This window comes from Taurulus bubalis (genome assembly GCF_910589615.1).
Source record: "Taurulus bubalis genome assembly, chromosome: 15".
In the NCBI taxonomy this organism is placed as follows: domain Eukaryota; kingdom Metazoa; phylum Chordata; class Actinopteri; order Perciformes; family Cottidae; genus Taurulus; species Taurulus bubalis.
In genome coordinates, this window is record NC_136603.1 from 9,870,347 (window position 1) to 9,942,435 (window position 72,089).

General features: G+C 41.2%; 3 protein-coding genes across 3 annotated transcripts in view; 2 read left to right on the top strand and 1 right to left on the bottom strand.

Annotated features, from left to right (window-relative positions):
• Positions 1 to 12,446: 12,446 nt before the first annotated feature.
• Positions 12,447 to 46,815, top strand: map2 (microtubule-associated protein 2; the record flags this gene model as incomplete). The annotated part of the gene is made up of 16 exons (XM_079230772.1): positions 12,447 to 12,657; positions 18,828 to 18,917; positions 20,059 to 20,133; positions 22,564 to 22,779; positions 24,719 to 25,003; positions 26,345 to 29,332; positions 29,462 to 29,704; positions 31,636 to 31,752; positions 32,788 to 32,849; positions 34,534 to 34,675; positions 35,128 to 35,184; positions 35,599 to 35,900; positions 40,140 to 40,223; positions 44,527 to 44,608; positions 45,901 to 46,007; positions 46,603 to 46,815. 16 exons carry the CDS (start codon positions 12,447 to 12,449, stop codon positions 46,813 to 46,815), a joined length of 5,274 nt encoding a protein of 1,757 aa, XP_079086898.1.
• Positions 46,816 to 48,613: 1,798 nt separating this feature from the next.
• On the bottom strand, positions 48,614 to 54,427 carry myl1 (myosin, light chain 1, alkali; skeletal, fast). Its single transcript, XM_079231427.1, has 6 exons — positions 54,223 to 54,427; positions 53,377 to 53,404; positions 51,206 to 51,349; positions 49,775 to 49,948; positions 49,572 to 49,649; positions 48,614 to 49,161 (listed from the first exon to the last, which is right to left on the bottom strand). The coding sequence occupies exons 1-6, from the start codon at positions 54,340 to 54,342 to the stop codon at positions 49,133 to 49,135; spliced, it is 573 nt and encodes a 190-aa protein (XP_079087553.1). The 5' UTR covers positions 54,343 to 54,427; the 3' UTR covers positions 48,614 to 49,132.
• Positions 54,428 to 63,048: 8,621 nt separating this feature from the next.
• Positions 63,049 to 72,089, top strand: part of cps1 (carbamoyl-phosphate synthase 1, mitochondrial) — a gene marked incomplete at its 5' end in the record, with an annotated part of 52,282 nt that continues 43,241 nt past the window's right edge. The window contains 13 exons of the mRNA XM_079231299.1: positions 63,049 to 63,174; positions 64,228 to 64,337; positions 64,562 to 64,706; positions 65,244 to 65,333; positions 65,417 to 65,473; positions 65,566 to 65,658; positions 65,763 to 65,852; positions 67,581 to 67,709; positions 67,862 to 67,968; positions 68,122 to 68,263; positions 68,549 to 68,626; positions 69,648 to 69,746; positions 69,974 to 70,069. Of these exons, the coding sequence (XP_079087425.1) occupies positions 63,049 to 63,174; positions 64,228 to 64,337; positions 64,562 to 64,706; positions 65,244 to 65,333; positions 65,417 to 65,473; positions 65,566 to 65,658; positions 65,763 to 65,852; positions 67,581 to 67,709; positions 67,862 to 67,968; positions 68,122 to 68,263; positions 68,549 to 68,626; positions 69,648 to 69,746; positions 69,974 to 70,069 (1,362 nt within the window). The remainder of the gene's footprint in view (positions 63,175 to 64,227; positions 64,338 to 64,561; positions 64,707 to 65,243; positions 65,334 to 65,416; positions 65,474 to 65,565; positions 65,659 to 65,762; positions 65,853 to 67,580; positions 67,710 to 67,861; positions 67,969 to 68,121; positions 68,264 to 68,548; positions 68,627 to 69,647; positions 69,747 to 69,973; positions 70,070 to 72,089) is intronic.

Genomic DNA, 72,089 nt, shown 5'->3' on the forward strand with positions numbered 1-72,089 from the left:
GAGAAATCGCCGCGTATATTTAAATTCCTCACATTGGTCCACTTACATTGCTTATACAGAAGCTCCTTCCATTTTCCAAGCAGAACAGAGCTCGGTCACCTGAAACACACACACACACACACACACACACACACACACACACACACACACACACACACACACACACACACACACACACACACACACACACCCTGCAGACTGTATTAAATATGGGCTGACAGGTGGCTGCTGGATGTGCAGTCCCAGGAGACAGAACAAAGCACTTTCATCGCATGTGTGTGTGTGTGTGTGTGTGTGTGTGTGTGTGTGTGTGTGTGTGCGTGCGCTTAATCAGTGTGGGTGTTTGTGTGATCTGTGCATGTGTGTAAGAGGTACAGGGCTGCATAAGAAATGAGCAGAAAGGACCTTCACACTGGGGAAGGAGAGCAGAGCTTGGAAAGATGTGTCCATGTTTCTTTCATCCACTTTCTTTCCCTTCTCTTTAGTGTGTGTGTGTGTGTGTGTGTGTGTGTGTGTGTGTGTGTGTGTGTGTGTGTGTGTGTGTGTGTGTGTGTGTGTCACAGCAGAGTTGCTGCAGCTACTTGCTATCCAGGAGGTCCTTGCTGGTACTTGAGGAGCATAATGGTGGCATGACCCCCCCCCCGACCAGTCTTCCCACTGCACTGACCGTCAGCCAGTCGTCAGTTAAGATGTTTGATGCATTTAGCGAAGATATTTCTGTCCTGCTGCTCTGTAGAGGGAAAGTGATTAATCCTCTGGTGGAAGAGAGAAATAACTGGGACTCTCCATTTCCATCTCCACCTGTCACATTAATAAATAAAACAGTATAATAACAGGCTGCAATTAATTACATTACATTTAATTCAGTCAATATTTATTATAGACTATGGTTATTATTTCTCCATGGTTACAGACTGTGTTTTTTTTAACGAAATTCAATTAAACGAGTTCAAAACCCCTTTAATGTAAATTATTATGCAGATATTGATATGCATTTATTTTTTTAAATATAAATGCTTCTCTGTTAGAAAGAAGCAGAGCTGTTGGTAAAAGGAATGATTATTTATCTTAGAGAACATGGCTCAGTGTAAATGAGACATTTGTCAATTCTTAGAAAGACAAATATTTATTTTCATTTATTTTTAGGGAAACTGTTATTTGACATCTGCCAGTGGATCTGCACACACCTTGAGAGCACAGGACGCCATCAGGTCCAGGTGCCCCATGCGGATTTATCTTTTTGAAGGATCTGCACCCATCTGTGCTGAGTATTATTATAGTTGGCAGGGGTCCTAGGCCTTTTGTTAGAATTGTTTTCATTTTTTTCATTTCATCTGGGAGAGTTGCAGACAATATGAAAACCAGCAGTGCTTTGATAATGTCTCTACGTGTGTGGAGATCAACTAGCAGATGCTTTCACAGACCTGTTCAACCTCTCACTGCTCCAGCATGGAGTCCACACATGCTTCAAGAAGCCCACCATTGTCACTGTCCCCACAACTGGGGTAGTCTGCCTGTACGACGGCCGCCCCAGTAGCATTCAGCATCCAGGAGCCCAGTCTGCTGTGTAGTTCAAATTTGTATCGACTAGAGTTACCCTCCAAAGCTTTTTCTAACCCTTTTTTTTTTTTTTTTTTACTCCTTCTATTAATTATCAGCCATTTCCCGTCAAGGCACTTCATTTGCATTTTTATTGGAAGCTCCTGACCATACATAATTGAAGTTCCATGGGTTGATCATGTAGGGCGGTGTGGTACATCTCACAGGGAGCTTCAACACAGACTCTTTAGGCAGACTTTTCTGCAATGTTTTGGCTATACAATCAGTGGGGTGATTGATTTGTATGACTTGTTCATGCCACTTATGTTGGTAGTACAATAGCAATTATGTTTTCCATAAAACGTTTCCTTCCCAAAAAAATCTCAAAGTGATTTAATTTAAGAAGACAAAGAGTTGTGAATGCACCATAACGTATCAAAATAACGGCCTTCTGCCCAAGGTGTGTTGTCTCCTGGTGTAAAGGGCTGTGTGGGAACCAAACTGCATATTTACACAGAGAACATGCAGGCCGGTCCAAGGTCCCTGTCTGATGTATTACTCACTTGTGACCCTCAGCTGTTGTCGAACTGAGGCGAAGAACACAAATGTGTCTTCTGCTTCTGTACACATTGTTAGTTGCTAAACTCTGAGGCTTTGGCTCTCTTCACTCTGCTCACTCTTCTCTCTGTAAAATACGACATGGTTCTTGATACGTGAGAAAAGTTTATTGTCTTATTGCCAGATGTGTTACATTGCTAGTATAGCTGTTTTTTCAGCATGTCAAAAATGGAAATAAGACAAAAAGACTGAGTGGCTTTTGCTGCCTTCAAAGTAATATATTTTTTTGCATTCATGCCCCTTGTTATTAATCAATTGAGATGAGGGTGAAAGGCTATGTGCAGACATGTACAGGTATGTGCACCGTGCATAACCATTTTTAAGGAGAACATATCCAAACAAATGATTAATTTGCAGTATATTTGAAGTTATGTACTGTGCGTGCTGTAGTTAGAAATCTGCTGCTCTAACCTGGTTCCAGACTTTAGAATCGCCTCCAACTTCTCAGATATCAGAGATGGAATGAATGAAATAAAACAAAATCAGGCCACTGCTGCACTCTTTTAATCAAGTATTTAATCAACCAATATGTGCAAGCAACTTTATATTACTTCTCTGCCCCAGAACTGCCACTTCCCCTTGTATTCGCTGAGATATAAGAATATAAGCCACTTTTTGTTATATCGTAAAGAAAAGGATCGTGGTACTGCTGACTCACTCAGCTTTGATCCTGCAAAAGTGTCAACCCTCAGCAACACTTAAACTCTCTAATAATGAAGATGACTTGTATATATGTGAGGTGCTGGCCGCGCATATACATCTTACACTTACTAAATAAAGTTTAGTGTGTCTTGTTGTGAAAATGCATGTTAAGAGGTGGGTCATCGTATATATGTGAGGTGCTGGCCGCGCGGTGGAAGGACACTGGTCTGTAGTGGTTCATAGAAAGTAGAAATTAGAGTTAATTCAGACTTTAAAAATGTCTTCATTTGGGAAGAAGATAGCAGCAAATTGAATGATTCATGATATGTGTATTTTTGTTTAAGCAAAATAAAAATAAATAAAAAAGTGACGTTTTTGAATTTGCAGCTTTGATAAATGGACTGTTTGTCACCATTGATTTAACAAAACATTGATTAATGTCCCGTTTCTCTCAGACAAGTTGTCTCTCTGTCAATACGATATAGGCTCAGTGACTGTCTGAACCATAGGGCCATACATTAGCTGATTGCTTTGGACAAGATACAGCAGTACACTGTTTGTCAGAGTGTGTGTATATACAGGCTCCTAACAATTACTCAAATCAAACATATTCTTGGTATTTTGAAAATTGCTGTTGGAAAATGAGATGGCATCTTCAGGCAAATGTAGAGCTTAAAAGAAGTAGATAATTGTCTGTCTGAGAGTTTCAATACCAATTCTATACACAAATTGAAACGTTAAGTGCCCAAAATTAATCTGCTCAAAAGCACTCGCTTGATATGTGTCGTACTATTATTTTAAATATTGGCAAGCAAGCCACACGTTCATCTCTTATGCACTCAAATTATTTCAAGTTAAGTATAATGTTCTAGTGCTGCTTGAGGGAAAACATGTGTTTGAATGCTGTGCAGCTCTGTTCTCAGCCTACCTACCTATACCATACCTATTCCTTCATTTTTTGGCCAGCAGGTGCTCCCAAATAGTCTTATAAATTATGGGTCCTGTGACCTAAAATACATGATTAGAAACATAATGAGCTGCAGTGTGTATCTAAGTAGAGAGAATATCGTGTAAGTATGAAATGAATTCTGTTATTATTTCAACATTACCTTTGTAAAGTGGATATTATTCTTCAGTGTGTCGCTGAGGTTAGGTGATTTTTTTTTTAAGCTGCAGTTTGTGGTGTTGTAGAGTTTGTCGTAGTATAAGTTACAACTGCCCATTTCCACCACATCACCATGCCTCCATCTGGGCTTAGTACACACACAACACATGTTTGAGTCAAACTGAAGGAGTTTATATGCAAATTAGCTCGACAACAGATGATTGGTTAGTATGTCGGTTTATGCTCAGTGTTCAGTTTATTAGGTACACCCACTTGAAAACAACACAACAGTCCTGCACTAAATCCTACCTTCATGAAGGTCATAGTTTCTATTATTTTAGAGAGGTGTTTATTTCTCTTAAAGGTCATTCTGGAGGCTGTACTTTGTGGTGCTGTTGAAATTGACTTTCTCTGCCTCCTCTGTGTGGAGTGGCTCACAGAAAGTCTCAAAACATTATCAAATTATTCACCTCCTTTTTGTGTGATCGGCTGCATTTTTATCTGAATGATGAATAAAGTAAAGTTTACTCTACCATGGACATGTGGAAATACAGGTTCATTAATACACTATAATCTGCTTCTTCCTAAACAGGTGTGACTCGGAGGCCGTCCCTCTTGGATTCCAGTACTCCTCAGACAATCTTGACATCAAACCTGTGAGATCTGGAGCGAGGACAGATTTTTGCATCGAGCTTGACTCATCATCCAGTCCCAGACCACCTCACCAGGTAACCAAGCGTAGCTGGTAACACCAAACGTGTTGCCGCTACATCACTGATCAAACATTTTTTTCATTACATTAGCATTCCCTTGATCTTCCTTGTCTGTCACTAGAGAGATGTACATTCAGCATTTATTGACACTTTTTGGTGTGTACATAAAAAATATTTATAGCCTACATATGATGATGAGAAATTAATCATTTTTGTGCAACATGCATGAAGGAAAGAAGCCAAAACCCAACCGAAACATCGTACAGCATTATTGTAAGCCTGTTGACATTCATCCATCCTAAACATTTGAGATGCAGTGAATACCTGTCAGAGAGAGAGAAAAGAACCAATGCAACAAGAGAAAGAGAGAGACAGAAAGAATGCCTGTTACCTACGCAGATGAAATGGCTGTGTGGGTGGATGTACATGCGAGTGCAGGCTGCTAGGAGCGGTGAGTGGGAAGTGGGTACTGAGTGGGAAGAGAAGAGCTGCTTTAGTGAGATGATCAGCACCAAGGCCTGCTGAAAGGCAGTCACGCTTTCATGGCTTCTCTTTATTTTCTGCACTTGTACAAAGACAGTTCCAGGTAGTGAACTTGCTGATGGATGGTGGATGAGAGTGTTTTCATTTGTGCCTCCCATCGTCTCTGTATGGGTTTATGTGTGAGGGTCAGTTGCTGGTCATCTTTTCTATTATTTTCATTGCAAAATCATTATGTATCAGGTTACAAAGAGACTGAATAGACCGAAACAGCACATTAGTTTGTAAGAAAGCCTGACAACTGAGGAGGCTGATGCTAGTTGTCCTGAGGAAGCCTTTTCATTTTCTGGCTAATTTACATACATATGTGAGTAAATAACGTGGAAAGAAATCCTCCAAAATGTACTAATTGAGAACAAATGAGATACAACAATTGCACATTGCAACAAAAGACTATATTTAGTGAGAACCCCAAAGCTTGTAGGTAATGGACATGTGGTGTGGATTGAGAACAGCAGCATAATGGGGAGTGAGATTCTGAAACTGAGACTGAAATTGTGACACAAAAATCCACGGTCCCGTTAACTTTGCATCAACCCAACAGCCACAACAATACATGCTGCATTGTCTTTGCTGCAGTTTGCATCTTCAAAACATGAGAAATGTCAGCTTTAACTTTGATGATGAGCTCTTTTACGGTCTTTAAATGAGGTAGTGACAGCTGTGGTGTTCGTTGCTGGTTTCCAAATTGAACAGGTTACTTTTGAAATAAGTAATGAGCACTATCGAGGAATTTATGTGTAAGTCACATGTCAGTAGCAGTATAACAGTTTATATATGGGACAGGTTAAGAGAAGCCACTTGAGACCAGAAGGTCGCTGGTTTGATCCACCAGTGGGCAGGACTCCCAATGAGCTGTCCTGCTCAGCAGGTCAGACTGTGGTTGTACTGAGCAGCTACCAGTTGTGAAATAAATGCGTGAGTCGGGTCAAGCTGTTTTTGCCAAAGAGAGCCGGGCTCCCAGTGAGACTTCCCTGAATCTCAACCACCTTGATCTTCCTATGATCAAGTTTCAATCTCTGTCTTCTAAAGGATAGCACGCTTTATTCACACAACTATAATGACAAAAATGGGAAGAGGTTCATATTTATCCTTTAAACAGGGAGCAACTGGTGACTTCTGTGTTGCACTCTCTCCTTTTCATCTGTACTGTTAAAGGCCCATCCAGTAGTAATTCTGGATTAAAGCTGCCAGGAGGCATTATTTAATGCTGTTCAACATCTTTATACCTTCATTCCAAAAAATCTTGTGTGGGCATATTTCGCCGATGAAAAGCCTTTGAAGCCGCATTTACTGTACACCTTTGCTACACCTCTCCACTGAAAGCTGCTGTAATGAGGGCTTCTTTTTGATGAGGTGGGTTTCATTTCAGGTTTCAGAAAAGGACGCAGGTAAAGATGCTGAGTGAAAACTAGACTCTGACAGGAGGATTTGAAAGCATAAATCTGACACTATTAGGTAATACCATCGCTTATGTTTTACTGTGAAGATCTACTGACAAAGAAATAATGTTGCAGCGACTCAGTACCTACAATATGACAAGGATCTTTTTGGGCCTTATAGGGAAGAACTTTATCCAGCTGTGGTGGATAAAATTACCCGACCCTGAACTACTTTACTACTTTACTACTTTTTGCAAGGTAGTCCAGTTTCTCCTGCTCCAGTAAAACCAGCCTCAGCATTAAAATGTGCTTTTGACCATGACAGAAATGTTGAATATAGGAAACTTCTTAACTTGCTTTCTTGTCGAGAGCTGGATCAGAAGATTGCTTCCACTCTCTCTTTTATGAGAGTGGTATCAAAAAAGCCAATAAACACATTTCCCAGAATGTTGAATTGTTCCCTTAAACCGATACACATCAACAAACATGCAAACGCACACATGTGCAAGCCACACACTCATACATATGTGTACAGTATGTACACCCACACACACACTCGCACACACACTGAGGTGAGCTGTCTTGCATCCCTAAGCTCCCCTTCTGCTCTCTGGCTCCTGCAGTGAGACGGCCCTGAGAGGAGAGCGCTGCAATGCAGCATCTGTGTGACTCATACACACACACACACACACACACACACACACACACACACACACACACACACACACACACACACAATGAGATGGCGGCGCGTAAAAGTGCTCAGATCGTAGGAGGGAGATGAGGAGTGAGAGACCAGAGTGAAGTGAAGGATGAAGCCTGATGAGAGGTGGAGGAGGAGGAAGACGAGGAGGAGGAGTGAGTAGGAGGAGGAACAGGGATGGGAGGAGGTGGAGGAAGGTAAGGAAGAAAGAAGAAATAACAGGTAGGAGGAAGATTTATAGGTGAAAGGATACGAAGAAGTCAGACAAAAGAAAAGAAGAAGAAGAAGCAGATAAAAGCCACGGAAATGATAAATGGACTACTTAATATTAATAAGCCTGGTGATTATCTTTTTATGGCTGATATGTTTTAAAAGACAGTTTATCAGCCCCGCTCCATCTCTTTAAGACGGACACACATTGTGAGACAGGACATGCTTAAATCGACAGAGGATTTTGAACGAAAGGAAAGTAAACCGGAGTATTTTTGCAGCTGGCACGCTGATCATGAGAATCCTTTTGGTTGCTGTATGATGGTTTTGTTCTGTAGGAACAGCCTGTAATTAGCCTTCAATCCATTAATATGTGCCAGCTCTTGCTTGATAATTTGTTCAGCTAAGATGATTCATGTTAGTCTATGAAAACTCCCAACAATACAAAACAGTATTGCTTCAACACAATTAACAGATAACAGCAGTTGGAAAAAGTACCGTAAGTCTTTTCCCTCCTTTGACAATTGTTCAAGGTGCCCATCATTAGTGGTGTCCATGACGTTTTCGGTCCCGAATGTGATACCTGGCCTTTGGGTATATATATAATATAGAGTTCCGATCCGGTATTTTTCTCTCCTAACTTTGTATACATACAGTATATATATATATATATATATATATATATATATATATATATATATATATATATATGAACTGAATTGTTATTTATTATTAAAATTGTAAATCATGCAACAGTAACTTGGTAAAACATTTTAAAATTTAAGTGTTAACCTTTTAAATGCAGTAATACATTGGTCAAAACTTAAACAGTAATTCAAACTTCAGTTTAAAACAATAACTGCATAACATGAGAACAAAATGTATTGTATCCACAATGTATTGCATTACTAGTCAAAAACTAGTGCAAAAAAACTTGATAAATAAAAAAATATTCAAAATAAACTGCCGTTGCAGATATTGCATGTAGTGGTATAACTTATCTTAGCAAGCATAAAATCTAGCGAACATATTTGTTGTTAGTTCCTTCAGCTACATGGTCCTTCGGCATGCAATACATACATATTATATATACATACTACATACGTAGTACCCAGATACCCAGATGTACAGTCAGTCGAAATAATGTAATTTAATACCCTTTAGACCCATTGTCACTGATGCTCAATTCAGCTATTTAAGTCTGGCCCGATATCACTATCTGATTGGTGCTTTCCTGCCCTTTAGCCAGGCAGAACTGTAGAGCAGCTCAGTGGACATCAATAACACACTGGTTATACTGGGCAGCTTCCAGTATTTATTTGTGGTTTTGTCTGAATGTGAAGCTCGAGGTTGTCATGATGTTCTTTCACCTTTCCTTGCTTTTAAAGAAACAAATGATCTGAAGAATACAAGCACAGGACTTTCACCCAGGTGACCGCTTTCCGTGTCCCATGTGAAACCAAAAGTTAAGTTGAGTTAACACTGGGTACATAACACTAAGCGAGTTACGTAAAGTTATGTAAGAAAATCAACAACAGGTAATTGTTATTCATTTACTGTTGTTACGCTATGAGGTTGTCGCGTTAATTTTTAACATAATAACAAACTATAATCTTTATTTTCTAACCTTACTAAGTAGTTTTGTTGAACCAATCATTTCACAATGTGAACCACGTGAATATGTGAAGCCTGATATGAGGCTGATACATTTAGTTCAACGCTATTCCCAGTGACTGTTTTTTACTCTAGTACCTTTTATTGAGTTACGATCCAAAATGTCCAGTAGCAGCAGTGTCAGACAACTGCTCACTATTCAAGTCCATTCTTCCACAGCACAGATTGAGGGAGAGAAAGCGGGAGAGGGAGAGAGGGGGAGAAAGGGGGAGAGAGAGAGAGAGAGAGAGAGAGAGCATCAACCATCCCTCTGGCGTGCAACTGCTGTCTACTGACACTCTCAAAGCCTATCGTATCGCCATCTCATTCCTCACTGGACACAATGCCTTGAGGACAGTATATTATCTGGACAATACACTTATAGTATCCTGTGATGTAATATGTGTGTGAACCCTCTGCCCTTCTCTCTTCAATGAGTTGCCTCCTTCTCACTCTCTCTGCTCGTCATACTCACATTTTTACATTGTACCAATAACTACTGTTTGTTTCTAACTGTGGGGCAAATGCATGGCATGTAAATTAGTAGAGGTGAGCCGCTGTACGGCAATGCAGCCCCAGTTTGTGCTTCGGGCTGATGAGAATGGCGTACTTTCTCATGATAATGTTGCTTAATGCCTCTCTAATCTCTAAACCCAGCATGCTGAGTTTGTATAATGCTTGGTAATGGCCCCCTGTTTTCATGCTGTAACGTGTCAGGTGGGGCTGCTTCATTCACACATGCTGCTCATCCTTGCTCCCAAACACACAGACCATAGAATTAAACACTGTTGCACACAGCAGCTCAACGGGCCTCCGGCAAGCCAGGCCACACTTCCTTCCCCCCTCCTCATGAACCACCACTGGCACCCTGAGCCTGGCCACCAGTCAGAATAATCATGTTGGGACTGGAAATGAGCCTCAGAGCTCGAAGTGACCTTCATCACCAGACAGACAGCAAGGAGACAGCAGTCCCATCTCTGTGTTTTATGATGTTAATACTAAGAGTGCTCTTCCATGGAGGCTCGAGGTGGGGCACAGCGGTGGAAAAAGCAACAGAAGGGATAGTGACAGTTAAGGGGCGATGGAAATCGTACCGCTGCTGGCTTTAGGACAGAGACATTGACAGAGTGAGCTTTTTAGGAGGAGACTGTGCAGTGTTGTGTGCTGTCGAGTCTCTGTAGAGGCTTCATTCACTATGATGTTCCCCTCAGAGCTGAGTCATGCAAAGCTCCACTGACTTCTGACTCTGATCCATATAGGCTGCAAGGGGCTTACAGACGTCACATATTCTACTCACTTCTGTTCTCTTCTTTCTCTCTGTTTAATGCTATTCTGCTCCTCTGTGCTCCATCCTTGTGATATGCTATTGCAGCGGTTCTCAACCTTTATTTGTGTGCTGTAACCCCACAGACCTGTCAATTGAGCTCATGCAGCCCATCATTGACATGTTCCAAATATGTTATATATTTATAATTAGATATAATATGTAATTACTCAAACACTAATAATCAAGGCTCCAGTGATGGCAATGTCATGCTGTTGGTCAGTTGGCATAGGTCCACTACTTTGGTCCTGTCAAAACCAAAATGTATTTGGTTTATGACCAGAACTTGCAAACCTGATGACTTTCACATCAGCCTCAGCTGTACTTTGTGTTGGTATCATAAATATACTAAATATCAGCGATACACTATTTTTTTTGTACTATTTTGGTTTCAATGCATATGACAGAAATTAATAATAATAATGAGAGCATTAGGCATGATGAAAAAGTCACGACCACCAATAGTATCAGCAGCAGTGGATGCCATAATACTGATAATAAAAGCAGTGATGGCATCGGTAATAGCAATGCAACTAATAATTAGTATTCTATTCTTTTCTATTTTTACTGTATTTTATTCCTTTCTATTTCGTCCTCTCAGTGTGCAGACAGTGAGCAGTAGATGCAATGCTTTGTGAATGCAGTGACTCGTGCTCACTGTAGCAGTGCCTTGGTTGCAGGCTGCAGTCGTTGACTACGGTTTTCTCCAGCACACTTTCCTTCAGTCTCTGAGTCTCTGTGAACTGCAGAGTTAAATGACAAATTGCTCCTTCACACAGCCCCTTATGCACAACTACACAGGCCGCACAGAAAATGCTTGAAGTACACCAGCCACAATCCTCCTGCAACAATTATTATTAAGCATTTGTGCTCTCACACTTGTCATTGTCTCTCTCCGCCCTTTGCCTCTCTCTGTCTCCATCCTTTCCATCCTATTCTTTCCAAGTTAATTTGGTTGTTTGAAGGCTAATACTGCCCCAAATAAGCACTGTGTGATGAAATCAACATCAATATCTATGGAAAAAAAGTGGAATGACAGAGAATAAATGAAAATAAATAGATTGAAATGGTCAAAAACTGTATCCAGCTAACTCCAATATCCACAGAAGAGGAGTTCAAGTCTTCACGTTCACAACCTTGTGTATTGATCTTTGTCTACATCAAAGACGTTCATCTGTTTTTCCCATCTTCTGCCCAATACTGTCCAAGAGATCATTGAATCCCTCTGCAGGGGATTATGTGGTCGGATCAATATTTCCATCCCTTTGCTTCTGCTTGATCTCCTCTCCATGCTCTTCTGATCAATCATTTGCTCACAACACGGGTTTGCACATGTACATGTACGGTTCTGGTCAACACTGGAAATATCTGTTGTACGGATCACAATTCCCCTCACACAAGTGTATGAAGTGTGACGTTTTTGTTTTGGGATTATTTATTGTTTAGATTATCAGATACAAAGTATTACGCCGTAAGGGTTTGGTGAGTCAAACTATTTGTCTGACGCTGAACTGGATCTTGTCAGTTTGATCAAAGCCCACCTCACGTCCTCGCGACTTTGTCAAAGTCACACAAATTCAAGGTCTGCTCTGTTCATTTTCAACCAGCTGTGATTTCCACCTGGCCCACTGGCTATATGAGTCATTATATATACACAAATCAATAGGGTTTAATCCAGTGGCTGTCACCTGCCTTCCAACACCCAAGGACAGTATTTCACACAACCACCTACACACAAACTCACACAAGCACAGGTGCCCTTTCAGAAATGTTGACAGTGAAGCTCAGTGAAGCAGCAGCAAGGATTATGACTGACAAAAAGAGAGATTTGTCAATGTGACTGATGCAGCATGTCCTCGAGCCTCCTCTGGTCGGCACACTCTTCACTCTCCTCACTCCTTTCTGAACATTGCAGTTAATAACACTCTCCTCCCTCCCCCACCCCATTTATGTTTCTCGGCCAGAAGGAGAGAAGCCGACCCTTGCCCACCTTCCCCTGCTGCTAGCTAGCACCAGCATGGCAGACAGTCGACAGCCAGAAGACGGTGCCCCTCAGTGGGACCCATCAGGGGGGCAGGAAGCCACGGGCACCCATGGAGCCAATGGCTACTCCTCCTCCACCTTCAGGACCTGCCAGGCCAGTGGGGCCCTTATGGCCACGGGCTCCTACTCTGCCAGGGAGAATGGTTTCAATGGGGACTTAACTGGTGCCCCCGCTATAACTGCAGGTAAGACACGTTCATAATATTTATATTTTTCTCTTTTACATTTCACCAGACGCTCACTTGGCATCTACTTGCAAATAAGAGGGAAACCGATGGGGTCAGTGGGCTTATTGCATTATAATCACTGAAGAATAACTTCAATAATACAGTTATGGTAAGTGTTGGTTGTGTTGGGGAAAAGTGTATGTGATTTGAGCTTGTTTGTGTGTGCATTTTTTTATTTATTTTTATCCTTCCATGCATTGTACGGGTTTGTTGCTGTTTATGTGCGTGTGTGTGTGTGTGTGTGTGTGTGTGTGTGTGTGTGTGTGTGTGTGTGTATGTGTGTGTGTGTATCCTGTCTCTTCTTGTGCGTGGGTTTGCAGCACTCTGAGTCCTCACTAGAATCACATGTTGCTGTTAATAATGGTGCTATAATTAACACATAAAATCAGTCTCTTACTCTACCCGCCATCCCCCTCTCACTCACACCCTGGAGAACAGAACAATATAATGTACCAATGATGTAACCATGGCAACGGCTCCCCTACAATTTACTTTGCCAGGGCTTTTGTTCTTTTAGCCTGCAACTCAACGATACCTCAGACAAGCCCATTTAGCATGCGATGACCTCACTGACACCAGTTTTAAATTGCTGATAACAGCATTTTGGAGTAGAGCTGCTCATTGCCATTTAACCCTTGTTATGCCCTTATGCCCATCTTCAGTTATTTAGTATCCTTGTTTAAATTTTCTATTTGAAAGTGTTTGAAGAGAAGTGTAAGAGTGATCTGACCCTATACCTCAAAAACTTTAAATAACCAATTATATGTCAACAAACTAACATAATGTTGAATAACTATTTTCTTTTGCACATTAACCTTCCTACGTGTTTGTGTATTTAGTTTCTGTTGGCCTACTGTTCACCACAACATAATGTGTGGGTAGATACTTATGTCTTACCTGTAAATGTCAACAGTTATGTCTTGCACAGCCTCCGTCACAGAACATTAACAAAACAAATCACACAGCAACTCATCTGATTTGATCCTATTTTATATATTTGTTGTTTTTTATATTTTAAACAACTAGTACTATTTAATTGTGTCACACCCGTAGAACCAACTGGTCATTTTTATTCAACTCAACTCACATTTCAGGGAATTAAGCAAACGTCAAGATCTGTCTGATAAATACAGTCAATTGAAAAATCAAAATAATTTGACTGTTCTTTTTAGTTTTGTGAATGCATTGTTTTTCACTTTGTATATGTGGATGGACGAGTCTTTAAAATGTCCCATCACATCAATTGCAACTCACAAATTTCAGATGAATTTCCTAGTAAACCAACCCTGGATCGTGAGCTGTAATCTCTGCATTGGTTTGCTTGCATCAAAATGGTCCGGACAGTATATGCACATTTCTTGTGAAAAGTTACAATTATTTGTGGCTTATAACATTTCAATCTCTTTGAACACTAAAATGTTTTCCCCACTGAATCCAGTAGGGCAAGACCAATATAATTGCAATACATGTAATTGGGTCAATTTCTGTCAGTGAAATCAAGCAAGTTTTGTCCTAAAAACAAGTACAATTTTAAGTATCTGGAGCACAGCTTGTTAAATGATGACCCACGTTGTATGTCCTGAGGTCTCGTGACATTGTGTAAATACATTGCTCTGTAATACAAATGTGACTAGTTTTTAGCCAGTGGTCTGACATAATAAGAAACTGCAAAGGTGTGTTCCTCTTGGTCATTATTAACACGTATTAAAGATTTGAGAGCTGGAAATAGCCTCCTTCCAATTTCAAAGTAATGGCTTGAAACTGAGATATCAACAATAAAACGGTACTTTTTTCTCTGAGAGGGAAAGCCAATGATCTAGGTTTTAGCCCAGCATTTAGAGGTGTGCCTTCACTTCCTTCTCCTGGTCCTCATCAGCAAATATAATTGACCGTATATGAGATCAAGTAAGAAGATTCTCAACAAATGTTTATACTTTCAATAGAAGTGAGTGAAACACATGTCTAAAACAATGGCTAATAGCCATGCACTGCAGTGTAGTCATCAGCATACAAATGACATATCTCCACACCAGCTGTGTAACTAAAGCTGTCTGCAGAGCCTTTAGTCAGCATACAGTAGTATTGCTACAGAGCAGGGCAGGAGTGAGTGCGGCAGTTTGGGAGACATAAGGGCTGATGTTAGCACTCGATGGGCCTTCTCTCCCCGTGAACAGCTTTTCAGACACAACAAGAACTATTGAGACATGAAATTGCCCTCTTGACTTTTTTTTGGAGACAAAGTTGAAAAAGCTAGTCAGCCATGCTGGAAGTGGTCAAGAGAAAGAGATGGACAGAGGGAGACAGAAAGAAGCAAAGTGAGTTGATAGAAGTAGAAAGAATGCAATGGGCTGTTGAGCGTATTCTGGAGAGTGGTTGGCTTGCATTAATCGAGGAAGCTTTTGTCTTTTGCTCGGGATATTGCGTTGACTGATGTCCATGTCGTGGAGCTGACACAAGTATCTGGGCATACTGTCAAGAAGCCTGGACAATATTTTCTGTTGTTAAAGTCCCTCCATCTCATCAGCCTGAATCAGTTTGATTGGCTGCAGCAGAAATGAGATTGGACCAAATGATCACATGTCAGATGTCACAATGTCAGATTGATGATTGTACCAAGTATATGTATGTGCGACTGCAGGAGAGTTTACTCGGTTGGAAAGAATGACAGATATGTCATCATTGGGATTATGTGCCGTGACTAATTTGATTGCATAATCAAATTCATAAAAAACATAATATGTTAAATTGTAGTACATACTACTTTCCACACAGTTTGTGGTTTTAATGTAATTCTGTCAGTTGTGATTTTTTTAAGAAATTGCCTTTGTTTCAGGAGGCAAACATCTGAGTGAATCATGTTGTGTATCAGGAAAACATTGGTTTGAATGATCAGCCACGTCACAGCCATAATTTCCTCTACTGGAGGCTGCAGATGGATGGGGTCCCAAATCAGTGGCCCACTGGTCTGTTGCTATGGCAACCACTTGCTTACCACATTTTGGGTGCCGGCTGGTATCATACCAACTGGCACTCCTGCTCTCTCCTTGCCCCCTCAGTCCTGCTGTGTGCGTGTGTGCGTGTGTGCGTGTGTGTGTGTGTGTGTGCTGCTTTGACTCTGGGCTTCCAGTCGTAGTCTCTGCTCAGAGCGGGAGCCTCCTCAGCTTCAGTCTGCCTGTCTTACAGGTAATACAAGCTTTTACTTCATTGGGAGAGTGTTTCTGTGTGTTTATACGTGGTTACTGTTGATTATGGATGTAGATACGCAGATGTTAAGCAACCTTCATGTATATTAAAGCAGCTATTTGTGCATGTGGCTTATTCTCCAGCCAACGCCAATGGAAGGCAGACATCGCTCTGTCGGGGAAATGCTGAGGCAACCAGACCAGGCTCGTTGTCATAACTGCCAGCTATCTTTGTGGATGTGGCAAGGTCATAGTTTACAGATATGTATCTGTGAATGCAAGTGCATTTCTGTGGACCTTTGTTTGGAAGACTAAGCTATGATGCCTAATTTAACAAGGTGCCCTCAATGTTGCTTTTGAAAAGAGACAGCATTTAGTCTTGAAAATCCTAAGGCACACGCATGAGCGTCAGTCCAGTTATGTTTTTCTCTCTTTTTAATTTTTTTCTTTCCTTTTGTCAGTTTTGAACTTGAATAAATGCTATATGTTATTACAATATACTAATTTGTGTTGAAAATAATCCAGAAAGGGCAGCATTTCTCCAATGTAATCACCATCACTCAGAAACCGAATGGGCAATATCGCACAATATTGCGCACTATTTTTTTTTTATTCCAAATACATTACTTAATATCCAGACTGGGGTCAGACATCAGACTGTCTATAATCTCAAGAACACTTTTACAAAGAGAAAATGCCCTTTTCTAGAACATGATGAGCCAGGATTAGTTTTAATCAATTAGCTTATTCTCCCTGATCCTCCCATTTACATGCCACCACTGATCACCATCTTGTCTTCGGTTATGTAACTGTGCTCTGGCTGGGGAGCTGAACCTTTCCGTGTTCACCACCCCTCATCATTTACCTTCTCACCTGCAGCTGGTCACCAAAGTCATGATTTTTTTCAACTGCAAAATATTGCATTGCGTCCACAATTCTATGTTAGTTTTAGAAAAGCTCCTCTGTGTGTTTACTTCTTGTTGTGCCCAGGGTTCTCTGTCAAGTACTAACAGAGTTGTGTAATGTCTTCAGGCACTCAATGCTGTTGTCTCACTCCAAAAATGGAGCTATTCACATCTGGAGCGTCATTTGACTCCAGGTCGAAGCTATAGGCGCTCTTATTAAGTATTTGCGTATAAGGTAGAGACGCCTTTCAGCTCTATTTCCCAGTATCGGAAGAAAGGGGTTTTGCCTGAAAGGTGGTGCATGTATATTACACATTGCTATTGGAAATGGCAAATGGCTGCTCTGAGTTGGTGAGTGGGCTGTGTTAATCGTTCCCGGAAGAAGTGTGTGTGTGTGTGTGTGTGTGTGTGTGTGTGTGTGTGTGTGTGTGTGTGTGTGTGTGTGTGTGTGTGTGCGTGCGTGCGTGCGTGCATGCATGTGTGTGTGTGTGTGTGTGTGTGTGTGTGTGTGTGTGTGACTGCATGTGTGTATGCCTGCCAGCTTGTTTGTGTTGATGTGTGTGGGCGATGTCGGATAGAAAGAGGTCCTGAAACAGCAGCAGTAAAGCATTGCACTGCCACCCGATCCCACATGACCACTGTTAATATGCTAATGATTCATGGTTTGATTAGAACTCTACAGTTGCCCCCCGCCCCCCATGCAATATTTCAACCCATACAAACAGAAAAGATGTAAGTTTACATGCAGAAACTGTAGATCAGTTTTATTATTTATGAAAGCACATGTCGAGAATTTACCTTTTTCTTTCTAATTCACACGCTCTTTGCTTTTGGTAGGTTTCAGCTTGAGCCTTTTTTCCTACAGTACTGTCCTCCTTTAACACTAGTATTGTAATGAAGTGTGTAAATATCCTATTACTTAAATTATTGATTTTATGAATGTTAACTATCTGCAAAGTAAAATTGCATTTTACAGTGTCACCTTGAAAAGATCAAAGAGGAAGAAGGGAATCATATCTGCAGTCTGGCTGTTCACAGTCCGCTGCAGTTCCTCAAGCAGCTGAACATATTCACCGGCATCAAATATCTCACACTCACTTCAAGATTCAAGATTCAATATATTTGTATTGTCATATCCACAGATAACAGACAGTTACTCCGTACAATGAAAAGCTTATTTTGCTAGGCCCTCCTTACACACAGCATTGCAATAAACTTAAGGTAAAAAATGTAATTACAATTACAACAAAAAAACCTTGCTTACAAATATGACAACAGTATTGCACTGTTGTCATTTTTTCACTTCCATGGTTGGTTTTGGTTGGGAACCTTTGTTGCATGTCGTTCCCTCTCCTTGCATTTTTCCGCTTGTCACAAAATCTTGAAAAATCTAAAACAATCAATTTAGCTTGGCAGTAGCAAAATAACCCAGGATTCAGTTTTAGTCTGCTCTTGTTTAGGGATGCTGGGTTTCCATAGCGACACTCAGCCTTCACCAGCATCCCTGCAGTTCTCAGCTCCCTGGCTGGGTTTTCATAGCAGGTCTTGATAACATTATTCAAAAATGCACTACAGTAAAATGGTTGTACAGCATATAACCTCCGCTGTCCTTTTCCACCCTCAGTTTGGATAAGGAAACATCCTGCTTCCCACTCACAGTTATTTTGCAGATTGAAACCTGGAAGCTGCCCAGTACAAACACAGAGCCCTGATGCACTGGAGCAGCTTGGGATTTGCTGCATCTTTTCTTCCAGACAGTTTTGGGATTCATAACAATTTTATTATTACACATTTTTACATACATACATGACATTTTGTCTCTGCATTTAACCCATCCACAGCAATTTAGGAGCAGTGGGCTGCTGAGAAACGCCCAGGGAGCAACTGGGGGTTCAGTGTCTTGCTCAAGGACACTTGACATGCAAACTATTGCGAGACCAGGGATCCAACCATTTTTAGAGTCTCCTGTACTACCGCAGAGCTATAGAAAAAACGTATAGCCAAATAAGTTAATATACCTTTTGTGTGTGTCTGTGTTCAGAGCAAGTGTCAGCGCGGATCGTGCAGGAAGTGACGGCGGAGGCAGTGGCGGTACTGAAGGGAGAGCAGGAGACTCAAAGGCTGCCCTCCGGTAAGCCACATTCTCTCACACACACACACACACACACACACACACACACACACACACACACACACACACACTCCCCCTTATGCAAGTGCTGTGTTCTTTCTTCCATGGGTGCTGGGGCCTGTCCCTTGCCATTGGACAGGGCACATACTGGATAGGTCACCAATTCACAAGACAGCATATTTACAAATTAAACAATCCTTCCCAGTAAGCATACACCAAGCTAAGCCCAGAAGAGAATGGGGAGCGATGATAATTATCCCCAAGCCCATGTTGACCTGTCGACTCAATACCTACATCTGTAGCTACAGAGAGTGTTACAACACAGTGTTGAGGTGTGCAGCGCAGCAGCAATGTTGCAGAGCATTGCCAGCTTGAAAGTAGTGCATCAAAGATATGTTGCAAGGAGAAGAGTGAGTGTGGCTGTTGTCTGCCAGAAGTAACTCATAGGCTTTTCTGTATGACGTGAGCAAACAACAACGAAAGAAGACTTTGGGTGTTTTGGTGGGAAGTTAGAATAAATCAGGCAGACTTTTTTTAGATTCAGATTTATTTAAACGACATTCTACACAAAGCAACATGAAAGGGGAACTCCACTGATTTGACACACCAAAGCATATTTACAGGCACTGGGGAGTACTACTGCATATGTGGAGATTTTTTTTTAAAATAATTTGTTACGCATTTAGTGGCTCCAGTGGGATCTGCATGAAATCTGCCTCAAGTGATTTCACTAAATTCATCTTTACTTGAAGCGACAAGTTTGAAAAGAAAAAAAGAAAAACAATTGCATATGTGGAGTTACCAGACCTCTGTAACCCACTCCTCAACTCTGCTTGTCGGGGGGACAGGTAGCATTGTGGGTAATGCAGGCAGCAGGTTTTGACAAACAACTAGTATGTGTGGAGTAAAATAGATATCTCTAGTTCTGCACCATCAATTTTGACATTCTTTTTTAAAACTGACCATTGTCGCCCTTCATCTTCAGCTTTTGATTATAATACAGCTTCCTCAGTGTTGATGTAGCGCTTAGCTGGATCGTATATACTGTAAGTTATTGGAAGCAGACCCTCAAAGTCCTTTACAGTATGTGCTCATTTTGTGACTATGCTGCTTCTTCCTTTTCATCTATCTGCCTTTGAAGTTGAAGACACCACAAATTTGCCTCCCTCTCCACCCCCGTCACCGGCTGCGGAGCACTTTGGTCCTCTGGAACAAGGTAGGCCAAGACTGTGATAAGTGTGCTTTAGAGTACGTCTCTAATGGAGGAGATTGTGGTGTCCTTCTTTTCCCCGACTGAAGCCCTGGAGCTTTGTGCTCGCCACCACATTGGGAGTACTGATCCCGCCTGTCAGCACATGCCCCAGCTACAGGGGACAACCCACACATTGGTACCCGTTCAGGAAACCTGTACATAAAAGAGTTGCTAAAAGCAGGAACATGTTTTCCATTTTTCAGACATTCATTTCCTTTTAAATCCTGCTTCCTCCTCATCGTACACCTGGAAAAGATACAATTGGCATCTTCATTGTCATCGCTGTTTATCTCTCAAAGAAAAGAGCGCCCACATGCACGACTACCTTGTTACAACGAGTGCACTCTTTTTCTTTCATCCTCTTCTTCCATTTCCCTTTCTAACATCCACATGTCGTCTCCCCACACACTAATATGACAGCCACACTAGTTAACCCTCCAACTTGTTGTTGTTTGTCATTTTTGTTGTTTTTCATGTCTTGTGATTGCCCTCTGTCTTTTTTTGTATGTTGTTGTTGTTTTTTTGATTGGTGGCTATGGCTACAGAGACGATTTTTTTAGCTCGACAAACTTTACTTGAAGACATAGCTGTCTTCAAGCTAAAGCCAAAGCCTACAGCTAAAGCTAAAACCTAGCGATAGAAGTAAGACGTAAAACTACACTGTAGCAATGCAGGATTAGATAAACCGAATCATCTTGGCAAGTTAGTTAGCCTAAGATACTAGCATATAGCGGTGTGTGTTTGTGTGCGTACGTGTGCGTGTGTGTGTGTGTGTGCGTGTGTGTGTGTTAGCTAGCGGTTAGACTGAAGATTTTACCCTAATTTGTTTGTTTGTACCTTCAATGTATAAAATTATTTGTCCTTTGCTTTTCAATTTTTACAGTTTGGTTCTTCATCTTTGACTTCTAAATTGTAGTTTAAGCAATGCAGTGGTTTTTATGCAGCTGCCTGCAAGAAACAGTTGTACAGTGTGACTAAACGGCCGGTTTGCTTGATGCTGCCTTTATGTCCACGCAATCGGCAGGCCAGCTGGAATGTAATGAGGAGTCTGTAGATGGGTCAGCATGCACCAAATAAAGATGGTCGGTTGGGGTAACATTGTGTTTCGTGTGCACTAGAAGAAGCAAGTGAGACTGATTTGAGTTGATAGGAGTTTTCTACAGAAGGAGACAGTGTTCTTCACCAGAGTGATGAAGAGATTTAGTTATGCAGGCCTCATTGTATCAGTGGTGATACAAATGATATAAATGATATAAAACAAGTAGACTTATTCTTGCAAGGCTCAGTCACGACCTTAGAGATGGTGTTCATTTAAATATAACTTTCCCATTGTTCTACAAGAGGATAAGCTATGTCTTTGAGATTTAAGGAGTAAGGAGTTGGTTCCAGTAAATCAAAAACACACATGTTACTTATGGTGTTACTCCTACAACTACTACTGTATTAGTATTTTAATTGTTGTTCTAAGTGTCTGTGTTGTATGTCTTTTATTTAGATGTAATCGTTCATCCGTGAAGCGGTTTGTTGATTACCTCAACCGATGCAATATACTCATTTTGCTTGTCGCAGAGTAGGGCTGGGCCCCAAAGCTTCGTCCCCCTTGATTTGCTCGTCACTGTCTCCTTATCAATGTCCTCTGTGTTGTGTTTCTTTGCCCTCAATCAAGCTTTGTCTTCCTCTTGCTCTTCCCTCTCTGGTGACTCTCACTGTTTTAGTGTTTTTTTTGTTGATGCCATTTTTTTCTCCTCAAGCTTTAACTCTCCTCTCTTCGCAAAAAAATGTCCATCTTAAGAAGTAACCTGAGGATTTATGTTGTAACGTACGTAATAATAATAATAAAATACAGCTAGCCCCAGTTCAACTACTGATTCTGTATGACCTCCTGTTCCTTTAAGTATTGTCTCACAGCTATAAAAAAAGGATCTATGTCAAAACCTAAAAAATATAAAGATCATAAAATTGTTACAATAGATCTACTGAAACATTTCCAAGTTAAGATACTATGCTTCCATGAATCGTTTTAGTTTTATTTTCTTCACAATTTCACGCTACGGTATATGGTCCGGTAACTGCTGTTGAATATTTTTTCCCAAACTGAAAAGTGTTAATTATTTTGTTTAAGAAAGTAAAAATGGAAATTAGTTGAAAATAATAAAATAATTGCAAAATCTCTCTTCATTGGTATTCTGTCAATGTGTTCTAAGATAAACTAGATATCAAAGACGCAATATTATGTGAAATCACCTTTAAGATGGACATTCTTTGGTGTGTTTTCCATTTTTTTGTTTTCTTTTTCCCTTTTCCTTTCCATCTTTTCCTTCCTCTTCACTCTCTTTCAGTCCGTGTGTCCAGATTTCCCTGCAGTTCTTCTCCTTGTGTCTGTCTTGTTTGTAGATGTAGGGGATGAGGAGGAGGCGGGCCCTCTCCGCCGCTTCCAAAATTCTCGGGAGAGGTGCAAGTTCCTCGCCCCCTCCATCTCAGTTTCCGTGCCCGAGGACGACCCCTACCACTCCGACGAGGAGTACTATGACCACCCATTGTTCAGCCCAGAGTGGACGCACTCGGGTTCTCGCCCCACAGGGCAGGCCGTGGCCTTTAGACAGATTGAAGGTGAACCACGCATGGTTCCTCTTTGCCATTTCCCCCCTCCATTCCTCTCTCTCACTCTGTTTCTCTCCTTTCTCATTTTAATGCTAAGTTCCTCTCCTTCTGTGATTTGACCTCCTCCCCTCATCCCTCTTGTCCTTCCGTCTCTCCGTCCGTCAGTTCGTCTATTCGTCTATCCGTCTGTCCTTGTGTGTGTTTGTGTATCCTTGTGGTGTTTGTCTGCTCAAAATCTGAGTAACTTCATATTTTTTTAACAGTCATAATTCTTTTTTTCTTCATTTATTTCATCCAAAGCCATGCTACTTGTGGTTGCCACGCTGTTAAGTCCGACACATAGCAGTGATTCACTCAATGAACATAATACATTACAGCTCTCATCCGTGAGACCACATCGCCACCACCAAGGTTCAGTTTTGGGGCATACAGTGAGGTCCAAATGGTTTTCTTGAATGATATACTCAGAGATATACGGTGCATGATTGATGACCTCCATGCGCTAATTCCTCTGCACCAATCATCTCCCAGAGTTATGTTTTGGTTTATTCCTCAAAATGACCCCTCAACCCCTTGATTATGCCGTACCATATCAAACCCTCCACACACATCCTAAGTTACTGTCACCCGCTCACTTTGGCATCAGGGAAGACTTTCAGCTCCACTCACTCGCAAACACATACACCTGCACCTGCACCCAACTTTCCACCTTTATTGAAGTTAGAAACACAAGATAGAGACAGTTTAAAGGGGAGCTAGGACTTCAGGATATCTACTCTCAGACTGTTCAAACACACAACAACCTTTTACGTTATCCATCTAACAAATTAATTATTTGGCTGGCAAGCTTCAACAGAGGACAACAACTTCATTTATACTCCCAAAACATACTATGATGAAACTCAACTCCCCTGAAACACAAATGCCTTTAAATGTTACATTGCTTGTCAGCCACCGGTCATATGGTAATTTGGCTTTGTGGGCTCTGATTAATTAGACATGCAGTTAAAACACAAACTCGTGTTCTTCACCAGTGTGACCCATTCGCCAGGCCAAATTAGTCAGGGAAAACACTGACATTCGTTCAATGAACACACAACAAAGAAGAGATATAAAGAGTATGTTGTTAATGTAGCTTGATTCTCTCCCAGCTTCCCCCAACCTGTCATTGGAACCGCTGACAAAACATCTAGTAGAAACATTGTTTTTATCTATGTCACATGCAGCAACACTGGGCTGCAAAGCTTCTGAATCTTGTAGTTACACAATAACTCAACATGTTATGCAGTAATTGCTGCTGAAAAAAAAGCAAAGGTTGTATGCCCCCACATTGTCCATTGCACAGTTAAAAACCCAATGTTGAGAATCTGAAGCACTCATTTGTTTTGCTGTAATGGACTGCAGCTCTTCAAGGTTGCATCTTCTAAAGAGCCAGGGTTTTCAGAAATGCTCTGACAAGAAGTGCTTCTAGAGTAGTACTAGGTGTTAGGCCATGAAGTGTTACAACTTCATTTATCTTTCCATTTTCCTTTAACAACCTCAGTCATCAATGATGGCAGGTCAATCTGGCTAAGGGCATGGTGTATGCCACAGAAAAAGAATAAATGAATTGTTTTTTGTTTTTTTACAGTAAATAAATACATAATATATATTTAGAAATAAATGTATTGCATGCTTTTAACGAACATATCTTTATATTGTAGTTTCCTTGAATACTGGGTACACTAAGTAAACAAAGTAGAAACATATACAAACCGAATGAAAAACCACCCACACATTACACTCTGTTCTATATGTGTAATGTACCTATATGTGTGAACAGACATACATTTTAGGTCATCTTTTCCCAGAGCTGAAAGTGTCCCATCATAAGTTGTGTTCTCACATAACCCAAGTCTGTGTTGCCTGTAGTCTTATTGTGTCCCCCTCTCACCCTGTTTTTGAGAAGAAGAGACCATGGAGGCTCTTACAGCTGAATACGAGGAGGAGGTGGAAGAGGAGGAGGAGGAGAGTGCAGAGGCAGCAGAGTCCGAGGGAGCTCTTGATGAGCAGCAGTGGAGCGGGGAAGAGCCCGAGCTGGACAGCCTCCAAGCTGAGCCCTTAGAGCAGGCAGAGGCCATAGACGAGGCCCAGGATCTAGACCTGGAGCTGGGCGAAGCAGCTAGTGCTGCTGCAGGAAGCTCTCTGGACAGAGAGGAGGAGGAAGCAGAGGGTGGGGAGAGCCCTGAGACAGGTGTGTCCTGCCCTCTGCTCTCCCTGCCTGCATGTTTCTGTATTGTCCAGTGTATAGGAACACCATGATGTGTCAAAAGGAACCCATAAGCACATCAGCATTATAATTCTGGCGGAATGGCAAGTACTCCTCACTGTGCTCTGCTGTGGCTGCAAGGCAACACAGGCTTGTTGGTGAAAAAAGTCACATTCTTTTTAACTTAACTTGGTTTTATTGTGTGCTATCTTTGCGCTTGTATTTTCTTTTTCTTGCTGTGGTTTTCGGCACCGTTTCGTATTGGTATGATGAAGTGAACGTAGCAGTGCTTTTTTTTCATCGGCTCTAAGCTTACAGGTTTCTTGTTGTGTTTGATGCTGGCTTGATGCTGGTGTGCCAGTGCGGTGAACTTTTCGTAACCATGAATCATACTTAATAATTGTGGGTCACTCATATTATTCTCATGATTCTGTGTACATCATTTGCAGGGGATCTTGTGTTGGCTCTGTCTCATGTCAAGTGTGGTATCATCAAAAGCATTATCATATCAGCAAAATTACAATTCATTTGTTTATTTTGTTTCTTTTTGTCACTGTTTGTGACTTTTTATGGCATTTTTCTGTCATTCAATAGCAAGGTTCTTCTGTATTAGTGTTAATATGCTTTGAATTATATAAAGACATGAAAGTCATTTTTAGGGGCCAAAATGAGTTGTATGTTAATTAAGCTATATGATAGATTTAAATTGAATAAAATCTCATAACATTTCATTGTACAGTGGAAACCTCTTACAGTGATCACGTCGGTTAAGTTGATAACAATTTTTTTGTCTTTATTTCTCATTCAGATCACCATCTAACTGACACTATTTATTGAATTAATATAAAGTAATGAAACAGTCTTGCTATTGACTGAATTGTGCTGACCGTTTCAAAATACGGTACAGCTGTTTCAAACTTCAGCTGTTTCGTGGTGGGCTTCAACCACAGGTGCTTCCACTGTAATTACAAAGAATGACAGAAATGCTATTCTTTTTTTATCAGATCATTTGAAGAGTCGCATGGATATCCATCCCATCTATTATTGCTTGTTCCCCATAAATCAGCATTGCAGTCGCCTCATACCGGTGCCGTCACATACCATGCCATATTCTGATCCATCTGTGACTTGGTGGGCCCAGTAATCTCGCCGTATTTCTTCAGTGATGGCCGTATCATTGTGCTGTAAGTTTCTGAGGAGAGCTTTGCTTGTGTCTGTGGCATAAGCTTTCCCAGTCCCTAGCTTAATGAATATCTCACTTGCAGCATGCCAAAGCATTACAATTATATGTTGATCAAAACAGCAGACTGACAGATGTCCTTTCAGCTTTGAAGATGGACTCAGACAAGCAGGGAAGCGAGAAAAGTGGTTCCATGAGCCCAGACAGCATCGGATCGGAGAAACGCCCAGAGGAGTTTTTCGAGCCCCAGATGCAAGGGTTCTTTGCTGGTGAACGAGTTGTACCAGAAAGCCCCACCATGGATATGCCATCATTTGTTCCTTCGAATGTTCCAACCCAAGCCAAAGAATCTGCTAGATCACTCACACTTCAGCCTACATATGGCGAGCCAATCACCGTGTCAGAGAAACAGCCGTCAGTGGAGGTGGTGGAGATCAGCAGCATCGGTGCTCCTCCGGATTTCTCGTCACAGTCAGAAAAAGTTAAAGGAGGAGACTCAACAAGTGACGCTAGAGACAGATCTGGCATGTCAGCATATTTTGAAACATCAGCCATGGAGGTTGATGAGGCTCCCCAATGTAAGGGCGAGGGTTATTACGAACTGAGCAGATCTGGTGAAGAGAAGAGTATAGTTGATGCCAGGCCTCAGGAGATCAGCTACAGCACACTAGCTGGAGCTCAGGATAAACCCAACACTAAAGAAAGTACGGCAGAAGACACTCGATTGTTCACTGTTCCTGTTCCTGACAGGAGTAATGAATGCAGGCTTTCCCCGGGTAAACTGGCCTTAGAGCAGAGAAGTTACTCACTTAACATTACTATTGGAGCAATGGATCCAAGTGGCCAAGGCAGACCTAGAAACTTCTCCCCGCTGGCCACAGATATCATGTCATACACAAGTGGAAGTCTAGATGAGTCAGCAAACTACCTCCCAGTCACTACACCCTCCGTAGATAAGCCTCCATCCTTGCCTCCTCTGATACTGGAAACTGCGGCCTCCATCACCTCTGATTCCTCATCTCCTCCAAGGACCATTGAACCAGTTTCAAAATCCAGCCCTGAACCGGAGTCACCAGAATCACAACAGCCCCTTAACAGCGCCTATAAAAATGACACGGTGATGGCGCAAGACTTGCCTGAGATGCTGGACCTTGCTGGTACCCGTTCCAGACTTGCATCAGAAAACACCGAACCAGAATTCACCAGGAGGAAGTCATTTCAAGCTGATTTTTCAGCCTTTGCAGATGATCCACTGGCGAGCCTAGTTTCAGGGGAACTAAGTCCTGGGGCCAGAAAGAGTGACAGCCAGCTGGAAGAGATGGGCTATTGTGTGTTCAGTGAATATTCAGGACCCATGCCATCACCTGCAGATGTGTTGAGCCCCACAAACATTTCTGCACAGAGGTTCACCCCCGCCGTCTTGGAGGCGAAAGTGGCTGAGCAAGCTAGGAAATTAGCAGTCAGAGACACATCTGTGGAGGACAAGAGCCAGCCATCGGGAGTTGCGGATGTCACTGAAGAGAAAGACCAGAGGCAAGTAGACAGAAAAGATTCTATGGAAGAAAAGGGCAAGGTTGCAGATGAACAGTCCAAAAAAGCTGTTAGTGAGATGCCACTGGCTCAGCCAAGTGAGTCCTTTGTGACACCAACGGTCACTGTGACTCTAGAAGAAGGCGGGAGGTCATTTAGTGACACTGAACGACAAGCAAGTGGCGAAGGCTCAGCATCAGAAACCGAGATTGCCAACTATGAGAGGCAGATCCGCAAATTGGAGATGGAGGACAGGCCTCTCAGTATGGAGGAGGAAAGAGAACTGCAGGAGCTTCGGGAGAAAGTGAAGCTGGTCCATCAGGAAGCCTATGAGGAAGTGGATGCCGAAGATGTGTACCAGCTGACTGGTGTGGCCAAGGACCGGATTGCCAGGCCTATCAAAACTTCACCTGCTTCGTCTGTGGAGAGCAACATCGATGATGATAAGCTGCTCTCTCCAGTGCTCTCACCTTCAAAGCTTAAACAAAGAGAAGTGTACGGTTCCCCTAAAAGAACAGTTTCACCAGTGTTAGGAATTAACAAAGAAAAAGAGGAGTCAGAAAGGAAAAATAGGGAAGAGCAAGAGAAGGAAGAAGCCGAGACGAAAATGAAAGAAGAGGCTGAGAGGAAAATTAGGGAAGAAGCAGAAAAGAAAGAGAAGGAAATGAAAGAAATAAAAGAGAAGGAAATGAAAGAAATAGAAGAGAAGCAAATGAGAGAGAAAGAAGAGGCAGAAAGAATACTGAGGGAAGAGACAGAAAGGAAGGAGAAAGAGCAGGAGATGAAAGAAAAGGAGAAAGAGGAGAGAGAGATGAAAGAAAAAGAAGAAAGAGAGAAAAGGGAAAGAGAAGACAGGGAAAAGATGGAGCAAGAGGAGAGAAAAGGGAAAGAGGAGAGAGAGCAGAGAGAAATAGAGGAAAAGGAAAGAATAGAGAAAGAGTTGCGAGAGAAGGAAGAAAAAGAAAAGATAGAAATGGAACTGAAAGAGAAGGAAGAAAAAGAAAAGATAGAAATGGAACTGAAAGAGAAGGAAGAGAAAGAGAGAGTTGCTGACATTGACAAAAAGGTTGCAGACAAGCCTGAGGAGATGGCTAGACAACCAGAGGAAAAAGCAGCAAAACCTGCAGAGAAAGAAGCTGAAAAGTCTGTGGTGGCTGAAAAGGGGAAAGACAAAGGTGAGGAACAGGTGTTGGATAAAGCAGGGGCAGCAGTCGTAAAGGAGATCCCAGAAACTCGAGCTGCCATCGAATCAGTTGTGACAGTTGAAGACGATTTTATCACTGTGGTCCAGACCATTGATGAAGCAGAAGAGCCGGGACACAGCGTTCGTTTCTCTGGTTCACCTGAGGCGGAAGGCCTTTGTGTCGCTCCCCAGAAAGAGGAAGAGGAGGAAGATGAGGAAGAGGAGGAGTCTGTGAAATTGGCCCAAGAAGCAGACATGGAGGCTGCAAGTTTAGAGGAGGTGGAAGATGTTCTTGAGACCCCTGCCTCCCCTGAGAAGGAGGCTCAAACCATAGACACTGAAGCACCGACAGAGAGCTACGATAGAGATGAAACCACAATGGACGACTCCATCCTGGACAGCTCCTGGGTTGACACACAAGGTGAGATCTCTTTGACGGTTTATTCCTTTATATTTGTTGTTTTTTCCCCCATTTATTTCTACCTCTGCTTCAAGTAAAACACATTGATGTAGTCTCATGTTTTTAATGTCTTGCTTCGCCACACTGCAGATGATGATAAGAGTATGGCGACAGAGCAGATTGAGCCTTTGCCCAAAGAGCCCAGCTCAGTCGAAAAGCCTGGTGTGGTCCAGAACAAGCATATCCAACAAAGGAAGACAGAGAAACAAGAAAAGCCAGTCAAACCAAGGGACAAGGGGGGGCGGCCTAAGGGCCGGATCTCAACACCAGAACGCAAGCCTGTCCGCAAAGAGCCTGTCTACATCCCCAGAGAGGACATCCAGAAGAAAAAAGGTTCCCATAATTTCTTAAATTATAATCATAGTTGAAGTAGAAGTTATTTGTAAATAACGCAGTTATGGTTTATCGGTGTACCTGCTGCTCAAAAACTGTTTTGCTTTTCATAGAATCAGTATTGTTTTACACTTTTCTTCTTTACATTGTACTTTGAGTAAAGCCATTTAAAAGCGTTGCTTGACATCATCATGAGGGGTGTAAAGGTTCGGTAACCGAGATCGAAGCCGCAATTTGTCGGGAGTGTTTCACAAAACTTCCTTATTAGACAGTGAGCACTTCAAATATATAAGCACGTATCCAAAGACATCACCCCAACAATGATATCAGCGAACCTCTTAAGAATCCCCAAAAACGGCAGGTAACTCCTACCAATGTCTTGAGAATGACACCACAAGCTAACTTGGGACTGTGCTCAAGCAATTACCAATGCAATCCAGGTTTTCATCGCACTAGATATACGCCGTATTTCAGGAGTAAAAATGATGTGCCGAGCTGAGCGCGTTTCAGTGCGTGACTGACTTCATAGTTGAGTAGCATCTTATCCAGGAGGTGGCAGTGTTCGCTAACAGTTCTCTTCTCAAATCACCAAAACCTGCATTGCTACTACCTCCCTGCTTAAATGGTCCTTAACCTTTTAAGCCCCGCAGAGCCCCGCGGGACCTATATAGGTCCTTTTTTTAAATTTTAATTAAACTGTGTAAAACATTACAATAATCATGAACAAATATATTGATGCTACACATCAAATTAAACAAGAGAACCTGGGCTACAATAATTAGTCAGCCATTTCAACACAACTCAAACACCAACTAAAATAATTATTAAAATAAAATAGTTATAATTTTGTCACGAGTCAACCCACTAGCAGCCCGTAGCTTGGTGCTATCAGAAAAAGACAAATAGCAAAAAGCAAGACAATTCCACACAGATTCCAAATCTACTCACCAAATCCCTCTGCTGCAAAGCATCAGATACGAACCAAAGAACACAGCAACATAAATCGCTGAGTCAGCACATTTTGAAATTTTTTTTTTTTTGTTGAAAAAATGCATTTCCCCCAGTAAATCCACACTGATACAAGTTTATTTAACACCATAAGTCATATGAAAGTGAAATATAAGGTTTGCTACATGAAAAAATTCAAATGTCACAGATGCGCGAAAATATGCGCAAATGTGCCGAAATGCAAATTTTGGAAATCTCGCCTGAATTCTCTCTGTACTTTACCCAATCTGACTTTGTTCTGCTTCACTTTTTCAAGTGAAAACATTGCAGAGAGACTGTTCACATATTGTGCTATGATTTGGGAGAGATTCAGGCTTAGTGAAGCATCATTTCAGGGAGATAATCCCCCTGAAGTGTTTTTTTCTATAGGCGGACCTGGAACTTCTATTTGTTCTGTGTTTCAATCTTTATTTACTCTTAGCCAGCAACATATATACTAATAGTTACACATCTGACCGAAAGCTCACAAGGGTTGCCTTTATTATAACACCAAAATGATTCAAATAGCCCTTGTGGTTGCAGAGATACATCCTTTTTAGTTTGGGTATGCTATTTCGAGCTAAATCTTAAAAAATGCCTTGGGGCTTAAAAGGCAGTCCTCTTTATTTCATTCATGTATGTTTAGTTAACCGCACCATGACTCAAAAATCAAAGTCTGAACAGAAACTTGTTACACCCCTCATCATCGTGTGCCTAACTGGGGCTCAAAAGCACAGCATCAAGTTATGTATTGTCTACCTATTTGTGTCAAAAGATGTGCAGTCTCATAATAACTCACAGACACACGGTGATTTGAGTCAGCTGTTGTTAGTATTGTACAAATACAGGTGCGACAACTAAAACGCATTCCATATTTGAACATGGTTCAGTCTCTGCTTTTTGTTGTGTCTCTGTTTTTGCCAACGGCCTGTTCCCTCTGGCAGCTGTGATAAGGAAGGCCGATCTTACCAAATCCCCATCTAAGAGGAGTGCGATGAAACCAGCCGGCCGCCAGACCCGCCCCACCCAGCACCACTCCTGTCCTAGAAGGAGACCCACAGGTGACACATTTCCGTGGTCTGCCATACAACTGGTGCTTTCTGCTGGAGAGCCACCAACTCCACTGTCAGCTTCAACCTGGTTTTGCCATCCATTTTGTTTTGTTGTTCACCATGTTTTGCTTTTTGTCTTTAATCACAATAAAAAAATGACTGTCATACATGTTTCATTTCCTTCGTTTGTTCTTCTAAGAGAAACTTTAAACCACGTTGAAATCATCATTTTGCTGACATCCTGTAGTTTGGGTTTCAGAATTCACTGAACACTTTCCAAGTACACATCAATACTGCAATGTCAGCAAAAGCAACATTTTCAGCTGGTGTTAAGATACTATTTAAATGCATCTTCCTTACTGTAACCAGTTCCATCCATCTGTTTTATGTTGTTGGTGGTCTCCGTCACATCAATGAATATACTAATATTTTATATAATTATTCCATATCACTTAAAGGTTGCCTGATAGCTGTTAGGTGGGAAATACATAACATAATTTCCTGACCTCTTTGGTCTTTCATACCCACCATTCTTTCAACCTATGGTTGCCAGGCAACTAGTAATCCCTGGTTTTGTTCTATGGACCTGGTACTATAAAGACTCTGTCCCAGAGGCAGTTTGCACTTCATTTTCCCCTGGTGGGCTGAATTCTGTGTCACTGATGATGAAAGCTCAGTGTACTGCTGCATTGCCCCAATTAGATTATTTTTCCAGGGTTCCCTTATATAATAGAAAATCCCCCACTCTGTGGGATATCTTGCCAAATCTTTACAGAACAGAGCTCTCAAAGGGGCAGCAACCCGCTCCCACAGAACATTCGATTTGTCATATAGCTCCATGCCAGGTTCGGGAATACAAAGTTATATTTGTGTCCATTCGAACACATACAAACCAAATGTGCTCAAGGACATAAATATGATGATAATCCTTCAAAGTAGGACATTAAAGGTGTTCTCACTTCTACCCCTTAAGTGTATAAAGGTCAAAACATGTATTCTGATGGTGTTGTAATATTCCTGTTATTCTGTTATTTTGTTTCTCAGAGGGGCTACCTGACAGTCGTCAGCCTCTAAGTGTGGCCAGAAAGTCTCGCGATAGAGCATCGGTGAGTACACTCCATCAGCCCAACAATGGATAGAGAAATATCATATTAAAGCTTTACTGGAAAACAGCCGGAATGATAGTAGACGAAGTAGTTTTCCAGTATGGCAATTAAATGAATGTCAATCAGGACAAGCTGACCCTGAAGAGAGAAACCAAAACGTTTGTGACTGATTGCTCTGTCTCCTGGAAACTGGACTCTCCAACATTACATCTGCTGTCCCTCAGCTTTTTGTTGTCCTCTGGTATAAAGAGGTTTAGAAAAGAAAGGTCGGTAAACATGAACATTTCCTGATATTGTATTACACGATGCAATTAATGCATAATTAAGTCAAAACAAATATCAAATCTTTACCTCTTGCTACTAATATGAAACTAATACACAAGTTGCCATGTGCTTCTTTAGTGCAAACTCTGAAACAATGAACACCACAGTAATTGGGCCGAACAATTATCGTTGGAATTGAGACTTATTAAAAGCTGTTACACGTTTTCTCTTGTGACTTCCAGAGAAACCTAATCATCTCTTCAGATAAACACATTACATACTGTAAAGCGAGTGCTATCTCCCCTCTGTCTATCTAAGCCCTAATCCCTGCCTGAAAAACAGGGAATTGCATTTCTTTAACAACGCCACTGCTAGTTTTCCTTTTGTATTTATGTTCGTTGCATTTGCTTTCTGTAAAATGTTTGCCATTGTTGCCTCTTTTAATGGGTCTTTGCAGAAGTAGACCTCGCCGATCCATTTAGAACATTTTCTTTTTTACTGAGTGGGTGTCGAATCACCCTGTGACATTTCTCCAGCGGCTGTGGTCGTGACTGCATTTTACTCCTCCACCATGGTAATGACAGTTATTGTGTCTAAAATAACACCGTCTCTGCTCTTCTTAAATGTCAAGTCATGAAAGCATACTGTAAGAGGGTTCTATCACTCTGAACTCACATTACAATTCACTTTTGATTTACACATTCTATTTACAATCTTCGGTACATCTGTTACCATGGTCTCCCCTGTAATTTTAAATAGGCATGATCCTGGTGAACAATATTTTTCACTTTATTTTTTCTTTCAAGTTTGTTGTTTTGCATTTTGATACCATACATTTCAAACATCTTAACTGACATGTTCACAATGAGCGTGCATGAATGGCTGTTGTGATGGGCTATACAGTAATTACATGTTAGTCACTCAAGATCTGATGCTACTATCTCATTCATCATCCCACAAAGGAGATGAGATCGTGTGCCCTGATAATGCATGTTAAAGCACTGTTATTTTCACCATTGTTTTGTCACCCTGTGTCCTGTATTTTGCCGCCTTGCTACTCACCCACCGGGCCTCATCGTTGTGCTATCTCAGTGCCATGCCCATCGTTCGCCACTAACAAAGATCCCCACCTCCATATCCAGAGTGGCCGCCTCATTAGATAGACCTCGCCCATCCTCAGCAGAGCCTCAAAGCTTCCCAGTTTTACAGAGACTCATAGACAAGGTAGGTGAATGGCAGAGCGGCCATGTAGCTGCAGGAGTTCAGGAAAGAACATGAAAACATATGGAGATAATTTGTTTTTAAATTACTTTTATTTGCAATATTACCGAACTAGACCAGTTGTGTCCCCTTTTGTTGAGAATCAATCTCCCTAAGCCTCACTCGCCTACGGATCTACCTTTGGTCTGTTTCCCAACAGGACGGTCGGTCGTGGAGCCCTGCAAAGACGTCCTCCGTGCCGCGACATGCCTCCATTCTGAGTCGCCGGCCATACCATGACCAGGAGGAGAGCTCCACCTCCATCACCAGCTCCGGCTCCACAGCTCCTCGCAGACCCACATGTAGGCTGCAGCTCTCTGATCAACTTACTTCTCAAAGTATTGGTATTTAAGTGGTCTGAGATAAATCCAACATGAATCTCATTAGCCTCCAGCATGAGTCTCAACAAATGTATTCTACTAATAAGAAAGCAAAAACTGTACCAATGCTGATAATTGATTTTTGAATAAAGCTAAAGAAAACTCAGGTCCTTACCATTGTCCTAGCTATCCTCGGTTTATCCGTTTGTTTTTCAATGAGATCCAAGCTGTATTCTCTGTCCAGTCCTCTTTCACCATTTATATGTAACTAAATCAAAGTGTTCTAGACACAACTTAACGTGTAAATAGCAACGATCCAGATGAAATAGTTTCGAACTGGACATTGAAGAACCCCTGAATCTCCTTTTCATTATTTCCTTCTTCCCACCCCATTTCTCCCTGATCTGAAACATTTCCTCTCTTGCCTCCTGTAGCGTTTCGCACAGAGATGAGGGCAGAGCATAGGACCGGACGGGCCCCCAGCATGACAGGTAGATGGGAGGCTCCATACTTCTGTCATTATGATTGCCATTGTCATTATTGGATTAAATTGAATTGTACAAGTTTAACTTATTTTTGCTAGGAACTCAGTGGCTACAATATTTTGAAATAGTCTGTTTCAGACTCATGAAATATTGTATATCTGTTGGTCTGTAAAGAGACTTCTAAAAGCCCCAAATCTCATTATCTGATGAAGTAAGGATTTGCTCTTTCATACTGATCAACAACCCTAACTTTCAACCACACAGATATACAGTGCTGCTCTATAGCTTTCTGATTCCCCCTTTGAAAAACAAAATTGGTGATTTTCCACGACAATTAGAATATTATACGATTAATAGGACATTACCCCTTCATCTTCCGCTACAACCTTCAGCCTTTGTATTCCTCCCCACCAATAACAGAATCAGTGCGCTCACGTTCGGCTCGCAGTGGCCACTCCACCCCCCGCACCCCTGGCTCCACAGCCATCACCCCAGGAACCCCACCCAGCTACTCGTCGTCCTCAAGGACCCCTGGAACCCCACGCTCCCTCAGCTTGATGTCCCAGGAGAGGAAGATAGCCGTGGTCCACACTCCACCCAAGTCACCTGCAACCACACCCAAGCAGCTCCGCATCATCAACCAGCCACTGCCTGACTTCAAGAACATCAGGTCCAAGATCGGCTCCATAGAGAATATCAAGTACCAGCCCAAAGGAGGACAGGTGACGCTCTTCTCTCTCACTTACCCCAAAACCCGTAGCTTTTATCTAACTATCTATTTCTTTCACCTCTGCAATGTTACGTTCCAATCTCTACTTGTTGCATGCATTCTGTTTTTCCTACATGTCTCTGTCTTTATAATGATCTCAGAGAGGGTTATTCGAGAAGTTGTTAGTACATGTAACATACAGCAATGAAATATTATATGAGTCCCATATTCTGTCCATGTAAGCGTAGATATCATCTGCATACAAATGCATTGTGTGATTATCTCCTTCCAGGCTTTAGCCTGGATCCTATTCTTCAAACCTTGAAGCAAAAGCAGGGTGAAGTGATATTAAAAACAAATGGAGACAGACTACAATACTGTCTTGTCTCTATGTATTGTTAGAAATCTGTAGAATATACCATTGGTATGCACCAACACCAACGCTTAATGTTCTGGTTAGTGTTGTATTGTAAAATGTGTTTTTGTATAATTTCTTCTGACTTTTTCTTCTTTCTTGATATGAGTATTTCCCATGCACCCTCTCTCCTACCTCTCCACACTCATAGTTGTGTTTTTATTTAGTCTCTTAGCTACTTCTTTCCACTGTTAATCCTTCTATCCTTTGCTGACTCACCACTGTAAAAGGACGATTGGTTAAGAAATAATGATGTGTTGTGAAAGAAAACAATATTAAACACAACATTTGCATTGATTTCAACTTTGAAAGTAAGCAAAAACACTTTATTTTCTTAAATGTCAATGCATAAAATGATAGTCAACAAAAAAAAAGTTTCACAGGGCTTTGAGCATCTATGAATATTTATGGGAACGACTAGCCTAGAACTTCCTTAAAGTAAGGCTTTTGAGATTTAATGTGATTTAAATAACATAATTGGTAACCAATGCCCAGCTCTGCAGTTATTCGCAGTTTTTTTCAGTTTATTATTTTGATTCACGATTTCCATCTAGAAAACTTTGGCCAGCTGCTCCTAGCAAGTGAGCTCACACACATGATTATGTTAAGCTAGGGTAAATGTACAGAGAGCCGCGTGTGTTGCAGTAATTTGTGAACCACAGACTCAGAGCTCTGAGCAGTATTTGTCACTTCAGTTTCCCCCCCTGATTTGAGAACTGAGGATAGCGCTTCAGCCAACAGACATCTGCATTTCAAACTCTGTTTTCTATTGCTGCACATAATCTGCATTAGCAATTTATGACATTATTTCCTACACTACAATTTGACAAATATTTTGTTCCAGTCTGAAATACAGTCAGCGTTGCGACAGGAAGAATAGTGATGAAAACAGCAGTGTGTCTGTATCCATCAGCTCTTACAAGCCTCCACTGATGACCTGATTAGGAGTCTTGAGGACTTGGCTGACATCTTTATGACTTGCCAGGTCTCTCTGCACTGCTCTGTGCAGTCAGCCACAAAATAGGGAGGGATCAAGCTCCAAATGCCTGCCTGTCATCTACAGGAGAAATGGCCTGAGTGGAGTTTCTGTGCATGTTTGCATGTGTGTTTATGAATGCAAGCATGCATGCCAGGTCCTAATCAGTTACTGTGCTATGTCAAGACCGGCAGTGTTGTCCGTAACACACAAGTGTCATTGGGAGGGGGGCAACATATGCAATGTAAGCATATGTCGTCCAGTTTGTACCTCCAAGTGCCAAATTGGAAGGTGTTTTCGCTTTAATGTTGTAGCTGTGGGAGAGGTCGACAAATGCTTGAGGTGGAATTTGTGTCCTTTGTTTGTCTTTGCTTGTGTTTAGCTGTGAACATGACATACTTTTTGACATCTATTATCCGTAACACTGTGTGTCCTGTAACACGCTTACCGCCTCTTTAGTTGCACGCAGCAATTTATGACATTATTTCTTATGTCTGAGCTGAGAATTTGCATAAAAATCCTGTGTTAACTCACAGTGCATGTGTGTGCACGTGTGTGTCAAACTGGAAGGCAGTAGGTGTCTGCTGTCAGACAGTGATGGCAGCTTTTGTGTAGACACACACACAGAGGGGAGTGACTGAGCAGAGCAATTGTCCTAATTCCCCAGCTTCTCTTTGGCCACAAGCTGCATGACACAAAGTTAAAATGTAATCTGCCTCTTAAGGCAGCGGCTTTATGGTATTTTGATGAGATGACTCAAGGCGTTTAAAGGCATATGTGGGTTTTATGACATTCAGAAAGAAGTGTCAAGGCTACTATTTGTGTCTCATAGGTGGATTTAACAAAAGCACCTCAGAGAGGGATGAATCATTACTGAATGTTATTTAGAAGACAATAATAGAAACACATCAAAAGAGTTCTGGCATTTGAATGCAATACAGTATGTATAACTTATTTAGGTTAGTTCTACATTCATTTAATAAAGTAGACACATTTAATGGTTAAGTGTTCCCTCATTGTCACTTTGGGACCACTGTGCTTTATACCCATAGAATAGCAGAAAATATAGACAGAGGGTCTTTTTCAAGACATCATTTATGTTTGACCAGTTTTGCTCCAAAGTCCCCAAGAGTTAGTCAGTCACGCTAAACTTCAAAGTGATGCTGCAATAAGGTTCATGCAGTCTTTTTATGTTATAAACCACATAATGTTTCTTCTAAACTGGCTGCAGCAGTTTACAGAGATGAACAGTTTCTTTTGAAGTGTCGGCACTGTTGCCACTGGATGAGGTGTGTTAAGGATAGAAGGGTGGTAATCCCATTCCCTGGTGTGTTTTGCTTTTCTTCTTCCTTGACAGCAGAATATTTGAAAGTGTTTTGAGAAATGGGAATGAAGAAGTCACCTCAAAGATGATCTTTAAGTTCCTGAACACACAGTTTGACAATTTTGAATGAAAAAATAGGTTTTTGCTGTGGTCCTCTTCTCAACCCACTCGTCTGACGTGTTACCTCCTGTGACAGAAATATTCCTGAACTACCCGAACCAATATATGCAGTCACGTTTTAAGCTCAGTTCCTGTTGGTTTTTCAATATTCTGGTGGGTTTTGATCTGCCTTTATTATACATAGGGATGGTCTCCAGCCATAGTGGCCTACGCAATATTTAAGTTCCCAATTTGTTTTTATGCGATAGCAATAATCCTCTCAACCTGTATTAGTTCCTAGCAGCTCCACAGTCTAAATAGTTCCAGTTTCCAAGCCTCCCTCAGCTCATATCTGACCTTTGCTTGGACACTGACCTGTGCAATGGTTGTCCTCATAGACGCACAAGGACCAAAAAATGCCAACCGGGGCCAAACACAAGTCCTCTTGGATCTGGAAGTCAATGCTTCGCCTCATCTCCGTTACCCTGTGCCTGTCAGCGGCACACAGTGTGACCTGGACCCAAGACCTGCTGGTACACCTCAGCCCTGTTAATTATGACAGCGTGTGTTTAATAGAGCCTGGTAGTGGTGTGCCACTGAAATCATTAAAAGCCTTCACAGTGTTCAATTCTAATCAATTAATACAGTTCATACATTTGATAGACTATGCTTGAATGATTCTATTTCCAATTCGATGAGTCAAAGTCAAATTAAAAAAATACATACAATTAAATTATTAAAATGACTAATGAATAATTCTGTTAACTTTTTCCTTGACACAATTAATTGCTAGTATAATTTGTAATATTTAATAAAGTCAACCCACAGAGCAGCAGCAGGAGCTGTTTGGACAACTGTTGCATGAGCCAGTCATGTGGTGGAAAGAGCCAATCACAGTTCTTGCTTTGTTGATTAGACTTCATGGAATTTTTAGGTGCCTACAACTTGAAATTGCATCATTTAAAAAAAATTTGTGAGGCAGGAAACAAATTGACTAATATATTATGATGGACAGACCTTTAAATTGAGTGAAATACGATATGTAAATGGTTTTTTTTATTGATGAATGTATTAATTGATTACACCTTTCAACCTTGGGTCTCTTTAAAAGAATAATCCAAGTATGTTGGCCTGTTTATCAACTTAACCATGATGGGAATGCAATGATGATCAGTGTGAATGGCAGCTTGTCTGTTCCACCGGCTCATTGGGCACTACGTTTGATGAGAAAATTTAGGTTTGGAGTCTTTCAAGACTTTTTTAAAAATGTCTTTCAAAACTCAAATCAGCAACAGTTAAGGAAGGGCATTCCCAAACATTTTATATTTACATTGTACATCAGTATCCTCTATCCTCTCTCTTGCCAGTGGTGTTATGACAAGCACTCCTGCCCATCCACCATGCAAGAGGCCCAAACTATCTTTGTATTTCTCCATAGATTCATATTTTTTACAAGAAGTTGGATTTACTGACAAAGTGCAGCTCCCAGGATAATCTGAAGCACTCTCCCCGTGGAGGCAATGTATGTACCCTTCTGTCGTGACCAATTGTTTTCCCTCTCTTGATCCTTAGATGGAAAAGACCATGAATTTGATTCTAGTTTGTTCTTACTGTATATTTTTAGTCCAAGTCCAATTAAGTGACGTGCAACAAGTTACTGTTTGTTAAGCAGTGCAAATCTGGATACATGCATAGCTTGATGGTTTAGTATCATAGTACCTTAGTTTGTCGTTTTTCCACCACCATTCGATTCTCACCCTTGAACCTTATCACCTTGTATGCAATTATTTGTCTCCCTTTGTACGCTTTGTGTGGGGTTAACCAAAGTCACTTTTAAAGTTGAGCTTCACAAGTGTTCTACGATGCTTTATTGTTACTGGCATGCACATGCGCAGATAATACAGACATAGCAACTGGTCTGACAGCTTCTGATTGTAGCCACCTTCCTGCTGTGAGAGCAGTGCCATAAAACCCAAAATACCCCAACTGTCTGGCACCAAGGTGGCCTCATGGTCAGATGACCCAAAACCACATGCTGGCAAATGTCGAGGTGCAAGTCACTTTATGTCCGACCATGTCCCATCTAACTGTGGCTTGACTTCTCATTGGCGGAGGCTAAATAAGTAGTAAATATTACCACAGGAATCAGTGGCGTCATTTTTCTTTGTTTATTCCCCATGTAATCTTGAATTATTGTACATAATTGTGTCTGGTCTTGTGTTTGGTAGTTAGTTCTCCCTGTCTTGTTGCAGCCATGATCGATGTTCCCAGAGACCAGAAGCTGATATACCAATGAATGAAATGCATTACAATGTCTTGCTTTTGCATTCCTTGGTAATGACTGTGATGTTCACCGATGGGCATTTTATTTTCCTGAAATACTGGATTCTCGATGTCCCTTCAATTACATTTATTATTATCCTTATTTTCGTTGGCTTTGTCCTCCTACTTTAGACCAGATGGGCTCACTTATTACACATGAACTACGTGGCTCTCTTAAGGGGAAGCAGCAGCAGCATGCATTGTGCTGTCTTGTATACTAGACAACCAGTTACTACTATATATTAGATTCTAGCGGTATATCTGTACTCTCGTTCAATACTTTTGGTTTTATATAAAATGATTTTATACTGGGTATTACAGTATTTCAAAGAATTTTTAAGTATTGTTTTGGTCTCCTCATGGCCTTTCCTCTAGATCTCTAGAATGAGTTAGTCTTTTTTCCACATAATGCATTAAATATGCATATTTGCGAGTCTTTCTCTCAACCAGTGTTGTTCCCATTGCTTTTACTGTGCTTCTGGGTAAAATGTATTTATCGTTAGTGTTATGTACTGAACCGACTCTGCTGTGTCTGCATCTCACTCCCGCTTTCTCTCCCTGCAGTTTGAGAGCCATTTACCATAACAGCACACACATATTGTGTCATCCTAATCTAACAATATCAAGTCTACACTGCATTCATTGTGCATCTAGTTGAGTTTAAATGCAGGATGTGCAACGTATGACTTATTCAAGTGAAGTTGTCTCTTCATGTGACACACTGTGTACTCAAGGTTTTGCATGCTCTTATGGACTCGTTAACAACAAATTGATTGCAGTAGTATATCAAAACTCCATGATACTCTGCACCCACAGCATTGATGACATTGAAATCCCTTAGTGGCTGAAAGGTATACTAACTAGTTTTGGCTCCAACTGGAAAACACCTTTTGTTGCAGGGAAACCCAAAAAGGTGTTTTCAAAGGCTGAAATGTTGATTTCCCGAGGTGGGCCGAGAGTAAAGACGATCCTCTTGACATAAGCCAGATAGTCTCAGTTGATGCTGAGTAGTGTACTCGGCATCAACTGGATCATCAATACTACTGCCTACATTACAGTCAAACAAACTCAGATGTCCAGGACATATGATCTAAACAGTGGGAGGATACAAGCTTTTTGAGAGACATTTTAAAATGAAGTGCCATGACAGAAAGCCTTATTCCTCACCTCCACCCCTGCAGGTTCTCATCCCCAATGTTAAACTGGACTATAGCCATGTTCAGTCTAGGTGTGGGTCCTTGGACAGGCGGGGCTACTCGGCAGGAGGTGGAAACGTGAGTCTTGTGCCACTGGTCCATTGTCTTTGTGTTCATGTCAGTATAATTTCAGTATATATCAGTATAATTTCTCTGTTGTGTTGTGTGTTTTTTTTTTGTGTGTGTTGTGTGATTCTCCTTTTCCACCTCGCTTTACAGTTTATTGTTAAGTCACTTTAAGGCAGCAGTGCTGGTGCCGTTTATCTGTCCATCATTCTCCGTTACTGGTTTATCTCCTGCGAGGAATTTAGATAATAAAGGCATTGGATATAAAATGGACTGTAGTTGCATTCTACCTATATTTACTATGATTGGTGGAGGTTTAAAAAAATCACACTAATACCTTTCATACATGTTTTTGTATACATTAGTAGATGATCTACATGCATAGAAAGAGACTCAACCTCTCTTGTCTAAAACAGCATGCTGCATGAAGCACTGGGTTAGGTTGATGATAACAATAAATGATAATTAAAATGTATTTTTTTGTGGAAACATCACTTCCCTTAGGATAGCTTATTCTCATCGTACATTTCATTATTTGCCTCTGGGCTACTGGGAACACGGAGAAATGTGTATCATCTTCCCTCCAAGGTTTAAAAAAGAAAGTGATGCCGGTGGCAATACATTTTTAACTACAATCAAGGTTAACCTGTGGCTGAGATCAACAATATCATGGGACACAGCAAATTCATGGTTGTTATGAACATTTCCATTGAACTAGACAAGTAACAAGGGAAGGCTGAGGGCACAGGCTCTGTGGATGAGAATCCTGCAATTTCCCCGCTTTGAGACTAATAAAGGATTATCTTATTTTATGAGTGGATTCCCTCAGCTTTATGAATAAGCCAATGTTGGAGATGGAACGGCATCGTACTGTTTGCAGACAGTTAACTATCGAGGGTGAGTGACAGGCAGGCAGGAAAAGTCTGTAGCATTTGGCTGAAAAAAATCATAATTTGGTGGTGGTCTCTGCTGTCAAAATATAATGTTCATATATCAAATTGGGAGATTGATCTGCTCCTCTCACATTTTGAAGGGCATGAAAAGACCAATGTGATTGGCCACGATTGTTTTTCTTATGAATCATGCAAAATAAAATGCATCAAATGCCGTGTTTTTCTCTGTAAATAATGTGACAATGATCATAGCTATCAATAAGATTCCAACAATACAGTTAATAGATTTCATAAAGATACGTTCGCCGAAGAGACGAGCCAACCTGCAGCGTGACGTTGACCCACGCTGACACAGAGCACATCTCATCTTTGTCTTTAAGCTCACGCCGCATATCTTTGCCAGTGGCGTGCATGTGTAAGGGACACCTGACCGATGAACAGGCCTGTTGTGCATAGCGCACTCTGTGTTTGTGGTTTGTAACGCGGCTCGTGACCCGCGCTTGCTCATCATCGTCCCACTTTTACCGTTCATTGTCTTTCCTCTCAGGCCCCGTGAGAAAGCAGACTAAAGATGAACACCGAGTCATTAGTTGCAGGAGACATATCAACTAAATCGGCGACTTGGCAAAGTGATTGCTGACCACAGGCGTGACCCAGTGATTCATCTCAGGACGGGTTGTATCTCTTCCCGTTCACTGTGCTGTGTCTGAAGCTTCCAGCTCCGCTCCGTTTGCTGTCTCATCGGTTCAATCCTTACACATCTCTCTGTGGTTTCCTCTTTCGATCCCAGGGGTATTTCACATAACAGCACATCCTTATCTCTTCTCCGGCTGTGGCTGCTTTCACCTGGGCATTCCTTCTTTACTGTCTCCCTCACTGTCATGGCAGTTTTTTGACAGGTTTTCGGAATGTGCCCAAAAAATGTTGTTTGCTCAAGACACAGTTACAGCACATATATTGTATTCAATCTGGGTTTGGGTGGTTTATCAGACACTGGCAGGTCTGCACTACCAGAAGAACAAAAAGACTGTTATTTAACAGTCACTGGTATTCTCCTCTTCTGCTGTCATGCCTTATTTTCTAATAATTACATGCAATTTAGATATCACTGGGTTGGAATGAGAAAGACTGCAGCCTTTAATTCCCAGTTGATACCCAACCATGTTCCTCAAACAGCAGCTGCAGTTTAGTGCAGATCAGACATACTACATCCCTCTCTATAATTGAGAAAGGGGAAGATACTGTTTGAATCTTCTATGTAAGCATGATTTGAGCTCAGTGGGAGTTTATAACCTCATTGTCTAAGGTACGCTCTAACCTTCTCTTTTCCTGACTTTGCTTCTTCCAGGTGATGATACAGAACAAGAAGATTGACTTGAGCCACGTGACTTCCAAGTGTGGCTCTCTAGACAACATCCATCATCGGCCAGGTAACAATCAGCCAGCACTTGTCTCAGGGAACTGAGGGGGAACACTGGGGGGGACAAAGGTGGAAGAAAGGTCAGTGAAGCACGCTTGTGACCAGAAGGTTGCCGGTGCAATCTCCTAGCTTGCAATATAAGTTAATATGGGGATGTCCAGCACTCTCTCAACACTCCCTTGCAAAAAGTGATACAAAAAACAACAATGCAAACTGTGTAAATGCAAATACCCCTGAATCAGAACTCATTGTCCATATAAGGTATCTAGACACATAGGTAAATGGGGCCAAGGAGTCCCACAGATTAGGTGTAAGACTTAACTGTAAACAGAATAAAAGCAGGCCATCAACTTTATTGCACTCTAGCCATAATAAAGTGCAATCTAATCCAATTTAAATTAGGAATGTACTTTGCCGTTTATGTTTAACTCGTGAATTAACACTCCGGGCGGATGAAGGTCAGCCTCTCTGTTGAAGCAAGCAGTAAATTACATCTGGATTGACAGCTTGATGTCTCCGTCCACAGGCGGCCGAATATGGGAGGTGGTGTGATTGCTGGGGGCCAGCTTGTGTTGTGTCTGTTTCTAACCTGATGTGTGATGCTTATGAAGTGTTGATGAACTGGATTGGGTCACTCCTGGAGAGGGTCATCATTGACTGAACAAAAAATGTGTGCTCACTTTGTTCATGATGTTTCTGTCCTCAGCCGTTCTTTCGCATCTGGAATCAGTGTTTCACGTTTTTTTAGGTTATAACTAATTAAAGGTCAGGTTTAGTCTGATTTTTCGAGACAAACAAGACACAATTTGGGATTTGGAACAACTGATCATAATTCGGGACTGTCCAGAATATTGCAGGACGTCCGGTCACCCTATTTTTGGGGGTGAACTGGCCTTTCCAGTTATTGCTGCTGGAAGCAATAACATTCTTGTTGATCAAAAACACTGCAGGCCTAATTTTAATAAAGTACGGAAAAGATTTTACAACACTACCAGACAGGGATTCATTTCAACCCCTCCCAGATGGCGTTGTGGTGACTGCTTGAGGTCCTGCAGCACCATCTTCTGGTCCCTCTCTATCTATCCATTCCATAACCTTTATTCACTGAGAGCTTGCTGAGCATGCATGCTCATCCAGTACAACATTACACATTCACTTTGCCAGTTAAATCTGTTTCAACAGACCAGCAAACTTGCACAAAGCAAACTTTCCAACCTCCGTTGACTTTTCTTTCAGCGCAAGTCAGTTGCTACCTCGTTGAAATCTCTGCACAGTTTTTACACTTCCTTTTCTCCTCCCCAGGGGGCGGTAATGTGCGTATAGAGACAGTAAAGTTGGACTTCAAAGACAAAGCCCAAGCCAAGGTGGGTTCCCTGGATAATGCTCAGCAAACTCCTGGGGGTGTCACGGTGAGTGTCAGTTCCATCCAACCAATCCATGATTCAAAGGAACACAAGCTTTTGAGAGATTGACCTACTAGTAAATGTATGTATATTATTGTATATGTATATATATATATATATATTACATATGTGTAATTCTAATCATTGTAATCTTGAAAGATATATACTTAATCTGATCTACTATCGGGTTAAACTGTTGTAAATTGCAATAAAAGTGGATTAAGTATGCATGGAATATATACAAAAAAATGTGTTTACAACAAGCCAATCTTCCAAAAACTTGTTGTCCTTTATCTGTGATGGTTGCAGTAAAGGTATAGTGTTCACCACTGTCAATAAGTAATGGTGAGGTGAATCCAAACATTCAGATTCATCAAATATTCAGTTTCTGGTTTTGAAGTCAACACAGGATTTAGAGCAACAGCCTCTGAGTAAAGTTGAGAAAACTTCTCTTAAATTAAACATTTAAGAGTTGTTATATTTGCTATCTAAAGCTAAAACCCACTAAGATACAATGCACAACATAATTACAATTCTACATTATATGAAATGATTGATTTTCTTCTTCCCATTCACATCTTTCACCACCTGCCTCTGATAGATTGAGAGTCACAGGCAGATTATTCGCGACCACTCCAAGCCAAGGGCAGAGACCGGAGCTGAGGTCACTGTCCAGTCGCCAGGCCTGGTGTCCCCCCAGCGCCACCGGGACAGCAACCTGTCATCCTCCGGCAGTCTCAATGTGCTGGAGTCACCGCAGTTAGCAACCCTGGCTGAGGATGTCACTGCAGCTCTGGCCAAGCAGGGTTTGTGAACACTGGTTCTCTGGATCCCTGATCTGCACCCCTGGACATCCTCGCCATGATCTCTCAAACTTTTCTGCCCACTCCTGCCACCCTGAGGCCAACCTCAGCTTAACCACAGCCTCTAAACATCTCCACTTCAAGATCCATCACTCAACTATAAGTATAGACTCGAATTAGGAGCTACTGTAAAATCTTCTTGATTTTCCAAAAATGTGCTATTTCTGATTAATTCTGTTGGCCTCTCTCTCTTTTTGAATGATGTTGCATACAGTAGAATAGTTCAGTCTAAGCACTGGTCCTAGGTTTAGTGGTACATACAAAGTTGTGGACCAGGTATTGGTTTAACTGGTCCTGGATCAGTGTTTTGAAGAAGCTACAGCCTTTTTTCTACATTAAGTAAGAAGTAATGTAGCCAGCACACTATGCAGCACGTGTTGTTGCTCAGTAAACGTGCATGGACACCAAAACCCCCTAACAAGCCAAGCATCCTTACTGCAAGTCATTTTTGTCATCCAATATATAATATATTTAACAAATATATATAGAAACATGTATAAAAATCAAAGTTCTTTGCCATCTACATGTCCTAAAAACATTTTAAAAGGAAGCGACAATATGGCTATAAAATGACATGTAAAATTGCATTACTGCAAGAACTAGGTCATGTTATGACGAGCATGTATCGATTCTAATATTAAAAGAGGCTATTTTGTAATCGAAAAAAAAAAACGATTTTAGTATGTTATTTCCTCAATTATTGGATAAAGATTAAACAAGTTCATGTTTTGTAGTTATTAGTTGTTTACAGTGTAATGCTTGGTGACAGTGTCAGACAGCTGATTTGGTGTTGCTAAGGAATGCATCTCAGTCCTGTTGAAGAGCATCACACAGTTGTTCCTGCTCAGTAGTTCAATATAGACACCAGTTAAAACATCTGAACGGTATTAAACACTGGAGCTAATTCCACAAACCTAAAGCTAAAAGTATCTTGTCTTTAGAGCTGCAGATATTGAACTCGCGTCAATGAACAGTACAGACGTTCCTCTGCTAACAGGCTGACGTTGCACCGCAGCGGATGACGCTACGAATGCAACCTGAGATTTAGCAGAAGATGCAGCTAAAATCTGTCTGTGTGTGCGTTTGGTGCCGATCCCATGCCGTTTTACAACATATGCTACCGTATCTGGATGTTTTGTTGCAATATGTGGGAGATGAAAGCGGGGAAAAAAATATTTTGAAAAATCCATTAAAAAGACAATTCAAGGCGTAAAACAAACCGGCCGAGGGAACTCGGATCTTGTTACATCTGTTCGGAAAAAAAGTGTTTGGGTGATCTAGTTTCTTTTTCAGACACCATTTGTTGTGTATCCTGCCTCCTGCCCAACTACTGCCCCCACCTGCGATTGTTTGTTTGCTTCTGTGTTTTTTCTGCATACCCCATCTCTGTGTGCCCCTTCCCACCTCCTGCTCCACCCCCAGCAACTGTAAATGTATTTAAAAGGTCAAGTAGATGTACGCAGTTTTTCTCTTGTTGATATGACACAAGTTACAATAATTAATGACAATAAAAACGACAAAAAGTGAAACTGGCGTGCTGTTTTCTATTACAAGACATTAACGATCAGAAGTTACATTTTTTTAAAGTCCTTTATTTGCTTTCTTGTTCAGAGTCAGATGAGACGATCTCTCTAATCGATACACTCATTGTTCGCGTATTTCCAGGAATATCAAACTATTCCTTTAACATGCATCTGCCTGAATTAATTATGCAAAGGATTTGCATCAAATAAATCAGACATTTGGAAATAAAATGGGAGTTTGTGAAAGGTTTATTGTGGCAGAGGATACAATAAGTTAAGACCTAGGGATGGGTTGGGTAAGGAGTGGATTCATTTTGATGGCCAGTCCTGGGCCAAACCTTTGGGTCACTTCACTGGCAGATGGAGAGCCGATCAGACTGCAAATGAAAGGAGGGGGTGGTCATCATTATCCCACCTTCCCCTCCATCACTGCTCCACTTTAGAAAACCAGTGACGATAGAAATCCCCAATGAGACACAGTGACTTGTGTGAAGATTAGGAAATCTCATGGGTAATCAGGACGGCTGGCCGAACAGCAGGAGAAAGAGGAGGAGGAGAGAAAAAAAGCACCAGTTTGAAAAAAAGAAGAAAAAAAAGTGTAGACCAAAACAAAAGGGTTCAGGAAATGACATCTCATAGTCCTTTGTTCCCCCACTTCCTCAGGTGACACAGGAAACAGCGAGTGGATGTCGCGACACCATGGGGTCTGCACATACACGATGCTCACCACCGCAGTGGCAGGTCCTTACACAGACATGATGTGCTTGACAAAGGCTGCAGATGAGGACCAGGGCAGCACAGGGAGGAAAGAAGAGAGGGGAAATGAATGAGCAAAGAGAAGGATAAATACATCATCCAATAAATTAAGTGAAAGGATTTGTTTGAAATGACCACAGCTATAAATAACATTAAACACTTTATATAGACCACAGCCAGTGCAATGTGTTTGGTCTGGTTTATGCACCATACAAAATACAGTATATTCACTTGATTAGAATATCTATCAATGTCTGAGTATTGAAAAGTATTGAAAGGATCTCAGCATCTTTCCTTATCTTATGGTTATTTTATTCAAATAATAGAAAGCTCTCTCCAGAGCCAAAGCAGATTAAGACTGATATCATACGATTAAGATGAGCTTCAAGGTGAAACGGGAACTCATAATGTGGTACGTTGAGGCTCACCCTCGTAATTGATACAGCCGTTCTCGTCCTCCTGTCCTGCCATGAGAGCGTCAATCTCAACCTCAGTCATCTTCTCTCCTGTAGGGGGAGGCAGAGCACAACCAGTATTACTAACATGCACAGACACACACAGACACACACACACACACACACACACATACACACATAGAGAGAGATACAGCAGTGCCCTTGGCCTGACTCACCCAGTGTTGACAGAACAATGCGCAGCTCAGCACCCATCACTGTGCCGTTGCCCTCCTTGTCGAAGACGCGCAGACCCTCAACGTAGTCATCGTATGCCGCCTTGTTTGGGTTGTTGATGATGGACTGGAGCATGGGCAGGAAACCCTCGAACTCTACTCTCTTGGCGGTCATGTCTGCATGAACGGAGCGAGAAATGGCACAATGTCAGTTCCAAGGTGAACAAGCCAGGCAGGTTGACAAAATCGTTGTCAAGACATTTTCAGCATCAATTATGTATATATATACCCCCCTTTCTACTACAGGTGCTACTTCTTGACAGACGTTTAGACAGTTTGCATAGATACATGTTTTGTATTTTAGTGTATTTCTCACCTATGTATAATCCTAATGTATGTTTGTGATTGTGCCACATTGCAGAGTGAGGTAGAGCACTGGTTCTGTCAGTAATGATTGAGCATCATGGTGCTATTTTGGTTTAAAGGTTACAGAGATTTACACCCATCTGTCTGCACAGACCAGTTCAAAGAGAAGAACATGAGAAGAACAATTCTTCGCGTTTTTTATGATATTATCAAGCCAAATGTGTGATTAAAAACCTGACTAAATATACAGTTTAAGGTGCAACACCAGACCAAGGCTTTGTTGCACTGACATTTAAGGGATGAAATGACCTGACCTTACTAAACATATATACGATGTGCACAGGTGTTCACTCAGCTATAATGTTGCATTGTATAGTGTACGTATATCATAGTGGTGAACTTCTTAATCTGTCCTGGCTCTATGGGTCTAGATGCATTTTACAGTTTATTCAAAGATGGAGATTTTGCGACTTCTGTATTTGCTTCATTTTTGTGGCAGATCATGTGTTTTCTCTCTAGCTATAAAAATACATTTCTAAGGAGAAAACAAAACTGCTGATTTGACTAAACACAACTGATTGCAGCCATAACATTTGCTACTGATAATGTCCTCCTCTTAATACATACCCACTTTAAAGTTTCATCGCAAACACTGTGCCCCCACCATGAACACCAGAAATGAATAAAAAACTAAAATTGGTTAGTGCACACACTCTAAACATCACCTCAGACAAATCTACCCTTTGAACAACTACAACATGTACTATATACTGTTCTAATGTTTATTTGAAAGGGCTGCTAGTAATTACTATCAAGCACACTGATGCCATACAAAAAACATACACAATTATAAATGTGATCCTTATTATGTCTGCAGTAGCCTTTCAGTCCAAAGAATAATTTAAGTATTGGGTTATTAGATTGTTTAAGGAAATATTTGTATCAAATTCACATATAACAAGTAGGAAACATCTCAAGAATATCTTCAAAACTTTTAATCCATAAAACCCTAACATAAAGACAGACAACTAATTCAGTGACAGAGCAAATGCTGTAAATATCTCTTACCATCAGCGGAGGGGTTTCCCAGCAGACTGTTGACCTCCTTGTTGGTGGGGTTCTGTCCCAGAGCGCGCATGATGTCAGCGATCTGGTTGTAAGCCACCTTGTTGTCGCCCACCCTGTCGAACAGACCAAAGGCCTCCCTGTAGTCTGCAGAGTGGAGGAGAGGAGGATACCATCACCTTCATGAATCCAGTATTCATGAACTGGTTTCTGTTTGTCAGGTACTCAGTGGGTACGCAGTGGGCGTGAGACTGCTTGCTGCATCTTGTGATGTCATACTTTTGTACAATATCATTTTTTGTATTAATATTGCTTGAGGGACTTTACATTATTCAGCGGCATTTTACATTTAAAGTTAATCTTGAGAAACTAGCAAGAGTAGACTAGATAAAAACAATTAAAACATTATCCAACCAAAATATCAGTGTTGGCAACTCCTGAAGCTCCAAAAGTCTCTAAATGTAGCAAGAAATTTGCCGAGGCGGTAACATTGACAGCCCGTCCCATCAGTCCTCCCCCAAAATTATCAGAATTAACGTAAACAACGAACATAGCTATTGATTGTACGAACAGGTGTAAAGCTAGCAGCTGTGGAAGACTCTGCTAACGAGCAATGAGTACACAGAATATGTGCAGGCGGGTAGGTAGACAGGCAGGCAGCTCCTCCAATCAGTGAAATGATTAGACGGGCTAATTACAGTCCTGTGACGGCCACAAATACCAGATTTATTTTTCCTTTTTTTTGTCAGAGCTTTTGGATGCTGACAGGATGATATGAGAATTCAAGAACAATATCAACTATGTTTTTGTACAGAATATTACCAACCCTGCCTTTAATTTAATTCCATAATCTTGACTTGTTGTTATTATACAAACACACACACACACACACACACACACACACACACACACACACACACACACACACACACATACACACATATTGTCCTGCTAATTCATATCATGTTGAGGTTTATAGGGCCAGTGCTTCGTGTTTGGCTGCAGCAGTGAGGTGGAAGATTGCAACCAACTGAAACTTCTCTCGTGTACCAAGAGTAGAGGGGAACTACGGAGGCCGATGCCCAATTTAGAAATTAAATTGATTTAAAATAAATGTATGTGTTCTGTTTTACATTCAATATAAATCTCAGCATGTTCCGTTGTCTGTGTGAAACGTGTTTTTCCCACAATAGGAGACAGTGGTTGCATTTCACTAGTAGCTGTGGCTGTTGTACACCTGCCAGCAGGTGGAAGCAGCTTGTCTGCAAACTAACAAAGGAAAAATACAACAAGGGCAATTTATAACAAGGGCAATATGTCTCTATAGATTGTGGAATTATGGACTGACTCCTGCCCAACTCTGTCACCACTTACTATTTCTATCGCAGCTGTCTCTCTCTCTCTCTCTCTGCAGCGCGATGGGCTCTTTTAAAAGGCCACCTTGAAATTGACAAACATAGCTGAGAATATGAGCCCCCTCCTTTTAAAGGCAAGGCTCTCTGTGGGGGAGCTGAGTAAAAGTAGGGAATGCTGACTGCAGTGTTACAAGCAGCCGATCAGACGACAGGTCTGGTCAGGTGGTGCCCTGTCAGGTCGCATGGAACCAAGAGCGTGTAGGGTATTTTTCAGTGGTGTACAACTGTGGTTTATATGTTAAGTCTGAATGTTTTTTTAGTTTTTTTTTTACTTGAAACCAGCTAATTTAATGTATTTATGTTCTCCTCTCTTGATGGTGACAATATGCACAATCAGCTTGTGTTTGTTTGGAATGAAGCCCTCCTGATGTTTTGCACTGGATGCATAATACATTACTTTTAATGCACTATTGCTTGCAAAATGTTGCTTTGACAACCGCTGACAATGACTTGATTAGCACTTTGTTTTATATAACTAGGCATCCAGCCAATAAACTATGATTTCTTTTTTTTAAAGGACCACCATGTTGGGGATGCTTTATTTGTGGTGTATCCATTTGAGTTGTTATCTGTTTCAACCAAAAAATGACAAACAACAAAACATCTCCATCATCTCCATTGTTTTACTCTCAAATGTAAATTATGGCTTGTCTAATTGTCCAGACAGCTGGCCAAGAGGAAAATAAGGGAAGGAAGTATTGAGTTTTATGGGCTGTTTGTTGTGTCATGGTAGCAGGTTGTAAAATGAGGCGTACTTACCATCAATCTGGTCTGGACTGAATTCCACCTAGAGGCCAATACAAAGCAGCCATATTAGTATAACACATACAAATGCGAGAGTTTTAACATGCCATCGAATCAGCAACACAACCACAGGCATTCACACTTAATATAGACTAATTAATAAGGTCTACATGGGGATTAAACTAGTCTCTCTGCCCAAATTAACTTCACATGGTGGCATCCGATCTGCAGAGGTCCATCTTTAGCTCCATTGACATGTCCACATTTGGTGTCTCCCTGCATAGACATCAACCACTCTGTTAGTCCAATCCCAAGAGCCGGGAGGGGGCGTGGTCTAAATCATGAGCTGTCCAAGGTTCCAGTCCTTCGCCTCAGTCATCTGAAGTCCTCTAAACCGGCTGCTGCTCTCACGTACTTAATCTTAACTGTGCAGCTTCTCATAAATACATAAATGTGTTGATTCCAGTTGGATTATTTTTTTTACCTGGCCATTGTCAAGGTGATAATGGATGTGCATTAAACCCAAAACCCCAGTTCAAGTTAGATTTGAATTAACCACAACCACCAATCCTTTACGAGGATATGGTGTACAATTAAGGTGTAATGCAAATTTACGTTGACACCTATGATCAAAGTAGACCTCTGTTATGTCCCTCCTTCAAATGTGTTAAATACAAATTAAAACAATTAAAACATCTTGGTTTGTCTGGGCTCCCCCCTCAAGAACCCTTCTAGGAACCACTGAAGTCGGTCTACTGTTGTCATGCAACTCTTGCAAAAGTCAAATCCCAGCTCTCCCCGAGCAGCCACCATCCTATATCTCCTACTGCAGGAGGCGACATGCGTTCACGGTCATCGTACCTTGACGGCGGACAGGTCGATGGCGGCGGGCTTTGGGGGCTCGGGCGCTGGCTCTGGTGCCGGTGCAGGTGCAGGTTCGGCCTTCTTGGCGGGAGCCTTAACGTCCTTCTTCGGTGCCATTTCAAGCTGATGGTGGATGAACTTTGTTCCTGAAGCTCAGACAATTCCCGGTTCGGATGACAACACAAGGTAGCACAGAGTGGAGTGGACTCGGAGCAAGGTATCACCTCTAGGGCGTATATATATGAGGCTATTTTTCCTCTTGACCCCCGTCAACGTTGTCCCTGTGTGAGGAGATTGGACGGCGGTGGAAGGGGTGTGCGACTTCTCTAAACATGGAATAGAGGGGCTGCGGCCCAGAACGAACGTGTTTATTTACGCCACATATATATATATATATATATATATATATATATATATATATATATATATATATATATATATATATATATATATATATATATAATTAAAAACGAAAACACTGGGGGGGAAGGTTCCCTGGGGACGTCCGATTTTCTGCGCACCACACGTCAACAGTTCCACTTTTACGACGTTAAAAGACAAATGAAGTTGAGCCCCATTTCATCCTCTGTAATCTGATGGGATAGATAACACTAATCTGTAATAGCCCCTCATAGTAAACGAATCAATAAAGCCTTTAATTTAATGAGCACTGAAAAGGGGAGAAAGAGTGCACTACAAAGTGAAGACCAGATCGCGTGTGGAGTTGCTCAACTTACTCGTTCCGGTAAACACCAGTCCGTGTCAGGTAGACATGTGTGTTTCAATGAATGGTCAGGAAGAAGATACTGGAAATAAGGCGAGGAGGGTTTCCAAAAAAAGAGAAAAAAGTCCCTGGTCATAATTATGCCATAATCATAAAAACTATAATCAGTGCAGATCTGGCATGTATTGTAGTTTAACTTTATTTTGTTTGATCCTCCTTTATCCGTTAAGCCAGATCTGCAGGAAGCATGTCTCACTTTGACAGTTACAGCAGTTTTAAAAAGTCAAAATGCCAATGTCATTTGACTTTGTTCACCGTAATATTATTGATGTGGGCATGCAACTCATATCTGACTGTAACTCTGCTCGACTCATCATTGGCTCCATCTTTACCAACTGCTGTGTAGCCAAGCATTGCACTGAACATTATCTGAAATACAGCATAGATCCCGGGGTTTCCAAAATGATGGTATATATTAGCCAACATCAGGTTGAATTGTGGGTCAATTTAAATAAAATGTGTACACAATGATGCTCAACATATCTTCATTTGATGTAATGGTGTAGCCATATAGAACATGACATAAGTGTTGAATATTTAACTCAGTATGAGCAACTTATATCTGCCTTCAGCGATGTGATGAAACCAACACATTTAGATATATCAGTATTGATGCCACATAGTGTGGAAAACATCAGAAGAAATGAATGCAACTGGAAGTTTGTGGAAACTGTGAAGAAGCAACTGATCAAACTAGGTCAATTTGTGAGGTGTCTGTGAGATCTAATATCAAGCCATTGTTTATTTCTGTCCCTGACAATGTGAGTTGGGTAGAACAGCACCTGTGTTCAATTTGGTGCTTCGTTGGTAGGGTGAGCGGTCAGCACCACTCCAAAGACGGATGTGACGTAAAAGAACAGGGCGATGGAGATGTAGTGGCGCTTTCAGCTGCTAATGTCAGTAACCCAGACAAGGCTAAGAGTGCAAATTCGGTCTCCTTAATTCTATTCTATATTTGTCTCTCAGTGCCAGCGGTGCAGCCCTGCCCCTACCACCATGACGGCTTGGTGACGAAGGAACCGCATAAATTCTTCCACCCTATGGCGCCCCCCTGCTTTCCCTGACCCTATCTCCACGAGGGCAAGCCAGAGAAAGCCTCAGTCCCTCAGCTGTCATCAGGGCTCACCCGAGGCACCCCACTGCACCTTCTCCGAAGTCTGACTTCCCATTACCCCCTCCCCCTATAGAAACTCTGCCCTAGTCCTTGCACCTGTGCTGCAGTCCAATCTGAGCTCCACTATAGAGTCTTAATGGAGTTTTTTCCAGCAACCTGAACAAACGGGGTTCTAAATATGTTTAAGTGTACTGTTACTGAGTCATTCTAAGTATCACATTTGTGAAGATAAACAATCTTCTAATCTGAATAAATATATAACCATTTACTTATTCATTCATCATCTTCTTTGGGAAAGCCATACTGGAGCTGTGAGGTCAGATCTTTTAAAAGGCGGAAGGGGCTTCAACTGCACAATTAAGGCCACAACAGAGCCACATGCCGGGTGAAGATCACTTTCCACCCCTGCTATCCATGATGGCAGAATGAGGAAACTCAATCTAAAGGTCTGCTGGTCTGAAGCTGTGCTTCCTGCCTTTTGTTTACATTTGGTAAAGCTTTTGTATTTATGATAGTGAGGAAAACAGCATTATGTGCAGCATCTGCACAGTAGAAAATGTGTAAATCAACATTGCTAAAGTTCTTGTCAGAAAAGCCTTCCTCAAAAAGACACTATATATAGTTGTATTTATACAGACACTTCTCAGAAGGGATCTCTTTTTTTTTCATGGTTTGCGCAATGCTTTGCATGGATCAGTGTGAAGCTCAGTGTGAAGCCACATAAGTTGGTGGCATTATATCAAATCCTACATCTCTGGCTAAAACAACCAAGACAGAGGCACGGGTAACAACAGTCCATTTATTTTGGTTTTGTGACAAACCACAGCAGCATTTAAAAGCTGTCTTTCACAATGCAGTGGTCTGTCTCCATGTTTATTGGAATACAGCAACATAAGCTCTTCAGATTGGGCTTCGCTTATTGGATGTGCAATACAGTCACCAGTTAGGGAAAGAGATCTCTGATGTTTAGTTGGTTAGTTAAGGTTTACAATGTAAATCATGTGCCATGCTCACAGTTTCTTATGAGCAAAAGTACAGATGAGTTTGATGAGAATGTCATTCATTTAGCAGGAATCTAGATGTTTTTCTTCTTATAGCAAAAAGTCCAATAGTTAGTAATAGTAACTTCCACTTTTCACTGAAAACCAGAAATGTGAACCTCATGCTGGCGAAAAAGAGGATCACCTCATATGAATCATATGGATCTGAACTAAATGTGTCAATCCAATTAATAATTCATTTGTGGACCAAATTCATATTACCCGACTGAACGAAAGACATTGTCATAACGCTATGCTGCTATGGTTAAAACAGTTGTATATACTGTACCGTCAATGTATAAACCTTATCATATGAGTAGGATCTATTGTTGAGTTTTAAGGTTAACTAGATACCTTAAAATCCAACAACAAAAACACTGTGTATGAAAAGAGGATATAGCTATGGCCTGCATACATTTAAATTCAGTGGGCAGACCCAAATCCCAGTTTTATCTATTTAGTGATATTGCAACTAAAATGTGACGATAAAAAGGGCTAAAGAAGTATAAAGAGAGAACTAAGCTTGTATTGTTATGAATGTGTGCATTTACCAATCACTAATGCAAGTTATGGAAATATCTGTCATTTTCCAAGCTCAAACAAAACTGACCTATAAATATGCTCGTTAGGGCCAAGACCATGACTGACAGCTGTCACATCTATTGATATTTACTTGACCTGTGTTCCTTTTTTGGCAGTCAGGTCTAACAGCTGGCCAACACAAGCTCTAAAAGTGTGGTTCGACAACCATTATGTTTTTCATTTAGAGCTGAGTCAGAGCCGTGTCTGTGCTACAAGTCCACACTTCCTGTTAAAAGTTCATGATATTAAATTGAAATAATTTGTTTTACACAAGTAATGGCCCCCATATTGCCTTACACACACAAAGGTTTATAGATAGTCAGCTTCTAGCTCCCTTCATGGCTGTGTTTCAAACATTATCATGCATATTATGTTGAGCCTGATGGGAATAAAATTAGTGATCATTATGGGGAATTGGGATGTTAAAGCATCAGCAAACAATAATGGGAAGAAACAAACAAAGTACAGAATGGAGCCGAACAAATGGGGTGCATTTAAATAAGAAAAAAAAAAGAAGATTATTAGCCAGCTACTTCTTTTTATTTAAATAATTCCACCTCATTTGCATGAACATTCGGGAGAGATATTGCAGCTATAAGAAAGGGATGCTGCAGGCTATAAGATATCACACGCTGGGATGAAAAATATGTTAATCAAATAAAGCAGAGAAGGAGGAAAACTAGGTGGATTTTCATCACCGAAGACAACAAATTCTGGAATTTCTGGATTGTGTCAGTTTAGACTGAAGATTAGACAGATGTGAGAGGAAGGGCTTTCGGGGGATTTTCTTTTGCAAACTAGGTTGCTTGGATCAATCCTTTCTATGTCACCTCCTCACCCTCTAGCTCTGTCCTTTGGCGGAGGGGTTTGCTTCAGGTCAGGCACTATAACTGTCTCCTCTCAGGAATGATGGTGTGATCTAAAGCACTTATGCCCGCTTGCTGCAATGCATTAGTGATCTTTAAATTCACACTCAGTTTACAGTATTGTCAGAAATAAATGCAATTTATACTACCAGTACCAAGACTAAAACATCAACCATTAAGCTGTGAGCTGCACAGTGAAGTTCTGGGAAAGACAAAAACGACCTTAGGGACCTCCTATGTTAAGCATGATTAATGAAAGGTGAAGAGAAAATATCATGCGACGAGTGCAGTGTGGGGAAGAATTCCAAAGATGCCGTGCGTTCCCAGCTCACTGGCATTTTTACTCCACGGGGAGTTGGAGTGTCGAGTGGGTTGCTGTAGAGAAGGAAAAGGCAGGGAGCAACGATGGACTTCCTTTGCCTCAAGAAATGCATTAGAGGTCAGCCATGTTTGATGACTAGAGAGTCGGCTTTGGACTCTTGTTGTATCCACTCGCCTGCTTTTCAAACCTTTCAAAGTGCTTCCCTCCCTGCCCTCCAACCACACCAAAAGGAATGAGGCTGTAACTGAGCCCGGGGGCACAGATGGAGCCTATTTATAGTCTCTACAGAGAGGTGTGAAGTTTCTTGGGATTTCTAAGAGCGGGGGCCATGACTCCTTAAGGGGGCTGATGCATGCTCTCTTTTCCTCTCTGACTCTCTCATAAGCCCTCCACTGGCCACACAAGAATTAGATGGGGCCAGGCTAAACAAAGCTACTCGTTGCCCTTTTTACTGGGGACACTACCTCACTACAGAGGAAGGGAATCTGATATCGGCCTAAAGAGACAGTCTCCTTCTTTTCTTTCCAGCTGATGACTTAGTCTTCCTTTTACAACTCCGGAGGCTAAAGTTGCCTTCACCCAAAACAAGAATGCATATGCTATGCAGGGTCTTCTTCTAATTTGACAGCACATACTGCCATGTGATGACAAGATGCGAACAAAGTACAATTCTAAAGATGGTGATAATAGTATACATGTTAACCCCATTACAGTTCTGAGGGCTTGAGTGAACCTATAGACCCTTTTGATGGTCAATTTGATTAATGCAAAGGGTAATTGAATGTAATAACACAATGTTACATTTAAAAGTATTTAAGAATAATTTTGCATATGTATTTTAAGATTGATTAGGTTGTTCACCGTGTAAAACTGGACTTACTTCTGGTCCAGATGAATGGCCATATTTCATCTCTGATAGTACTAGTACTACCAGCTAGTACGGCTCACTATCATGCAAAATCCAGCAAAAGTGTGATACTACAGAACAAAAGCAGGCTCAAACAACTATAAAGGTGGAGCACATCACTCCAGTTCTCAAACGTTTTGCACTGACTTCCTATGATAAAGAATTGATTCTAAAAATGGTTAAGGGCCTAAATGCATTTCTCATTGGCTGCTACGTTATGAACCACTGAGTCAAAATTAAGCATGAAGAAGCACTGTTCCGTTTTTTGCATCTATGCCAGAAAACCTGAAGTCTTCTCCAACTCTTTTGAATCGGGGCTTAAAGCTTATCTGTCTTCGAGTGCCTTTTGATTTATTCATATTGTACACTGCACTGTACATTTTATTCTCCTGTTTATGTCTAAGGTAAAAAAGCCCTTTGAATTACCTTGATGCCGAAAGATGATACATAAGTCAATTTTGGTTAGAATGATATGTAAAGTGGCAATATCTTCTAACTGGTATGTCAGCCTAATCCGGTGCTGAACAAACACCGTCATAGATACTTGAAACAACCATCCATTATTTCTGTCATCTCAGGGCCGAAACTGTGCTCGGAAACCTGGCACAGAGAAAAGAGAGGGAGCCTGCCTGTCTATTCACGTCCTCTCTTAAGCTTGGTCACCATCTGAAACTCATTCTTGAAACCGCAGACAATGTGAGGTCTCTCCGCCGAGGACAGACACTGGAGCTCATTAGTCCACACCGTGGCCAATCAGGGGAAGAATTTGGGGGGCAGCTAATCACAGCCCTCTCCGCAATAAAGGGGCATACAGGACATTGCACAGGCTTCTCGGGCAATTTTCCACTGTATGTGATTCATTGTTGACTTTTAGTGTGCTGCTTTTTTTAGGGCATACCTTTTTAAAAATAGAAAAAGGGGTAAAAATGGGTAATAAAACGGATCTTGTAGAATTTATAGGTAGAAGGCTTGTGAAGAAATTGTGACAATTGTGTGCGAGCTGAAACACCAACTTTCATCAGCACTGGTTAACATTCCTTCACTTTTCAAGAAAGCTTCATATGATAAGCTTTGGGTATTAGCACTCATATTAAATGTGTCTTTCACACATCTTAAATGTGTGGAGATGAACTCTATTTTGCAGATAGAAGTATGCCTGTTTACTCCTTATTACACGCTCTGATGTTCTGGCATTTTTTTGTAAAAAAAAAAAGAAAAGTAAAAGATGTCAGGTGTTTGACTTTGACGTGTATGGAATTGTGAGACAGTGGAGACATTTAGCAAGGAAAATTGTTTTATCTTTAAAATTGTTTTATCTGCAATTCATATATATCCTCCAGTTCCTCAACTCTTATGAGTCTTTTGCAAAAACATTACACATGTTTTTTAAGAGTGGAGATTACTGGCAAACTAATATATTTGTTCTTATTTTTTGTTTTCTTGTTAATGTATACAATGGGCTTAAATGTAAAATATTATCTGGTGTATGTAGTCACAAAGGACCCAAAAAAGTAAAAACATACATGTCAATGGCAATAAAAAGTTACATTGCATATAGAGTACATGAGCCATTATCACCTTGATCAGTTTGGTTAAACAGCATGGACTTCATTGTATCCCATGTCATGGACAAATGACAATAATAAGCTTCTACCTAGACAAATAATGATTCATTATAATTTGTTAACCATGCTTGACTGGTTTAGCAAAATCGTCTGTTTTACTTAACCTAGTTGCTTTCTGTTTAGTTCCACAAATAAATAGCCTATACCGCTACACATGTTGTAGTCTGTTGGACACTGTGGATCAGGTATTTTGCAACAATAAGAATCATGGTACTTATCATTTATTTGAATGTACCACTTTCTATGCAATATAAATATACAAATGTGTGTTTTAACTGTAAAGCTTAACATGCTGCCAACTAAATTAAATTAGACGCCCTTTAGTTCTTACTATCGAGCTGCACTGTCAATCTTGTTAGCATGCATCACCACTGGATGTCACCAGTGGTCCACAGATACTGAACAGGAATGCAGACTGGTTTTAAACAAGGGGAACGTGTCCTGAAGTTAACAAGGGGGTTTAGAAAAGTGCAGAGGACTTGCACAAAACTAAAGTATACCAAAGTGTGAAATTAAGTCTATTAGTAGATAATTACCATGAATGTTAGTGAATTCAGTGACATACTGTAGGCCTACAGCCTGTCTTTCCAAGTCCAATTTCAGGATAGTGGAGGTATTTCCTGATCCACACAAGTCCTATTACTCACACCCACTTTGTTCAGACTGCTGAACCCAGCATAGTGGCAGTCAGGCAGCCTTCTCCACAGAGGAACAATCTTGCAGTGATCAGCAAATACAGACACAGCTCTAATCCCACCACCATGCAGCCTATCCATGGTCAGTTTGCTTTTTCTTTTGCCCAACTGGCCTCAAAGAAGAAAAACACTGTAAAGAGTTTGTTGCACTGAAAGCACTACAGACAAGTTTACTGCAGGCAGGCACATTCATTCTCATTCGACATCTACTTCTTTTTAGTTTATTTTCAGTTTCCTAGAATGTGGGCTGTAGACAATATTTCTAACAGCAATTTTTCAAAAGCTTTGTTGTGGAAACAAAATGAAAGACAGTTATTTATAATGAAGGGGAGAATGTGAACTTTTTTTTGAAAAAAAAGGCTACTTGTAGTTTCAATGTTAGCCTTTAATTAATGGTGCTCAAACGTATTAATACAAAAACTAACAACTAAATAACATATATGGTGAACTAATACAACAAAACAAGTGCAATGACTGAGACTAGCTTATAAAGGCTTAACACATTGGTGCACTCGAAAGAGTTAAACTTATTTGGCCTTATTGGTTCTCACCTACAATCGTGTGAGTTTTACAGTTTAATTAAACCGATGTGAATTCCTAGTTTGACAGAGTAGGCGTTTTCCTGGGAGCCAATCAAAACGCTCTGCGCTTCATGCGTTGAGGAAAACTACGCCACGCGGGCCAATATCGACCCACTGTTTCAAGCTTTTGGTTGAACTGTCTGTAACAACACGAGGGGCAGCCCGAAACTTTTTCAACTGTCTCCTAAATGAACACGTAGCCTAATTGCACTGTTCTCAAGACAGTGCGAATACTTCAGCCTTTTCATATCGGGGAACTTCTCATTCACGTCTGTGCAACTTTACCCAAAGAGTAATTTAGGCTAACATGACAAAAATCCTGTTAGCTTACAGCGTTGTTAAATCTCTGAGACAAGGATGTGTGGTTGGCAGAAGAGTAGGAGACACCTCTGCGTGGCTGAGACTTCAAACTACTAAACTTTTTAGCGTGAAGGTAAGTTAACGGTGTGTGAGTGAAAACCGAAGTTGTCAGTTGTAAAGGCACGAAACGTCCGAGAAGCGTGTTGGAGCACGAACGCCACATCAGGCTATTCCTCAGAAGAAAATCCAAAGTTTGCAGCGCATTGCCGAGACACAAACGTACACATGTGTAAACGTTGTTGCACCTTATTGTTCAAAAACAGCAAGAACTAATTCATTATTCGGCATAGACCCAGAACAACACGATGTTCTTATTTCAACATAATTCAAACTAGTGCAATAGTTTCAGTCACCGGCCAGTGTATTAGACACGGCATGGTTAACTAGCTTACCTGCACGCAGCGGCGCAAAGATATTTGTTACATAAAGTTTGGAAAAGTGTTTTTTGGTTGGTTGTCATTACGCCGAATTGAAGGGGGGGCTACATGTGATTGAATAAAACATAGCAAGTTACTTGTCTACGTCGTAAGCGTGCGTCATTAAGAAAGACTGCAGCAAATTGCCACATTTTGAATGCAATTTTGGTCGGTGACAAAAGTGAAACTTTCTGCGTATTAACTCACACAAAATGAAAAGTAGAGAGTTTTGCAATGGTAGGTTATGATATTTCAGACTGCCGTCTCATATAATGTTCAAAATGGAGGTTATGTGACGCTAATCCTGTTCATCGTGTATGGTAATTCTATGTAGAATTGCATCATGTTTGAAGGGCGACCTGCGCAACATCTGACTTTCTCTTCACCTAACTTCAACAACATGTAATTGCACTTATTGATGTGTATGCACGTTATATATCTGGTATGTATTTGAGGAAAAGAGTCTTAACTACTAATTGGTCACGGCCCCTGGCTGGAGCTCACACTGAGAGCGAGAGAGCGTCTCAGCTTTTAAAGCACAATTCACATTGTCCTGCAGCTTTAACATGAACTCCTAGAGTCTCACTGGTCTACCTCAGTAATTTCAAACGTTTGCCTTTGGTTTGTCCAAACTCGCTTCATACAAAGGGAATGCTTTATTCTTTGGGGAAATGTATCTTGTTATCTGTCTGATCTCTTTTAACTTCCAGGCCCAGACGGCCCACCTGGTGTTGGAGGATGGCACCAGGATGAAGGGGTTTTCCTTTGGGCATGATGGCTCTGTAGCCGGGGAACTCGTCTTCAATACTGGCCTGGTGGGGTAAGGAGATGATATACGTATAAGTCGAAACATTGTGTACTTGAACAAGTCCGATACCAAATACTAAAATATCAACCTTGCTGTGTATTCATTTAGTTTCAAACTTTTTCATAAAGACAAAGTTACACTGGAGTTTCTCACTTTATAGAGGGCTATGAGTCAATGACATGACAATGTGCTTTGTAATCACTACATCCCAATAGCCTGCTGTTTCTCTGCTTTAGGTATCCTGAGGCCCTGACTGACCCCAGCTACAGAGGTCAGATCCTGACCTTGACCTACCCGATTGTGGGAAATTACGGGGTTCCCAACAGCGAGGAGCTGGACGAGCTGGGCCTGAGAAAAAATTTGGAGTCGGAACGCATTCAGGTAAGAAAATCAGCAGTGGTTTTAGGGTGTCGGGCTTTGTAGAGGCCTCGGTGCTGCAATGTATTTCTTTTAAATTCCTGCTTTGATCCTGTCTGTCTATTAGTAATTAGTTGGTCAGTGCGTCACCTTAGTCCAGACTAAAATATATAAAAATTGCCATGATGTATCATCCATGAGGATGAATTTGAATCACTTTGGGGCCTCTTTTCTCTTTTCATCTACAGTATCGCCATCAAGTCAACATTTTAGTGTATCACTAAATACTACCTAGCTGTGATTTAGTTTACATCTTAATTAGAAAATGTTACAGAGGCTTGCTTACACAATAAACAAAAATGGTTTACATCGTAAATAGCATTGTCATTCTTAGCGTGTTATCATGCTGATGCTAAGATCAAAGCACTGCTAAGTGCAGCCGCACAGAGCTGCCCGCATGGCTGGAAACCTTTTTTTCTTGTTATAATGGACTCTTTTTGAAAATGCCAAAACTTGGTTTGACCATATTTGAAGATTGGTGTTGTGCTTTGGTGTTTCTAGGTATCTGGTCTTCTTGTTCAAGACTACAGTCACGAGTTCAGCCACTGGAACTCTGTCAAGTCTTTGGGACAATGGCTACAAGAAGAGAAGGTTTGGATTCAAATGACCAAGTATCTGTAATCTCAGAGAGGAGAGTAGGACTGGATTTACAAAATGTACTTTCCTTTTTAAAGGTTCCTGCGCTGTTTGGAATAGACACCAGAATGCTGACAAAGATCATCAGAGATAAGGTACTGTAAACACAAAGGTGGGAACTGCACCAAACATTCACAAATTAATTGGTTGATCACTCACTGTCATTTTGCTTGTGATCACTCATCAGGGCACAGCTTTGGGGAAAATTGAATTTGATGGGCAGCCTGTTGAAATATTTGACCCCAACCAGAAAAACCTAATAGAAGAAGTTTCAACCAAGGTAACAGCAGCTAACTATTATATTTAACATCACAACAGAGCAGTTCTTCCCAAATGGTGTTGATTAGTGCTAACCCCTCTTTTCTGCCTCTCTCCGACTACTAGGAAATCAAAGTTTTTGGAAAAGGAAACCCCATAAAAGTGGTGGCTGTTGATTGCGGTATTAAACATAACATTATTCGCCTGCTGGTTAAGGTGAGGAAAAAATACATCTGTGTTATTGATTGTGCGTCCTCATTAGTTTACACATAGAGACATTATGTTTTAATGATGTAGTCCAAAATGGCATCTGTCCAGATATAGAAAAGAACACTCGTTCACATGTAGTTTGCAACCTGACCTAGAAAATATGTGATGGTAATGGAAGGTTTAAAAAAAAATAAAAAAATCTTTTAGTACTTGTTTGTGTCATCTCGCTGTAAGAGATAGTGGGCTTCTCATGGTTTTTATGCTCCATTTAATGGTTTGTTATTTATGGTGTCGATATTAGCTTGTAATTGCTTGAAATAGTCAGGAAAAGCCGCCTGCAGACTTCTAATGCAGTAATCTGTTCCCTTGTTTGCCTTTTTTATGAGTCTGTTGATGAGTATCTGGCCGGCTGGACGTTCTCATAATAATACGTTATGGCAATATTGCTTTTCTGTGGAGGTTGAAGATAGTTAGTTGGACAAAATGAGACAATTTGCTTGCCCTAATCGTATAATAATTATAAATGCCAATATTATTATTGTTGGAGAACTTTGGAGTCCTGAGACGTTGGTAAACATTTGTTATTTTTAGTGAATGTAACGGAGCATGGGTCACCTCTGTCGGAGCATTCATTATGACATGAGTTTATTTAGTGTCATTCATTACAACACATGTAACATGCTATGTTTACAACTAAAGGGATGGATTCTGAACTGATGTCAATTTTGTACAAAACTATCAAGTTATCTTAGGTTACTTCACATTAACGTGACCATTTAAGCCAGGGGTCAGCAACCTTTCCTATCCAAAGAGCTATTTTGCCCTTTTGTCCACCCAAAAACATCCGTCTGGAGCCGCAAAAGCTATTTGATATCACAGCTTACAAAATGTTATATATTGTAATATTACATATACAAAAACTATAGTTTGTTGTATTTATAAAATTATAGAACAAGAATAAAGACAATTATTGACAGTGTTGCTATTTTACCTGTTATAACTATCAAACTCTTATGAAGGGGAGGAAAATAAATAGTCATGTGTCGGCCTACATTGAGGTCAATTAAAAACACAACTATGCGGATCTTGAGTCATATCTATATTTGTGTCATGTAGTAGAGTTTTCGCCCTGCAATCACAAGGTATGATCCCTGCCTTCCTCACGTGAGGTTTCCATTTTAAAACGCATATCTTTTGCTATGTTTACACTGAGCGTCCTCACTACGCCGGACTTTTATAGCACCGGAAACGGAGGAGGACAAATCCATTTTTACAAGCGGACGCCTCACTATCTCATGAGCTGCCACACAACTAGCAGCATTAGTTGAGTTTGGAAACGTGATCCACTTCGTGAAAGTATGTTTACTTTGCTCAGTTTGCTGCAGTAGTTGAGAAATCGCTCTTCTTTGCCCCTCAGCGCTTGATGCTTTTCAGCAAATGCTGTGTGCTTGTTCTGGAAGAGTCTTTCAACATTAAATGATTTGTTTGATAATTTCTCACCACATATCAAGCAGACAGGTCAGCCAACATCGTTGGCAGTGAAAGCAAATGTTAAAACATTTTATTTTTATTTTCAGTGACCCAATATCACCTCAAACTCCAAGATAAAAGGAGTTTCCTTTGAAAGATTTTCCACAAAAAAAAAAGCCTCGGGTTGCCGACCCCTGATTTAAGCAAAATCATATGATTACATAGTATAGTATCTCTCTATATTCTATATATCTTTCTGTGCAGAGGGGTGCAGAGGTCCACCTCGTACCGTGGGATCAGGATTTGCAGAGTCTAGACTACGACGGCCTCTTCATCTCCAATGGACCAGGAGATCCGTCTCTGGCCAAGACACTCATCCACAATGTCCGCAAGGTAGAAAATCATGCTGTTTCAATGTTTTGATTGTTTGTGCAACATTTGAGTTTTAATCAGTGCTTTTCTTTCATGACCGATTGATTATATTTATATCATGATCAACACTGTACCTTCATAAATATTATTTGTATGTGTTTTGTCCTGTGAAGGTGCTGGAGAGTGATCGTCCCCAGCCAGTGTTTGGGATCTGTATGGGCAACCAGATCACTGCTCTGGCTGCAGGAGCTCAGTCATTTAAGCTACCTATGGGCAACAGGTGAACTCTTTTGTGTTATTGTCACCAGTTGTTCAGCGGAATAGTTTGACACCATTCATAGGACTGTGTATCCTGTCGCCTGTGTGGATCCACGTGTGCTTGCACAGGATGATCAAAAAATAATATTGTGCTTTTGCGTTTTTGGTTCCCCAGAGGCCAGAACCAGCCGGTGGTGAATGTGATGACGGGCCAGGCCTTCATTACGGCGCAGAACCACGGCTACGGCATAGACAGCGAGTCGCTGCCCCCAGGGTGGAGCCCTCTCTTCACCAACGCCAATGATGGCACCAATGAGGTTGATTTCACTCTGTGTCAAAGTCTGTTTCTCAGACAACATGGCATTTGGGTATTTTTGTTCTGTGTCTTTCGGGATAAGAAACGCACCGGATTCTCCTACAGACCAAATGTATTCAAGCAAATAAGATATGCCTATGGTAGACCACAAAGTCTACACACATTAGTTTACTCAATAACATTTTCCAAAAATAGACTCAGTGGTTTCAGAAATGCAAACAAATTAAATGCAGAATACCGTTGGCTTGATTTTTGTTTTCTAATATCAAATCTGCATGTTTTTCAGGGCATCATGCACAAAACTAAGCCTATTTTCACGGCCCAGTTCCACCCAGAGGCTAAAGGCGGTCCCACCGACACAGAGGTAATTAAGGACTTTTATATTGCTGCATAAACTACCTGAACGCTATACTAGAATGAAGTAAAGGTATCTTTACAGAATGCTACTCAAGTAGAAATTGAAGTCGTCTTTTGAAACGACTTGTGTAAAAGACCAAAGCAGAACTGAGGTGGCTTTGTGACGGTCATTTGCTTCTATGTATATTGTACAGTATGTAAACCAGACATGGTCCAAAAAAAATAACAGAATTTTTAAGCAGTTACTGCATCACTTTCAATGGAAGATATAATCATGTGTGGTGCCTCACATTTAACTGCACCAGAGCCACAGGTGCCTGTCCCTTTCCTGACAATAAGGCGTTGATGATTCTGTGCTACAGTTCTTGTCTCCCACATGACAGGCACGAACTGTAGTTCAAGTCACTGGTCAAAGTATGTTGTAACCTCTGTCATATTAAGGCAGAATAATAAGACCTGTCCTCTCTACCATAACATGCAGTTGACAGCTCTGCTGGAGCTTTCTTGCTCCTCCTGGGTTTTTCTTTTGGGGGGTATCACACAAAACATCTTACACTATGCCCATGACAAATATTGTATTCCCTTGACTGTCAGGAAGAGCAATATTTTGTATAACTATTGACTTTGTTTACTTTTACCTTCTGCATAACACAAAAAGTGTCAATTTGCCTGACTATCAACAAATAGTTGCAGTCTGTGCAATTGGCACAAATGATCACAGCTGACTGATTTCATCATACGTGTAAATGCATTGTAACAGATTTAACATTTAACTACTTTCAATGTCAGCTGGTGTCATATCGTTGTGGTCTGAAACAAAGCACTCACTGATTTATCATTGGTGGGCTAAGGGAATAAAGAAAAATGCATAGATGTATATGTAGTATATATTGGCTCTATAAAGTAGTAAAACATGTCATTTCAATACCAGTGTGAGGGTAACAAATACTGAAACTTAGGCTCCTACTAATGCTATTAGTATACGACTCAAACAATGGTTTCATTGGTATTTTTCTTTGTGTCTACAGTTCCTCTTTGACGTCTTCATGTCTCTGATCCAGAAAGGAAAAGACGGCAATATAGTTTCAGTCATGCCTAAGGCACCACCCATTCCTCCTAGAGCTCAGGTAAAGAACTGAATGTCAAACATGTTCAGCAGGTTATGAACAGCATGGTATTTTAGGTGAGTAGGAGTAGAAGGTTATTAAATAATGTATCGAATAGGTTGCTTTTTAAGAAAATACCCCGATTTAGTGTTCTTAGAGCATTTCTAGTTGTATACCATAATGATCTATAGTGAAAAATAATAAGAAATTGACATCTGGGTCAATGCTGTCTATTTGTGTAACTGCAGGTGTCAAAGGTGCTCGTACTGGGTTCTGGTGGTCTGTCTATTGGTCAGGCTGGAGAGTTTGACTACTCTGGATCTCAGGCCATCAAGGCCATGAAGGTAAGAGATAACAAGTGTTGTTGATCTGTTGCTGAAATGTTTTTTTTTTTAAAAAGTACTATACTGTTTACTCTTTTGAGTAACATTTACAAATGACAGTACCCAGCTGTTTTAGGAAATAACAAAAAAAGAAAAAATCCAACAATGTATTTTTTGGGTGAAAACAAAGAAGCTTTCTGCTATGTGACACTGTTTGTATCTGGCAGGAGTGGGTTTTATTATTTGTAAGTAAAAAAGTGTTATTGATATTAATAATTATCAATTATTGATAGGATTATTTAAATATATTAATAATAACAGTAGCTGAATTAAACACAACTGCAGTGAGCAACTCCGCAGTGTGAACCAGCACTATTACAGCAGCTGCAAGCACAACAGTTGCACAGCGCTGCATGTGACTCAGCGGCCTGTAAAATACACAATAACAGTAAAGACAAACAAACAAGGTGACCAAAAAACACGGTGACCAGACTCTGCCCAGATAATAGTGGACATTAACACGCTTTGTCACGGGTTAAGCGGCAGACTGGTCTTCGTATGGCAGCGGGCCAAACAGCAAACGGTGACTTGAATAGGAAGAGTAGGAGAGTGGGGAATAGGAGAGTGGGGTATAGTTATTCTCTGAAGACAAATCTTCCTTCTGCAGGTTAAAGTGGAAGAGTATGGGGCGAGTTGTACGCCTCTCCTTCAGTCTGAGTGTGAGACTGACAAAAACAGACTGTTGCTCATCCAGCAAGACGAGGAGACTGTCACCTAGGTTGTTACCTTCCTCAGCATTGGCGATTGCAATATTTTATGTGCATTTTTATTGGAATGTTCATTTAAAAACTGTCTGAAGCAGAAAACAACGCCGTTACACTGATGATGTTTACGGACACAAACACCATCATAAGTCTCTCCAGCTGTTAAAGCAACTGACAGCTGATGGCAGCTGATCCAGCGCAGTCATCATAAACTGACGTCGCTTCACGTGACGCTTCAGAGGAAAGGACGTCTCCTGTCTCTTAAAACATATTGAGGGAAACGGGGATGCAATTTAGAGACTTGGGATGCACCCAGGGACTCCCTGGTGTTCCCGTGGGTTTCGTCCAATGAGGCACTAGTGCTGTGCTTTGAACCAAATCTCTTTTTAACGCTTGCTGGGTGCGGTTCCACAGTTTTTTAGGCCTCTCTCTTTGTTTCCCCAACATGGTGAAGTCCCAACAACACTGACGGATGGGTTTGTTGGGATGTGTCTGAACTGAACTGATTGTTGGTTTTGGTCTTTTCATAGAAGTTGTGGAGAATTACAAAAATACATTCTGCAGACTTTTTTTGAATACTTTCAAAAGACATTTGATAAATAGAGATCTTTGAATTATAATGTGTGCATACTGTATGGTGCCCATTCTAGTTCCTGTGAAATTAATAGGCTATTTTCATGGAGGGCTTTTGATATAGTAGGAAAAGCATTATTAAATACATTCTATTTAGCTGCTTTGTTGGCTCACTGTCATAGCTTACTGGGACACATGAATAGAACAGTGCAATCATCCATCCATCCATTATCAGCCGCTTATCCGGGGTCGGGTCGCGGTGGCAGCAGGTTCAGCAGGCCGACCCAGGCTTCCCTCTCACCCGCAACACTTTCCAGCTCATTCTGGGGGATCCCGAGGCGTTCCAAGGCCAGCCGGGAGATATAATCCCTCCAGCGTGTCCTCGGTCTTCCCCGGGGTCTCCTACCAGTTGGACGTGCCTGGAAAACCTCTAATGGGAGGCGTCCAGGAGGCATCCTGACTAGATGCCCGAACCACCTCAGCTGACTCCTTTCGACACGAAGGAGCAGCGACTCGACTCCAAGCTCCCTCCTGATGTCCGAGCTCCTTACCCTATCTCTAAGGGTGAGCCCGGCCACCCAGCGGAGGAAGCTCATTTCGGCCGCTTGTATTCGAGATCTCGTTCTTTCGGTCACGACCCAGAGTTCGTGACCATAGGTGAGGGTTGGAACATAGACCGACCAGTAAATGGAGAGCTTCGCCTT

Excerpts from the sequence above, each read along its gene's own strand:
- myl1 (XM_079231427.1), bottom strand. The coding sequence starts at position 54,342 with ATGGCACCGAAGAAGGACGTTAAGGCTCCCGCCAAGAAGGCCGAACCT. Across the intron at positions 51,350-53,376 it reads CAGTCCAGACCAGATTGATG|ACTACAGGGAGGCCTTTGGT; the intron begins GTAAGTACGCCT and ends TCCACTCTGCAG. Across the intron at positions 49,162-49,571 it reads CGGCTGTATCAATTACGAGG|CCTTTGTCAAGCACATCATG; the intron begins GTGAGCCTCAAC and ends CCTCATCTGCAG.